Source organism: Emys orbicularis, chromosome 11 (assembly GCF_028017835.1).
Source record: "Emys orbicularis isolate rEmyOrb1 chromosome 11, rEmyOrb1.hap1, whole genome shotgun sequence".
NCBI classification, from domain to species: Eukaryota; Metazoa; Chordata; order Testudines; family Emydidae; genus Emys; species Emys orbicularis.
This window is the reverse complement of record NC_088693.1, coordinates 2,772,192-2,841,306: the sequence shown is the minus strand read 5'-3', so window position 1 is coordinate 2,841,306 and position 69,115 is coordinate 2,772,192. Positions and strand designations below refer to the sequence as shown.

General features: G+C 62.6%; 1 protein-coding gene across 1 annotated transcript; it reads left to right on the top strand.

Annotated features, from left to right (window-relative positions):
- Positions 1 to 37,288: 37,288 nt before the first annotated feature.
- Positions 37,289 to 68,230, top strand: RUFY4 (RUN and FYVE domain containing 4). The gene is made up of 12 exons (XM_065413661.1): positions 37,289 to 37,442; positions 38,824 to 38,874; positions 42,738 to 42,844; positions 43,617 to 43,742; positions 44,594 to 44,700; positions 45,825 to 45,968; positions 52,390 to 52,453; positions 53,282 to 55,351; positions 55,721 to 55,827; positions 57,205 to 57,351; positions 67,600 to 67,731; positions 68,128 to 68,230. The coding sequence occupies exons 1-12, from the start codon at positions 37,289 to 37,291 to the stop codon at positions 68,228 to 68,230; spliced, it is 3,312 nt and encodes a 1,103-aa protein (XP_065269733.1).
- The last annotated feature ends 885 nt before the right edge of the window (positions 68,231 to 69,115 follow it).

Here is a 69,115-nt window from a genome sequence, read left to right as displayed (position 1 = left end):
CTGGGTCAGAACCCCAAAGACCCAGCCCCCCGAATCACATGGCCTATGAATCCTCCGCGCAGAGCAAGCGGCTCAGAGCGTTCATACTCACCGGCTTCCTTCACCTGCCCACTTCCAAACCAGGCCGCTCCCTGGCTCCATTCCCCCAAGCTCCCCTAGCCACTGAGCCCTGCAAAGGGCTAGGACAGCCCAAGGGGCGGGGCCTTTATCCCCCCCAGCTGGGGTGGGAGGAGCTACATGCTGTTATTGGTGGGGGGAGGGGCATTGCTAGCAGCTGGCTCTGCAAAGCCACCCACCAGCAGGTATTAAAGAACAGGGCTCGAGGCAGGGTTTGCACCCCTAGAGCCTCAGCATAGAGCTGGAGGAGGAACTCCATTCGCTGACAGCAGCAGTAGGCTGTTATCTTCTAGGTGGGGCGGGATCCTTCCCAAGTGTGTCACCCTGAGTACCCGCAGCTCCGGCTGAAGCCAGTGGGAGTTGCCGGCCCTCAGCCCTGCTGAGGGATCAGATCCCAGGTTGGGGGCCCCATAAGTGAGGCATCTGAAATCAGCAGCCCCTCTGGGCTGTGTGTGCGGAGCAGCCCAGGAGCTCAGGTGAGCAGTGAAAGCAAAGCCAGTGGCTGCCCGCTTGGGCGCTTTTCCTCTGAGTCACATGATCTTGTTAAAGCCCCAGCTCCTGGAGTCAGGGGATACAGGAGAAGTGAAACCAGGAAGTTCCTAGACCCGCTGGCTGCAGAGAAATGCTGGAGACTGGGACCCTCAAGGGCTCCAGCCCCTGCTGGTGAAGTGGGGAGGGGAATATGGACAATGGGAGGCAAGCCCCTGACCCCCAGGTTTGACAGAGCTCAGAATAACTAGCCAGGCACTGAACGGTAACTGATTCATGCTCTGCAGACAACAGACCTCTCGGCCCTCCTGGGGCAGCCGGGCTACGCTCTGGGTCCTTCAGCTCTACCTGGCTGGTAACTGGAGTCATGCAGCAAATCAGAGAAACGTCAGGCTGGAAGGGGCCTCGAGAAGTCCTCTGGTCGAGCCCCCTGCGCTGAGGCAGAACCAAGTAACCCAGGCCTAGACCATCCCTGGCAGGTGTGTGTCCAACCTGGTCTTCAAAACCCCAGTGACGGGGTTCCCACAACCTCCCTGGGAAGCCTGGGCCGGAGCTGCATGACCCTGAGCATTAGAAAGTTTTTCCTAATATCCAACCTCAATCTCCCTTGCTGCAGATTAAGCCCATTACTTCCTGTCCTACCTTCATTGGACACAGAACAATCGATCGCTGTCCTGCCTATAACAGCCCTTCACGGATTAGAAGACTGTTATCAGATCCCCCTCAGTCTCCTTTTCGCAAGTCTAAACATGCCCAGGTTTTTTACCCTTTCCTCCTAGGGCAGGTTTTCTAAACCTTTGATGGTTTTTGTTGCTCTCCTCTGGACTCTCTCCAATTTGTCCATGTCTTTCCTCAGATTAGCCACTGGGACAACAGGGACCATGCACAGGGGCCCTGGCCAATTGGTGGGCCCTGGAAAAATGGGCGCCCTGCGCCCCAACCTGCTCCGCCCGCCCGGCACTCCTGACAAGGAGCGGGGTCGGGCACTGGGGCAAGGGAACGCAGGAGCGCCGGGTGGGCAGGTGGCGTGGGGCAAGTCCCCGCGCCCTGACCCCATTTCCCAGGCAGGAGCAGCGGGGAGGTGCGGGGGAGCTGCAGGCAGATGGGGTGGGGAGGGACCCCCACTTGCTCTGGCCCAGGGCCCCACAAAACCATAATCCACCTCTGTCTTTCCTAGAGTGCGGCACCCAGAACTGGACGCAATGCTCCAGCTGAGGCCTCCCCAGTGCTGAGCAGAGCAGGACAATGACCTCCTGTTAATACATCCAGAATGAGATTCGCCTTTTCCACACCAGCATCACGTTGCTGACTCATATTCAACTTGTGACCCACGAGAACCCCCAGGCCCTTTTCAGGAGTCCCGCCCGCCTCTCCGGTCGTTCCCCATTTTGTTGTTGTGCATTTGATTTTTTCCTTCCTAAGTGACACACTTTGCACTTGAATCTCACCCGCAGCCCATGGTATTTCTCTTTCCCTGCTGGGAACGGCAGAGAACACCCAGCCAGCTGCAGAGGGTCCCGCTTAGCCAGCCCTGGTGTGACAGGAGCAACAGGGGGCTGGGCTGGGGCGGAGGCGAGAAGGTGGGAGGTGAAGGATGCCAGCTGGGGTGTTGTCTTGGGGGCCTGAGAAGGGGGGGAAAGCCCCCCCCCCCAGCCAGGCCAGTCGCCCCCGGACAGTGAGAACACAAGAGCTGCCAGCACCTCCTGGGAGCGACAGGGTCACACATGGGAGGCCTCGTTCCTTTCGCTCTTGGACGAGCTCCGGCTGGGCCCGGCCCATCAAAGGGGCCGGGACAAAACACAGCAGAGCGGGGACCGCGCCCGGCCCAAGGGGACTCCAGAGGGAGAGGGCGCCCTGGAGGTCCCTTCCCCGAACCCTGTTCTGGGGGGGGCCATTGCTCGGCGCTCACAACCCCCCTCCCAGCGGAAGAGCTCACATGGGGCCAGGAGAGGCTGGGCCTAGCACAAGAGCTGATGGCACCGTCAGAGCAGCGAGAGGGGAGGGGAAGAAACATGGGGATGTGGGGAACAAACAGGCCTGCGGGGGTCCCCCTGGAGAGCCTCACGCTAAGCACTTGTCTCCCTTAGGTATGTCTGTGGTCCCGTCACCATCCCAGCACCCCACTCCTCACTGTACTTCTCCCCCCTGCACCATCCTGCTAGGAGCAGGCCCCTCCCCTCCGAGGAAGGAATGGGCGATGGAGCCCCCAGAGGGGTGAACCCCTGGGCTCACTCCCCCGCCGCACAATGCTCCCTCTCCCCCAGGTGACGTGCATCAGCGATAATGGGCAGGATCGCCCAGCGCCGGCGTCTGCCCAGGGAGCACACGGCACCGCTTCCCGGTTCCACGCCAGCTCGCACGAGGCTAAGCCCGGCAGATCCCTGCAGCCCTTGGTTCCTACCCCTGGCCACTGTGAGGCCCCTGTGCTAAGAGCTCCTGTCTCAATCGACAAGGGTGGGAAGGGAAAGAGAGTCACACAGAGAGGAGACCGGCCCCAAGCCCACACAGCAGAGCCAGGAACAGAGCCCGAAGCTGCCGGGACCCGGGCCGGAGCCGTGCCCGCTACACCACACAGCCAGCAGCTGGCGTGTCTGCTTGCCCAGCACTGGGGCCAAGCAGGGATAGCTCCATGCCAGGATAGGCCCTGGGCAAGTGGGTGCCAGGGGCCCAAGACAGCCAGAGATCGGGGTGCAGCGGAGAACACGACATGTCTCACACACTCACCCCGGGAAACTAACGCAGCCCCGTTTGCTGCCGGTCCGGCAGAGCAAGCAATGAACAGATTCCGGGAAGGTAACCTGAGAAACACCTGTGTCCAGCGAACACAAAGGGCTCCCAGAGCCCAGCCGGGGCGGGGCGGGAGAGGCAGGCGAAAGCGCCAGTCCCCACGGTAACCCAGCTCCTGGCAGGGCCAGAGTCGAGGAGAAGCTGCGGGGAGAGCCCCACTGGCAGGGTGGGGCTGCAGTGGGTGAATGGCCCCGGCTAACGATCTAATGGTTATGAAGAATAAATGACCCAGCGGCTGCAGCTCGTGTCTCTGGCCGGGAACCACTCCCCACGGGTGCAGGCAGGCATCGGGGGGTGGATTCTCTTCTCCCTCCTACCGGCGCCTGTCGCCTGCACCGGGGTGCTCCCAATGAGATCAGAACCAGGCCCCGGGGGTCAGTGAGTGCTAGCAGCCCCTCACGCTGCCCACATGTGATCAGCCACGTGCCTCGCTCTCTTCTGGGCATCTCCTGCTGCACGGCCCTGAGTGACGGCTCCAGCCATTGGTCTCCAGCAGCCCAGAGTAACCCCACCTGTGTGAACCAAATCCGGCCCTCTGAGACCAGCCCACTGGGCTGCCCCCTTCCTATGGCGCCGCCGAGCTCTGGCTGTTCTCCACTTCCCATAGCCCACCAGGGGGCATGGGCAGCAGCATGTAAATCAGAGCAGCCCTGAGGCTGCTCTACCATCCGCAGGGGGCTGGGCTCAGGACGGGCAGTGCCCCATGAGTCTCGATCTCGCTTGCCAGCCTGGCCATTCCTGTGCTGCCCTGATTATCTCGCTGCTCCATCCCCGTGTCCCAGCGTTAGCCTCCTGCCGGCCGCCCACTGCCCAGCGGTCCCCTCCCTGCCTGCGCAGCCTGCAAATCCAGCCCGGCCCCGTGCAAGCAGGATGGAGCCTCGCTGCCTGATGGAGAAATGGGACACTTCCCCTTTAAAGATGCGCTGGGATTCAATTCCAGCTGCCCCAGGAGAGGCCCCAGGGAATAAATTAGCCCCCCCCCTCCCCCAGTAGCAGAATGACTGGCTCAGGCTGTTTCCTCCCTCACATGCATGGGTGGGGCAGGGGGAAAGCAGGGGGCCTGGCTCTGCTACCCAGCCCCCCAGGACAGCACAGACGCCCAAAGGAAGGGGTGAGGCTGCATGCCTGGCAGTGCCAGCCCTGCTAGGATCAGGGGTCGAGAGAGTGAGAGGCACTTGCTTGAGGGGATTTGCTAAGGGGAGGGCACAGGGGCCCACCAGGGCTGCTTCCCCCTTGAGGCAATGGGAACTGGGAGACCCCCTCAGTTCTGCGCTTGGAGCCACGCCAAGGGGCGCCCACACTCAGCACAATGCGGCTTTGTAACCCAGGGCCCAGGTGCTCCAGGGCGGGCCCGTCTCCATCTGCGGCTTGCTATGCCGCGCAGAGTGATTTATAATCCCCAGCAGCCAATGGGGGCAGCGACGATGCCAGGGAGGGAGGGGACCTGGGGTCTGATCCCAGCTCTGCTGGGTGCCTTCCTGCCAATCACACCATGGCTCCGTGCCTCGGTTTCCCCTGTCTGTGGAAGAGGGACAACACCTTGCCTGCCTTTGGAGCAATGGCCAGTGCTAAGTAAATGCTTGGGAGTATTATGCACTGAAGAAAACAACCCACAGGCCATGGGGCGGCTTGTGCATGGGGTGAGGTGGGGGCGCAGTAGGGGTCACTCTCCCCACACAGCCAGGGCTGACCCCAATGCCCCAGCATGGCACTAGGGGGCGCTGTGCTGCAGGGGACAGGGTGGGGGCTCAGTAGGGGGCGCTCTCCCCTCACAGCCAGGGCTGGCCCCAGTGCCCCAGTCTGGTACCAGGGGGCGCTGTGCTGCAGGGGACAGGGTGGGGGCTCAGTAGGGGGCGCTCTCCCCTCACAGCCAGGGCTGGCCCCAGTGCCCCAGTCTGGTACCAGGGGGCGCTGTGCTGCAGGGAGTCGAGGGCTCAGTAGGGGGGCGCTCTCCCCTGACAGTCAGGGCGTACCCCAATGCCCCAGCATGGCACTAGGGGGCGCTGTGCTGCAGGGGACAGGGTGGGGGCTCAGTAGGGGGCGCTCTCCCCTCACAGTCAGGGCTGACCCCAGTGCACCAGCATGGCACTAGGGGGCGCTGTGCTGCAGGGGACAGGGTGGGGGCTCAGTAGGGGGCGCTCTCCCCTGACAGTCAGGGCGTACCCCAATGCCCCAGCATGGCACTAGGGGGCGCTGTGCTGCAGGGGACAGGGTGGGGGCTCAGTAGGGGGGCGCTCTCCCCTCACAGTCAGGGCTGACCCCAGTGCACCAGCATGGCACTAGGGGGCGCTGTGCTGCAGGGGACAGGGTGGGGGCTCAGCACCAGGTTGCCAGCAGTTGGCGTTCCCACCCTGCCCCACCCAAGGATACCCACCAAGTGGGCTGCTCCGCGCTCACCCCCTTTCTGGGTCTGTCTTTGATCAGAGAGCAAACAGACAGCTCCACAAGCAGCTTCTTCTGAGCTCGGCCAGCCCCAGGCCGTCCCCGCAGGGGCACTCCTGGCTCAGCAAGGCCCGCGGCCCCTTCCATGGCCTAGACCTAGACTGGAGCTAAGAGGCCCCCCCCACACCGGCACAGATCACTAGCCCCCAGCCTTAAGAGCCCCAAGAGCTTAAGACCTTTCCACGCTTTTCCAAGGGCTCTTGCTCAGTTCGGCCCCACTGCCCGGGTCTGAGCAAGGGCTGCCCGGGTTGAGTTTCAGTTCCCACTGTCTTAGTTTGCATCCCCACATTGCCCCTGCACAGTCTCAGCTACGTGCGGGATTCTACAGTGCACTGTTCCTCAGCCGCTGTGCTCCACTCCAGAGGTGGCTGCATTTCAGCAGCAGACAAAACCATTCTTGTCCGGGTAGCTGCTGATAGTGCTGGGGGGGAGGGGGCTTTGGGATGAAAGGGGCTAGAGAAACCTCAATGGCAAGGAGCATGCTTGAGACATTGGCCACATTCTCCACTCGTGTAAAGACGACGAGCCTCCGACGCTGACAGAGCGGTACAATCCGGTGAGCTGCGTCTGGCCCTCTGTGCAGGCAGGGCATCCCTCCAGCCGAGCTTCCCGTAGGCCAGGTCGGCTTCCCAGGTGACGCTTCCCGGCTTACGACTATGCGGTACCCAGGCAAATCTCGCATGGCGCGGCCAAGGCAAAGATCCAGCAATTGCCAGACGCTCCCCCGAGTGAATTGTTTTTCTTTGTCTCTTGCAGCCAGGCTCCCCGCTGGCATTTCTATGGGAAACCAACACGGTTAGGACCTGAGCCCGCCACCTGGGACAGCACACTTGTCACTGACGTGCAGTCTCAGCGCTTTGCTCAGTTTAAAAGTCGATTCTCCGCTGGTGCAAACTGGCGTCGCTCCGAGGGCCGTGCTCACTTCTGCCAGCTGCCAATGCGCCCCGGCATTGTCCAACAGCCAGCCCTGCAAACTGCCCCCGCGCCGGAATCAATCCTGGCACATCAGCACCAGCCACGGCGGTTCTGCCGCCGAGACACGACCCAGCGCTGCAGCTGCCCTGAAGACCAGAGACAGGCTATCGTGCATCTCTGCGGGGCGGAGATCGAAACAACACAAGAGAGGCTGGTCTGGTGTTTCCCTGCGTTGGCACGGCTCATGGGATCGACCCCCTCACTAGCCGTCGGAGGCCAAGCTTTTCAAACGTCCGACCGGAAACACCTTCGGGGTGATCTGCTCTCTGGTGCCCATGAGGTTGACCCTGGGCTGCTGCCGCCAGTTCTGGCGCCTGCGTGGTAAGAAGGACGTTGACAAACTGGAGAGGTGCAGGGCAGAGCCACCGAAGTGACCTGGGAGCTGGAGAAAATGCCCGGCAGCGAGAGGCTCAGTCTGTTTCGCGTCTCAAAAAGCCGACGGAGAGGGGACTTGCTCACAGGGCGCCAATAGCAGGTACTGCCTGGCCCTGTGACCCAGCGGGAAAGGTACAGCGAGAGCCAGCCCCATTCACATGAGAAATAAGGCACAAATATCTCACCAGCCCCTGGAACCGACTCCCCGGGGAAGTGGTGGATTCCCAAACGCTGCCTTTCGGGGAGATGCTTTAGCCAAGCGCACGTTCCTGGGCTCGACCCAGGGGAACGGGTGACATTATGGGATATAGGGGACGTCCAACAAGATGGTCTGATCGTCCCTTCTGGCCTTCGGCTCTAGGGAGCCAGGGAAAGGGGGCTGCCTTTCAAAGGGCAGGTGCTCAGCTCAGCACTCTCCGAAAATCAGGCCCCTGCAAGGGTCTCATGTCCTGGAGTCGCCAAGAAGCAAAGATTTATCTTTAATTAAAGATTATGTCATGGGATGAAATCTCCAGGAATACGTCCAAGCAAAATTGGCCACCCTGGAAAAGGGGAATGGGGAGAGGTGCTGCGGGGGCCTAGCCTTGAATCAGGATTATTACTGTGTTCCGGCCCCTGCTGAGATCAGGGCCTGTCACTGCTGGGTGCGGCGCATACACCCAGAGAATGGCTGTGCTCTAGTGTAGACACCAACTCCCCCCACCATCCACACACAGAGCCCTCTGCACATGCCTGTACCCCCTCACGACCCGGGGCAGAGCTACCCGCCCACGTTCTGGTGCAGCGCCTGGCACAGAGCGGCTGAAGAGGTCACGAGGCACAGAGCGCTGAAAGCCAGACGGGACCATTAGAGCATCCGGTCTAGCCCAGGCCAGAGGATTTCACACTGTTACGCCGGTGCTGAGCCCAGGGACGTCCATTTGGCTCAAGCATCTTGCAGAAAAACAGCCAGGACGGATCTGGAGGCGTCGAGGGCTGGAGAAGCCGCCACTTCCCTGGGCATTAGAAAGTACTGCGTCATTTCTAGTCTGGATTTGTCTGGCGTGGCCTTCCAGCTCTCGGGTCTGGTTCTACCTTCCTCCGCCTGTGTTTAGTCCCCGATATTTTCTCCCCGTGACGGTACTTAGACTCGACAATCAAGTCATCTCCTCCAATCTTACAATCCAAACCAACAGTGAATTATTGGCTCCATTTTACAGATAAACTGAGGCCCAGAGAAAGTGACTGGCCCATGGTCACACAGGGGGACACCGGCAAAGCAAGGACTTGATCCCAAATCTCCTGCGACCCAGCCCAGCACGCTAGTCCCAGGCCAGCCTTCCTCTCCCGTTAGTTATCCCTGCAACGGAGGGTGATTAAAGGTGAACCTGCCCCGTTTCATGTCATTTGCAGATTTATGGCTCCGGGCGCCACGCGGTGGCTGACGGGTTTTTGCATTTCATTTCCTTGGCTTGAAGAGATGAGCAAGGAACCGAAAGGGAAATCAGAACCTCGCTGCCTCCCGTCAGCGCTGCCCCGACACGCACTGAGCCAACGCTGGCCTGCGGTGCTAGACCATGGGACCGGCGTGGGCTGGGGTCCCTCATGCAACGTCACACTTGGTGAGACTGTTTCCCGGGTGTGCACACGGCTAATCCGAACTCACTCCTAAGGGGCAGGTTCAGAGGAGGGAATTCCAAATGCACGCTATGGAGCAGATCCTCGGCCGGAGAAGCATCTTGCAGGGAATGAATCGTGAAGGCAGGGAATCTTCTTTATTATCAAGGGCCCAGAACAATTCAGGGCACGATATGACTAAGAATAACAACTGAAGTCAACGGAGCGATGACGATTTATCAGCGCTCCAGATCTGCCCCTTTGACGCCACTCCCCTGAGAACTAGATCCAGGGGGCCACTGGTGGTTGAAAGGCCAGGCAGCCTTGAGTTAGCCAGGTGCCATAAAGTCTGCCCTCCCCCAACTTTAAGTCCAAGTGTGTTGGAGGGTGTCTCTCAAAATGGGGTGAGGAGGAAACTCACCTCTGAGCGGAGGCCAAGCCTAGAAAATTTCAGCTTGAAGGGGGAAAATATTTGCAAAGTTCTGTGCCAGTGGAAACGGTCCTGATAAACTCCCAGGCGTCAGAGAGGAGGGATCTGTGCCGGCTCATTCCTCCAGAGGCCCACGGCCCATCCTTTCCTGCTCAGGGTTGGTTGGGATTCTGGCTGTGTGACTTGAAAGGTCCTGAGTTCTGGGGCTTCCCTGCTAGCCCCCCGATCTCCCTATCGCAGAGCGTCTCCCCTTCCCTCTCGCTGCAGTGGAGAGTCCAACCTCCCTTTAAAAAGCAAACTGGGAAATGTCCCTGCGCTCCATAACGGAACCAGACCAGCTCCTGGCGGTCAGTGATAATAACGGGACGTTAGACCAGGCCTCTCCTCCCAAAGGATCCCAACAGGCTTAACTGCTTTGCCTGCCCCTGAGTTGCAGCCACCTCTGGGGCGAAGCACAGCCGTTGGTTAACAGCGCGCAGCCACCCGAGGCAGCAGCTCAGGATGGGAAGAACTCAAGCCGCAGAGCAGCTCAAGCAGGCAGAATGGGATTAGCTGCCTTGGAATCTGGCCAAGAAGCTGAGGTTAATGCCCTGCCCTTGAGAAAAGTGTCATGGGACCCGTCATGACCACAAGGGGTCAGGACCTTGGTTTTTATCAGAAAGACGCTCCCACCCCTCCCCTGCAGTGCAGCGTCCCCTAGAGCCATGCTGGGGAACTGGCTCCGAGCGGCCTGACTTCTCCCCCTTCCGGGCACACAAATTCCCAACAATTTCTATAGCAACCAACTGAGATGTCACAGACAACAGATCATCTTCAGGTAGGGAGCAGAACGAAGCAAAAGGATTGAATCTCCTAACGAGCCGCAGACGTCTGGGAGGCGTTTCATGGCAGGGCATGGATAAAAGGGGACTGGATAAATTCATGGTGGCTAAGTCCATAAATGGCTATTAGCCAGGATGGGTAAGAATGGTGTCCCTAGCCTCTGTTCGTCAGAGGATGGAGATGGATGGCAGGAGAGAGATCACTTGATCATTGCCTGTTAGGTTCACTCCCTCTGGGGCACCTGGCATTGGCCACTGTCGGTAGACAGATACTGGGCTAGATGGACCTTTGGTCTGACCCAGTACGGCCTTTCTTATGTTCTTATGTTCTTATGTTCTTAGGGCAGATTTGCTCTGCCTTGGACTTTCCCGTCCCTCGCTCTGTACGGCGGAGACTCCGGGGAGGGAAGGGGGATCTCAGCTGCCCCGGCCCCCCGAGTCTGGGGCATCGCAGGATTGCAAGGAGGGAGAATTACAGCTCCGACCTGCATGCAACTCACTGGCCTAGTAAATACCAAGGGGAGGGAGACAGGAGCAGGACAGATTTTAAGGGCGAAGGCGGCCAGCATTTGAGAACGGCCTGTGCAGGCCTCTGGCTCTGCGAAGCCCAGTGCTGGGGTCACCGCGCTAGAGGACTGCCGCAGTATGCGCCGCCAGACTCACGTATGTGCGACCGTCACCTAGTGGCTGCCAGCCTCCACCGACCACCACTGCAGCTGGCATGAAGCCATTCGCTCAGGAGCAGCCGATCCCTCGTGCCACCGTTGGCACCATCCCTTATAATGCAGAGGGGCTCCGCCCAAGCCCATCCTCGTTCGGCTCACGGCGTCGCCGGGCACGTCCGTGGCTATCACCGGCGCTGCCCATTGTGGTTGAAACTCAGGGTTCTCTTTAAATCCCATCTCCCCAAATGGCGACACAGCATCAGAGGGCTTGACCCCGGGCGTCTGCTCTGTTGACAGCTGTCGGCCTGCCTCCTGAAGCGGCACGCTGCACATCGGCCTCGCACGATCCGCTCCCAGCCCTGAGCGGTGGTGCTTTGCCTGCCGCGACAGGAGCAGCAGAATCGTACAACCAGGCATGATGCATCCAGGGTGGGGGCCCCAAGGCAGGACGGAGCCAAGGGCATGTCAGATAACAGCGGAGAAAGAGCTTCAAACCTCCTGTTCCCAAAGCACGGGCCCATAGCTCTTGATCTTAAAGGAGAATCTCCATTAGTGGGAGCAGTACTGAGTTCATGATGCACAGTTGAGCAGATCTGACTCCATGCACCAGAGGGCAGTGGTGATGCCTACACACTAGCATCCAGCCTCTAGGCGCAAAGTCTGATTCCATCCAGCAGAGGGCAGTAGCGTGTGTGCACACCCACACCCGGGGGCAGACCCTGCTGCTGGACTCAGACAGACCCTGGGGTTCTCTCTGGCTCTCCAGCTCTCCGCCTGCGCTGCCCAGTGTCCTGGAAGGGGGCCCTGCCGGCCTGGGGAGTGGGGCAATGCTGCTGCCAGGCGCCAGGCTGGCTTTGCAAGCCTTTCATGCCCAGCTGTGGTCGGGTTTATGCCCTCTACAAGCCCAGCCAGCAGCGCCGTGCTCCACCGGGCCTCCCATCTCTGTACCTCTCCCACTCAAAGGCAGGAGGGGCTCGAGCCGCCACGTCCCCCCTCGCCTCTCCCCACCGGCCGGCCCCTCTCTTCTCCGCCCTGGGGCTGCTGGTGAGGGCAGCCAGGGCCCAGCCCGGTGCCAAGATTCCTGCCGGTTCCCATGACTCCCCCCACCCTCGATTTCTCTCACTTCACTTGGGCCGGTTGATGAAGAGCTCGGCGGGCGCAGCCGCCGGAGTGCCAGGGGGAGTTAATTAGAGACTGGCCAGGCTGACGCAGGCCCCCGCCCTCTGCCAGCCCCATGAAGCACCCCCAGGACCAGCAGCCTGCAGAGAGCGACGGAATGGAGTGGAGGGAATTGGGGGGTGGGGGATTTCCAGGGACCAACAGAGAAGGAAAAGCGGGGCGGGGGGGGGGGGAATTTCAGCCCCTGGCAGACCAGGGAGCAGTGCGGGGGGGATTTCACTGCCCAATAGAGGGGCGGAGGAGAGGAGCATCGCATCTCCACGGGATTTGCAAAGATCTCCTCCCTCCTAGAGCCGAGGGTGGGACCCTCTCCCAGCCTTGGTGGTCCGAGCCCCCATTGGAGCCCCGGGCCTGGCTCCTTCCCAGCCGCCGGGGGAACCACTTAGCGCATTTCGATTAAGAGCCATTCCTCCGGCCCAGGAAATGTGCCAGGTCCCCGCAGAGCCTGGAGAAATGCCAAGCTGCCCCGGTTCAGCACTAGCCCCTCGGCGCTACAAGCTAGATACAGAGCAGGGGTGAAGGAGCATTGGGGGGTTCACTCACGTTTGTCCAAACTGCCTCTTCCCACCCCTCCGCTTTGCCATCCCGGCCCGGCCGCCCGGTTTTGTGAGGGGTTGGAAAACGAGGCAAATTGTCAGCGGTCCCCTCCCCCAGGGCTTGTCCCCTTGCAAATTCCAAGAATTTCCCATCTGATTTCACCCCTGGAGAAATTCCCCCGGTTCCCGTTTGCCGTCGGGTGGGTTTGCCTTTGCCCTGCTGGTTTTATAGGAGCAATTCAGGACTCATCAGCCCGGCTTTTCCTGAAAAACCTCACCAGTCACCAGCAGGTCTAAGAGATGTCAGCTCTCTCACTGACGCTGTATCTAGGCTGTTTGCCCACCCACGGGCACCCCAGTCCTGCGGGCCCCTGCCAGATTTACCTGGGCTCGCCCAGTGCCCTTTCTGCCCCCCACTGCTCCCTGCCCCCCCCTGCTGGGAAGATGCAAGGAAACACCCACGACAACCAACCAATGCCCCCAGCACAGCTCCCATTCTTCTGCAGAGGCGGCTTCTCCCCCATGGTGACCTTGCCAGTCCGACTCCGGATCAGGCTTGCTACTTGGATGCAGGCGGCCCCAGAGCGTCTGCCAGCTTCTCCTTGCTGATAAAATCCCCCCCTCCCCGAGGGCCACTTGGGAAGGGCCCACGCCTGGCTGCCCACCCGCAGGCACCGAAGAGGTGATGGCAAATCCGCTGCCTCCACCACGGTTCGGGACACGGAAGGTCCCAAAACGAGCCCTGGATAACAGCTCCGTGGGTGGGGCTTGAGATTGGCCATCGATCATCCCGCAGCCAGTCTCTTTCCTTGAGTCCTACAGGGGTTTGCAGGACACGGTCATAGGCTTCCTGTCCTGGTCCGCTCTGCCTCACCCCTCCCATCCATCCGGCTTTCAGCAAGAGATCACGGGTGACAGACCCGGGGTGGGGGGGAGCTCCCCATGCAGGCCAGGGCCTCCCCTGTGCCCACACTCCAGTGGAACAGAGCCAGCAGCGGGAACGGGGCTAGGAATGGCCCGTCTCCTCTGAGCCAGCCAGGATCCCCCCTTGCATCTCCCATCCCAGTCTGCTGAAAGAAGCAATTCAGGGCACTCTGGAAGCCCCTCGCCCAGGCCAGTCCCCACAGTGCCCCGCCAGGGAGATGCCGGGCATTTCTGCGCCCTCAGAAGTTCACGTCTGGCTGTTCTCTGCCAGATCTGGCTGGTTCGAGCCCAAACTTCTGCCCAGGCTGCTGCATCGGCCGCGTGGAGCCGGAACCGTTTGTGCTCAGACCCAGGCCATGCCAGCGCAGCCCGGTCGGGAAAGCAGCTGTGCCATGCTGGGGGGGGGGGCAGATCTGGGTGCCAAGGCTCTCCCCGGGATGGTTCACCCAACCCTACAGCACTTCCTGCCTTTCACCCCCGCGCCAGAGCCCCTGCCGGGGCACCGCTCGGCCCCAGCCAGCCACCCCCAGGCAAGCGTGCACTTGCAAGCCCGAGACGCTCCCCACAAGGAGCCGCTACTTGCGCTCTTGAGGGAGAGGGGGACGGCTGGCGCCAGTCAGGGTGGGAATTCCAGCCCTGCCTATGCAAACCCCAGCCTCTGAGAACAGCCAGGGCGGGGATCCCCCCAGGCATGCCGGAAGCACGGGCGCTTTCCGGGATGGCTCCCCAGTGAGTGGGCCGGGTCGCGCAGGCGTTAGGGGAAGGGGTATGGCCTTCACCATCTGAAGTGTGCCTGCTCCCCCGCTGACAGGGGAAGGCAGGATGTGGGGTGCCCTCAGGCAGGGAAGATGCAGAGAGCCCTGTGCTCCCCCCAGGGAGGGACACAAGAACCAGCAGGGGCCATTGCTAATGGGCTCTGGGGCTTTTCGCCTCTAGCCTGGAGCTGGCAGTTAGGGGAAAGTCCTGGAGGAAGCTGGTAGGGTTGGGACCCACCGGTGCCTAGAGCAATGCAAGGGGGTCTAGAGAAACTGCTCTCCAGCCTAGCGAACTCCACAGCGACCCATCACGTCCTCCAGGAGCAGCCCGCTCTCCTCAGTCCCACGGGAGGGCTCGTCCAAGCCAGCAAGGGGGCATTGTGCCCTCGGAGGGGGACGGGGTTGGCTGGCAAGGGTGTGCTAAGGGGTTTCAGTCCACGGCCGCCCACAACACATCGAGCCAACCTGGCCCTGAGCTGCCCCACGGAGGCTTGTCTGGTGTCTCCCCACAGAACCTCCCACCCAAAGCTGGATTGGGAGGCAGATCTGATGCCTGGGGAACCCGAACGGGGTCAGACAGTTCCAAAACCTCTGGTTGTGTCATCGACAAACTCAAACACCCAACGAACACTTGGGAGAAAAGCGCCTGGCGTTAAAGATCCAGCGAAGTGCAGAACGAGCTCCCCAGAGACCGACCCTGCTCTCCCACAGCCATCCGCACCCCTGCCCCAGGCAGTACTGAACTGGGTCCAGGAAGGCCAGCGCATCCAAGGGGCCAACGGGCTGAGCCGGGGGGCGGCTCTGAGCAGCTCGCGGAAGGGGCACAGGTCAGACAGAGGTCGGGTCAGTTCTTGTGTCAGGGCTTTGCCCACCTGCAGTCACCAGCCCCAGCGGTTTGGTGGCCCTGACGTGACATGAGTTTAAGTGCCCACCATGCCCGCCAACAACAAATCACAGCTGGGTGGAGCGGGGGGGACTTCCCCTCCACAGCCTGCAGGGGGTGCTGCGGGGTGAGGTGGCCCTCCTTCCTGCCAGGGGGATGTGGTTCTCCCCCAGGGACCCACAGCTGTGGGCTTCTCCCCACACAGCAACTGCCTGGGGCATCAGTCACTGGGGTCACCAGGGCCTGCATGCTGCAGCCCTGGGCAGGGACCATTAAGGCCCCTGCTGGCACATGGCTGGGGGGCAGAGACATCTGGCCCACCCTCTGCACTGCCCCAGCCCCCTCCTTGCCAGGAGAGGTGCCGAAAGCAGCCAGCGCCCCCGGGGGAAAGTCACTCTGGGCTGTCCCTGAAGCAAATCAGCTGCTTATGAGTCATCAGCAAGTGAGCGCACACGTCACTTATCCCCGCGCCAGAAACAGCCCCCCACCAGCCCCATCCGAACACAATCATTCGTACGCAGCCTGCCAGCCGCCGCAGCCCAGCCCCCGCCTGCCAGCTGCAGCTCCCGCCACGCCTACGGGCACCGCAGGGGCCGATGAAACCCACCGGGGCAGATCTCAGAGCCAGGGGATCAGGGCAGAACCTCCCTGATGTGAGCCTCTGACTTGCAGGCCCCTTCACCTGGCTGCAATGAACCATGCCACCTTGCAGAAAGATACCCTTGCCAAGGTGACCCCCCCCATCTTGCTGCCACCTTGCAGCTGCCCACAAAGCGTGTTGGTCTGCACTGAAACATCAGAACGGCCAGACCAAAGGTCCATCCAGCCCAGTGTCCTGTCTGCCAACAGTGGCCAATGGCAGGTGCCCCAGACGGAGTGAACAGAACAGGGAATCATCAAGTGATCCATCCCCTGTTGTCCATTCCCAGCTTCTGGCAAAGAGAGGCCAGGGACACCATCCCTGCCCGTCCTGAAACCCGCCCTTCACTCCGTGCCGGCTGCCCCCACCCCACCCCAGCGACGAGGAAAAGCATTTGATCGCTAAACCTGCCCGAAGCTAGCACCGACAGGAGACGCGGGGGATAGGCCTGCCCTGTGCGTGGGGAGGAGTTTAGGGCGGTTTGCCAAAGGAGCTTCAAGACGCAGATGGGTGCTCAGAAGCACCTAAAGGTCTAGATCCCGTTGAAGGCACATTTAATGACCCGCGTTAGGCGTCTATCTGCATCTTTAGGCACCTAAACACCTTTGAACCTCTAGCCCAGGTCAGTGTCGCCCAAAGGGCTGGAAATGGAAACGCACCGTGGGGGAGATGGAAACGCCTTTGGGAAGTCGGCCCCAGATGACCTGTTGCTGTACTGCAGTGTCCCCAGGCCAGGAACCCATCGCACTAGGCGCTGTACATTGCACACGACCCCTCCTGGCCTGGGGATCTTCAGGCACAGCCCCCGGGTGTTGCCACGAGGAGCGGACAGTCGACAGTCCCCTAGGATTCGCCGCAACACACTAGACACACACCATGACATCCATGATGCACCGACCAGGCTGGCAGAAGGAACCGGAACCCAGAGGAACAACCATCTCCTCTCCCCCAACCTCCCTGCTTTCTGCAGCCGCGAGATCTGCCATAACAGACTAGCGATGGAAGGGCCACCGGGGCGAGCGTCTTCCTTCCCGCGGGTCCAGGAGTTCCCCTCCTCCCCCAGTCCTGCGGCCTCCCCGCCTCACTGAGACACTGGCTGCAGGATCCAGCCCCAACAGGCTAAATCCCATCACGCTCCTGCTCCGGCTCCCATCCGCCAGGTCCAGTGGGGCAGGATCGGGCCCCACGCTCACCCAACCGGATTCATTCATTGCTTTGCCCTGTGCCGCCCCCCACCGGGACTAGGGCAGGGGCTGTACAGGGCCCTGAGGCTGAGCCGGGGGAGAGGGAATTACGCCCCCTTTCCCCGGATCTCCTGGGAAAGTTTGTTGCAAGACTCCTTCCCCGCCAGCCGAAGGGCAGCATCCCCAGCCCAGGGGTCAGGACCCAAGCCGGGCAATACCCGCTCTCCGGGCCCCTGCCGAGCACAGCTCTGCCCCTGTGCCGCCCCTAACAGCCTGCTCTCTCACCAGCCCCTTCCCTGTGCCGCTCTCCCTGCCCTGCCGCTCTGCGCCAATGCTGTGCCCCACCGCACTGCTCCTGCCCCCCGTCTCCCCACACCATCGCAAGGGGCTGCTCAGGAGACGCTCTGGGGGTAATAACAGCAACCGCGCCTGCCCCTGCCCAGTCCACTTTCCCCTGCCCCCGCCACTGGTGTGAGCAGCCCCCCCCCACTGCCCTCTCCCCTGGCACCACAGCCCCCTCCCCCGCACTGCCTCCTCCCCAGGGACCATAGCCCCCTCCCCCCACAGCCCCTCCCCTGGCACCGCAGCCCCCTCCCCCCACAACCCCCTCCCCAGGGACCACAGCCCCCTCCCCTGGCACTGCAGCCCCCTCCCTCCACAGCCCCTCACCTGGCTCCGCTGCCCCCAGCGCTGCTCTGGGCTTTTCTCTTCCCGGCTCCGCACCGAAGGGCCCCGCTCGCAGCACCCCGGGCTCCCGGCACATCCCATGGGGCAGCCCCACGCCGAGCCCTGCCTGGCCAGCCGGGCACCGGGCTGGCAGCGGCCAGACCTCCCCGCGGGAAGGTGCCGGGGCAGGGCTGGCGCTGGGCTGTGCTCCCGCGGCACTGGACTGGGGGCCCCAGACACCAGCCATCTCCCCTCCAGGGGCCAGCCCCAGGCAGCGCCTCCGGCTGGGGTGTGAGTCCGGGCAGCTCACACGGGGGTGCCTAGAACCTCCAAGCCCATGAATTCCCCCCCCCCCAGGCAAATCCAGCGGCACCTAGGGTCCTGCACCTCCAGCCATCCCCCCCACCCCAACACACACATACTGACCAGAGCAGGGTGTCACTTGCACCCATATCTCCGGGCACAGCCCCACGCCCGTCCTGCCCACCAGGGCCAGCGTGGCCAGCTCCACTTTCCTCTGACCACCTGGCAAAAAATAATTGACACCCCTGCCCCCAGACCAGTGGGTGAGGCGGAGGAGGATGGTTGTGGCTGGAGATGGAGGAGATCCTCCGGGGCATAGCTCTGCCAGTGCCCAATTATTCCCCGCCGGCGCCATCCGGTCTTAGTTTAGTTACCCAGCGCCTGGAGACAGGTAGCGAAGAATTGGAGGGGCACGAAACGTACCAGTGTTCAGAGCCTGGAACATTTCGCTGCTCCTGCATGTGGGACGTTCGTTATTATGCTAATTTCTTATGGAGTCCGAGCCAGGGCTTGATCCTGCAGACTGAGTGTGCAGTTGGTGGTTTAAATCTGCAGATCGGGGCCCCAAACCAAGCCGGATTGGGTGGCAGCAATTTCTTGCTGTCATGACCTCTCCCATCACCTCATTAAACCAGTAACACCCAGGGAAACTGAGTCCCACTCCCTCTGCATGCAAACCACTGGGGGGGAGGAGGGGGGGAACAAGGAAAAACCAAGACCCCCCCCCCCACTTCATCACACTTGCCAACGCCATTGAGCACAAAAATCGCTATAATATTATTGATTGGTATTGGTATCATGGCTGCTCATAGAGGCCCTGATTAGGGATTGGGCTGTCATGGCGCATGGCGCTGTACGCACATCTAACACAAAGATGGCCCTGGCCCCATGGGGTTTACAATCTCAGCTTTGTTATAGCAGGTGTCATCAGGGGGCGCTTGTTCCCCACGTTCATAGAGCCAGACGGGACCGTCTAGCCTGACCACTTGCCCTTCCTGGGCGAGCGAGTTTGGCCTGGTGGGAGGACATGCTACGTTACTGGTTTGGGGATGTGCAAGGTTTCGTGTCGAGGCGGCTGTGCGAATAGCTGCGGTTTGCTCTCGGCCTTGGGCTCTGCCTGGAGTCGGTGTTGGAGGCAAAGTTGCTGTGTCGGCGTGGGGCTGAGATCCTGGGAGAAGGGATTGCCCTCGGGCTGTTTCTCCAGCTCGTTCCAGGCCTGGCATGTGTGTGTCAACAAAGCAAACTAGGCAGAGAATAGACCCAGACTCGACAGCTCCTGCTGTAGGACTCATGAATGAAATTGTTTTTAATTGTTTACTTTATTAATGTAACTTCATAAGTAAAGTTTTATGAATGAAACAATATTCATTCATAAAACCGGTTACCCCAATAACTGGCTAATTAACAGTTAAGATGCTTGTTAAGAGCCATAGCTGTTCAGTCAGCTGCCTTTGTAAGTTTCACTATCAATCCAATTCCTGCTTAAATCACTGAGACTTGCTCTGTTTCAGTATTGTAATTTCTGTTCACCATTTATTACACTTGCCTACAGTGTAACTTCTGTTCACTGTTTGCCATCCATTATACTTGTCTATATTGTAACTTCTGTTCACTGTTTGCCATATTGTAATTCAAACCCCATTTTAAAACGCTTACTCCATTTTGTAAGGGCTTGCTGCAACCTTCATTTTTGCAAAGCCTGCTGTAATCTTATTAGTTTAGTTTAGATGTGTGAATGAGGTATGTATGGATGATGGAATCAACCTCCAGCCCCAGCCTGTCCTGATTAAATAGAGTTCAAACACCAACGGCTGAAGATGCAGACAAAGAGCCCTAACAAAGTAAGAAGAATCCACCCTAAAAAGAAAAGGTACAATAGAAGGAAGATCAAAGCCCGGTCCCAGGCTGAAAGTCATGTCTGCAATTGACGGGTGATCAATCACCAAACCCAGAGGCAGCGTGACACAGCAAGACCTATAGACTCTGGATTCAAACTAAAGCCTACAAAAAGGATGGGTGAGATGGAAAACTTTGGAGGAGGGTAACATTCTGCTGCCAACATGGAAGGGCATCGGTGCATTCCCAACAGAGACCCAGCTCGTCCTTGTGCCCGGCTTTCCTGGCCAGTTAGCCGCCACAAGCTACGAACCCAAGCTGCAAACTCAAGCAGGACTGGTAACTATGCAGCAGCTGCAGAACATATATATGTGTGTGTGTGTGTGTGTGTGAAGTATTAGGTATAATGTGTGTGTGAAGTATTAGGTATAATGTGTGTGTATAAGGATTAAGATATTAGTTATTGGTCATAAATCAAATTGTTATCATAATAAATGTGGCATCTTTATCTTGTCCCCTTTAATAAGATCCTGCTAGTTTTTATTGGTATAACACTGCCCTCTGCCGAGGGATGACACCGGCGGCCGAAGAAGGGGCAACAATCTTGCTCATGCCTCTGTCCCCCCCTTTCTGGATGTAAAACACTGCCATTGGGATTTGCTAGCATTTCCCACCCGCCGGGTACTGGCGTGAATGGCTGGTCATGCTGCAGGGCACCACCGAATCTGAACTTTCGAAGTCACCCGAGGGCTCTGACTCAGTTTCCCTCGAATCCTTCTGAAAGGCCCCCAATGAACTCTGCAAGGAGACACGGGACAGCAAGTGAAATCCGGGGCTTACAGGCCTTTTAGCTGCCAGGGCCTCAGGCTCCGGGCTGCTGCCTCCACCCCATTTCCCTGCAACCCACCCACCAGGCTGGCTCCTTGTGATGCTGATCATCTTGCTCAGCCTTATTGTCACCGGGAGATTACGTGGCACCAGCCAGGCCCATTTCAGTCCTGGGGGCAGCTCCAGCAGAACAGGGCCCAGAGCAAGAGTCAGCGGGCAGGCCAAGGGAGAACCCAGCCACCAATTCACGTCATTGCTCAAACAGCTTCCTGTGCCACCTTCTGGCTTCAATAGTGAGTCTGAGCCAATCCGGGAGGCCAGACAGCTCCTCCCCGTGTGAGCTAGGGGCCACCAGCCCAGGCCCATGGGGGGTACAGGGAGCTGCCCCAGGGGGGCTGTGGTTAGAGGTTGCTTGGAGAGCCACCAACCTGGGTCCAAGACCTGTCAGCCCTCCCAGCAAGGGATGTATGGGGGAGGGCAGCCCTCCCCTGTCTCTAGTGCGCTAGAACAGGGAGATCTCGTGCGGGAATTCACCCCTCCCCCTTGCAGCGTGGACATCCAGGGCCTCGCATAACAGGTCCCGTAGCCAGCGGGACACTGGCAGCGTGGCCCCACAAGCTGCTTTTTCTAAGCTATCTTTATTTCTGGTTTCCGAAAGCAGGGACCCAGCCCGATCCCCCGCAAAGCGGCACGAGTCAAACCGGTGTGTAAGTGGCCTGCAGCCTGCCCGAGCCGGTCCCCAGTGCCTGGAAGGAACGTTCCTTCCAAGTGACCTTCCCTGCGCTGCTTAAACTCCCAGAGGATTGAGCTATTGCAGGCGCCTGGCTGGACGTTTGCTCCAGACCTGCAGACGGTTTACACGGGGGCTTAGCCCTATGCCCGTGAGTAGCCGCCCTCAGAACAGGAGCAGCTGGAATCTGGCCACTTCCTGGAGCTGCCCGAGCGGGATTGGACTTATTTTGAAGACCTGCCCCCCAGCTGCGGGCAAAGCCAACACACGACAGAAAAAAAACGAGCCCCCTCCTCGCTATTCATCTTAGAGGGGACCTGGAACAACGGTAGCTACAAAGCTTTTCAAATGGGAATAACCGAGGGCACGTCCCTTTCACAAAAACCCATCGGTACTAACGCAGAATTAGAACCAGCCCCGGTCCTTACCTAGCAACCAGCGAGACTCGGACACCGGCACAAATTGCCTGCAAACTTCCCGAGGATCAGTTGCTGCAGAGATGTCAGGTCTTAGAGGGTCCAGGTCGCCTTTTCCCTCTACCAGGGAACCAAGCACCAGTTTACAGGGGAGAGGGGCTGAGAATTTGTTTTTTAGGGTTTTGTTTTAAGCCTGGAATCCTCCTCGTAAGGGTCCGAGACCTATAATCAACCCCCTGGTAAAGCAAGTCAGCATCATTAACCCAATTCTACAGATGGGGAAACGGAGGCCTGGAGCAAGGACGAGATACGCTCACAATGGGAGTCCCTGGCAGAGCAGAACTTTTAGAAAGCCGTTCAGTCTTGACTTAAAGCCACCGTGCCCCTCGCTGATTTCAGGGGCTGGCCTGTGCAGGAGGCCGCTTTCTCCGGGCCCCAGACAGCTTGCTCCCTCAGCATGGCCTGCGTTGTCAGGCAGATAGGAGCCCTCGGAAAAGAGATCTGTTCCCATGAGGTATTCTCCATCTCTCTCAGGTCACCTACGCCATCCTCCCTGAGATCGCTCTTCACCCAGGCACGTCCAGCCCATGACCTGCGTCCAGGCGCAGCTCCCCGCTGGCGCCGGCGCTCTTGCCCTTCGGCAGCACTGATCTGCCGTAATCTCACCTCCAAGGCAGCTCCCGCTCAGGTAGTTTGCAAGGAGCAAATAAATCCTTGGAGATCAAAGGGGTGGGGGGAGGAAGCGGAATCCCACCGCTGCCTTTGAATTCTTCTGTTTGGGGGGCAGGGTTGGGCTCCTCCTCCCCGATTTAGAGATCTGTGTGGATCAGTTCAAAGCCAGATCCACCCCCCCCCCTCACAGAGGCTCTGGGACACCCCCCTCCCCCCCACTACCTCTCTCTGGCTGCCTAGCTCGGCAGCCCGTTGCTGCCCCAGCACCTCTTCACAGCAGGGCGGCGGCCCAGCAGGAAAGTCGATATCCAGCCCCTGGCACCAATCCCGTGCTGCACCAGGGGGCTTTGGGGCCCAGAGATCAGGGGGGGTTAGGAGCCTAAATACATTTTTGGGTCTGGGCCTCTCTCAGCATCATCTCCTGGCCCCAATTTAAGGAGCATGCAATGGCTGCTTTGTCCCCTCCAGGCCCCCAGCCAGGGTCAAACATCTACAGCAGCAGCTTTCATGCACTCCCTGCCCCCCGTGATTGGTGTCACCTCTGCTGGTGATGGGGCAGGACCCAGAGAACCCCACCCTGGGGAGGGGACCCCGGCGCACATCAGGGGAGCTCATCGGGCAGCAGGGCCGGCTCCAGCATTTCTGCCCCCCCAAGCAAAAAAAAAAAAACCCTACACACCACGATCGCAATCGCGACTGGCGGCGGCAATTGGGAGAAGAAAAAAAAAAAAAAAAAAAGCCGCGATCGGCGGCGGCAGTTCGGCGGCAGGTCCTTCGCTCCTAGAGGGAGTGAGGGACCTGCCGCCCCCGAATTGCCGCAGGTGCCGCCCCTCTCCCTTGGCCGCCCCAACCACCTGCTTGTTAAGCTGGTGCCTGGAGCCGGCCCTGTCGGGCAGGGTGAGGGGTGTAGATCTCTTTCACTCTACCTGCCAGGAGACATGCACCTCTAGGTCGAACACCGGGCCGGGGAGCAAACCCCACCCACCCTTGTGCTCTGTCGAACACCCCCGCAGATCAGCCCCTGCCTGGCCCCATTCGAGCCCAGCACTCAATTGACCGGACCAGGGGTTCCTTTGTGCAGTTCCTCCCCTCTCCCAGATGCATGCTCCGGCCTCGCCCCCTGCGAGCGAGGCACGTGCATTCACATTGGTTTGCTTGTGAGCTGGCACGAGGCAAGCCAGGCCAACAAACTCCCACCCTCCAGCCAGCGGGGACTGTTTGCAAGGGGAGTTTACGCTGGTGCCAAACGGCCAGCCTGGGAGAAGAGAACAGCACTTAGAACAGGGCAGCTACCTGACAAGCCACCCTGTCCCCACAAGGGCCTGTCTCTGGGCACAAGGAAGGGGATCCTCGCTGATCAGTGCCGTCCTTAGCCTCTCTGCTAACGCTGCCCATGCCGGGGCTCAAGTAGTGCCAGTGAGTAATTAAAATAACCCGGCCCTGGCTCTCTTTGCCCCTGGCTCTCACAAAGCAGGGCAGTGTCATCATCCCCATTTTATAGATGGGGAAACTGAGGCACAGGGATGCACCTAACATCACCCAGCAGCCTAGCTGGGAATAGAAGCCAGCTCCCCTGAGGGCCAGGCTACTGCTCTGACCACTAGGCTCTATGCCCAGCTCAGTAAGAGCATTGAGTGTTTGTATTTCTGGATTAGGATCCCTGCGTGCGAGGCGCTGTACAGCCCTGAAACAAAAACCCACTCCCTGCTCCCGGGAGCTCACACAACCCTCCCAGCTCGGTTGAGTAGCTAGCGATTGCTCTGAACAGATGAGGGCCTCAGCTCCACCACCTGGGTGGCAAGGGGCATCTAGCACTGTAGGGACAAGACCCCCCTCTCCGCCCCCCACCGTGCGGTCAGCGGGTTCGGGTGCTCTGCCGAGCGGCATGGGCTGGACTCAGATCTCAGCCAAGGCCAGCTCGGCCTGAATCAAAGCGAGGAGTGGTTCTGCGTGTATCTACGTCTAGCGTCTTTATCTGGATCGTTAAAAGTCTGTACGGGGAGACTCAAGCCCCAGCCACAGAGAGTTTGCAGCCCCCCCCACTCCCCAGGTTGATTTCAATTGCACTCAGGTGCGTAAAGTTAAACACATCCATTGGCGTCTGCAGGGTTGTGGCCTGCGTGAATGGGGTGGGGCAGGGAAGGAGGACAGGCCAGGCCGTTGGCTAGCCCAATCCAGCGGACAAACCGTGCGGAGGGGACCTTGGGCAAGTTACTTACCCGGTGTCCTCCAGGCAGGGGGGGGATGGAGATCAGCGTGGAGGGGGGAATCCCTTGCAGGTCTGCTTCGCTGTGTGCATCACCACCCCCGACACCTCTCCACCTAGAGCGACTCACCAGCACCTGCTATTGGACGGAAAGAGAGCGCCCCCCAGAGAGCAGGGATATTACTGCGACGTCTGGCGTTATGAGGCTCCGAGGTCCTCGAGGTGGGAAAGCTGGAAGCTGGTTGCCCCCGAACCGATGCTGGAAGGAGGATGGGGGCGGGGATCGGCTGCAGGTCGAGTTGCTCGCCCTGCTTAGCGAGTCCTGATGGAAGTTATCTGCAAAGAACAATTAATGAAGCCTCTGTCCACACCCGAGTGAGGGGAGTATCTCCACCTCCGTTTTACAGACGGGGAAACGGAGGCAGAGCAGGCACGTGTGTTGGCCCAGGTCACACACTGGCAAAGGTGGGACTTGAACCCAGGCATCCTGGCCTGTGCAACTTGGCGTTGCTCCTTCCCAGACCTGGAAAAAAAGACCCCAGATTCCCCATCCCGGCTCCTCGCTACACCTGGGAAGAGAACTCTGGCGACGTGATTCCCAACCCAGCCGCTTTAGCCACTCGACAACACGCCCCTGCCCCACCCGAGCGGGGACTAGAACGCAGGAGTCCTGGCTTCCAAGGCCTCCCTGTATCCATTGGCCGCCCTGGGGGGGTGGGGATTGCTTTGCATGGAGACTGTTGCACACAGTTGTCAGGCCAACGCCAATGCAACCGCTGCAGGATCAGCTGGGAGTCAGGCAGGTGGCTGTAGCCTGGGATGTGGGGGTGGGAATGAGTCTCCACTGCTCACCTCCCCCAGGCCAGAGGCTGCAGGGCGGCCGGAGCGGAGCTGGGCACGTCCGTTGGCAGGAGGGACAGTCCAAGTCTTGGATTCTCCTCCGGGTGTTGTTGCGGATGGACAAAGCTGAGCCCGGGAGCGGAGAGTCTGTGCCCAGGCAGCGCAGGGCTCATGGAAAGGCTCCGGCCAAGGAAAAGAAGAGACACATGAGCCGGGCTCTCCTGGTCCCTGGGCCAGCAGCTGCAGAACCGTGTTCCCTCCACAGTCACTCACCGGCACGGCCGCCTCACGGCCCTTGGGAGAGCCCCAAAGATCTCGCAGGAGTTTTCCAGGCTCCCGAGAACCCCCGGCCAGCCAGCAGGACACGCCCATCGGAGCAGGGTTGGCTCCAGACCAAGCAGGGGCATAAACGTCAAAGACTGAAAAGAAAATATGGATTTTTTTTTATTTAAATTAAATCCAGGTTTCTCTTAAAAACCTAAATCTATTTAACAGTAAATTTGAAATTGACAATTTACGTTAAGGCCTGTGGCGGGGCGACGACTCACCGGCGCGGCGCCTCCTGCTGGCTGTCCAGGGAATTGGCTCTTTTCCAGCTCTGGAGTGCCCTCTGCTGGCTGATGTATCGCCTGCGGCTGGCCCCCGTGTCCCTCCCAGACCCCGGTGCCCTTTTATGTCCAGGTTCTGCCCCCTGCAGTAACACACAATCTGGGTCTCCCAACCCAGGGGAACCCCCAACCCTCTACCCCCACCTTGCCTCAGTGGCTACTGCCAGTCGTCATCTAGCCCCCGCTCCCTGGGGCAGACGGCAGTCTGTAAACCACTCATCATCGGCAAAGGGGGGGTTGGACCAGCGGCCTCTGCCTATATCTGGGCTGCCCCTCGGCAGCCCCAGTACCCCTTTGTGGGCCCTTAACTCGGCCTGCGGCCTGGGGCTTTGCTAGGCTGGAGCTCCCCAGCTCCCTCTGCCCTTCCCCAGCACAGCTCCACCTCAGGTACCCTGCTCAGCTCCCAGGCAGCCAAGTCCTTCCCTCTCACAAAGCTAGAGAGAGAGTATCTCTAGCTCCTAGCCCACTGCCCTCTTATAAGGGCCAGCTGGGCCCTGATTGAGCTGGCCACAGCTGCGGCTGCTTTCCAAATCAGCCTAGCTTTTTCAGTTGCAGACCTGGCCAAGGCTGCTTCTAACCCCTGTTTACTAGGGTGGGGCAGCTGCCCCACCACAAGGCCTCAGTTTCTTATAATCTATTAAAACCAGTTATGTTAAATACAAACAACGTTACACAGTGCATGTTTGCTGCCACGCTGTAAAGGAAGTCACACCACTGAGCTGGTGGAAGTCGCTGGCTCAGCACTCCGAACCAGTTTATTGAAGGGCTAAACCAGCTTTTGACAGCAGTAGCCTCTTCTGTAGGTGCCGAGAGATTAATTTTTTTCACTTCAGTTTATTCAACTAGTTCAGTTCAGTGACTAGTTCATTCAAAGTTAGGAAACCAGTTGGGGGTTGAAAAAGCAGGACAGCTTGTTTTCCTCTTCCAATCTATGAATTAAAACCAGGTGTGAGAAGACGAGATCTACTAGTTCTAAATCCTGAAGGACACTGTGACCACAGTTCAATTCACTAACTACAGGTAATGCTGCCTTTGTTTAATAAATCTGTTAGCCCCAAATGCCAAACACGTTTTGATAAACTTTCGGATACACTTTTTTTCTTATGTATCCAGCACATTTAAGGTTGTTTCATATATATTTTTAAAAGTATTAAAATGCTTGTTTTGTGCATTTTTAATTGAATTCACATTTCTATCCAAATAGAGCTTGATACGAATCACAAGTAAAAAAAGAATGTAGTAACTAAGAAACGCATCATTCACGCCAAGGCCAGGAGGGACCAGTGTGATCATCCAGTCTGACCTCCTGTGTAACACAGGCTGGAAAACTGCCCCAAAATAATCCCTAGAGCAGATCTAGAAAAACATCCATTGATTGAAAAATTGTCAGGGATGGACAATCCACCTCGACCCTTGGTAAATTGTTCTGATGGTCAGTTACCCTCACTGTTAAAGATTTACACCTTATTTCAGTCTGAATTTGTCTAGCTTCAACTTCCAGCCATTGGATCATGTTAGACCTTCCTTTGCTAGATTGAAGCACCAAAGTTAGTGTAAAGGCTCCTGTCCCGTTGCAAATCAATATGGTTTAATGGTTTTACCCACCAATGAGAATCAACCTTTCTCTAGAAAATTGCTAAAAACTCCAAATGCACAAACAACTAAAGCCAGTGATTTAAATCAAGGGCTCCTGTGAGCTGATTTAAATCCTGATTAAAATGGGGGATTTCAATCCATCCCCCCTGCTCCTGAGGACCGTCCTGGTACTCTGCAGCCAACAGGCTCATGGCAGAGAAACGGCACAGCACCTGCCACCCCCTGGAAGGGTCAGAGCCAGCGTTAGTGAGCTGCTCTCCTTCCAGAAGGCTCCAGCAGTGGTTAGTGGGATTCACTGCAGGGTGCATCTGATGACTAATAGCAACGTGGTCAGGAGTCTGTTGCCATTTGGGCCAGACGTACAGCTCCCAGTGCATGAGCGCCGACTTTGGAGGCTGAAGGAGAAGCTCCATCCGGACAGGCCAAAGTTAAGTCTGGCAGCGCCTTTCCTCCCAAGCAATTCACAAGCTACGTCAACCCAGCACCAGCAAAATGCAGCCACCTCTGGGGTGTGACAGGTGCGGCGTTCAGTGATCACTCGGTGTTTAAGGTATTTAGAAGAGCTCTGCTTTATTCAGCGAGTGGACGGTTCCAACCGGCTGTGCATGATAACAGCACCCTGTCCGCTCTCTGGCTGGGAAGCTCAGCCTTTAAAGGTACAGCCCCTAACACCACAGAGTATGGTGAGAGCCAACCAGCACATAGCACAAGAAGGAGGGTGACCCAAGCACACCCCTGCCCTGGTGAAAATGTCTCCAATGTCCCTTAATACAGACCCTTGGGTTAAAGGTGTCATGTTTACAGCCTACACACAGAGACGTGATATAAAAACATAAATCCTTTTGCTGGAAACGTGCAGAGCAACCTGACTTGATTTCTTAGACTCCAGAACCTCAACGCACCAGAACCAAAAACAGAGTGAGAAAAAGCAGGCTGCTCCCTCAGACAGAGGCACAACTCCACCGACCTTACTCTAGGCTGGCTCTCTGCAGCCTGACTCTCAGCTCATGCTTCCATACAGAGAGCCCCTTGCCTGCAAGCAGGACCAGGAAAACCCCATAGCATTTAAAGTGATTGATCTCAATTTTCACCCGGTTTTCAGTGCCCGCTGCGCACCGGGCATGTGGCCCTTAATCTAGCCATGGCGGCAGATAACGGTCTCAGCTGACTCCACTAGGCTTTGAGCCTGTGGTTCAAGGGCTCCCAGGTATTTCCGGGCCGCGCTCGCCCTGCAGCAAGACCAGAGCTGTGGCCCTGGGTCTGTAACTTCACTCCGCACATCCCAATATCCTCTCTCCCCAACCCAGTAATTCTGCCCTATCCAGTTCCTATGGGGCCCGAAGGCCCTGCAGCGGGAGCTGCTGGAGGCCAGGAGATTGGAGCATCTCCCGGGAGCCTCTCAGCAGCTTGCAGGATCAGGCCTCTAGACACCAGCCGCCTTCCACACCCCAGAGGTGGCTGCATTTTAGTGGCGGGCAAGTGTTCCATTTATTATCCAGTCTGTGTGAAGGGCCTGGGGGTACTTCGGGGCTAGAGGTGGGGCTGGGCACGGCTGGCTTATCTTCTGCCCAGGAACCCTATTGACTCCGCAGGCCAGACCCTCAGTTGGTGTAGGTGAGCAGGGCTCTGCTGATCTCCCCACAGCTGGCCTTGGTCACACCCCAGAGGTGGCTTCTCAGATATGCCTGTCGAGGGAAGACGGGTCAGAACCAAGCACCTGGGTCCAGACACTCCCAGCCTTTGGGGATGGTGCAAAACCTACCTCCAGAGGTGAGCTCTGCCACCCAGACGTGGCCCCGTTCTTGGGTTTTCTAAACGGGCTCAGGGAACCACCCAGGGGACCAGCCCCCCTGAGATCTGCTCTCCTCATTGCCCGGGTAGTGGGCATGCCGCGAGACAGCCACAGACTCCAAACCTGGCCGCCTCGGTCCCCGAAGACAAGGCTGGGGCAAGACGCCATGCGACGCTGGTTTACACGAGCCCCAGAGGCCGATCAGGCGTCCCGGGTCTGTTCTTCTGCATCCAGAGCTACCCGCCCCCTCTGCCAGGAGCCCGAGGCCCTCGCTGCGAAGGAGGGTCTGGCTGTGCCGGGCTCCCGCTTCACTGGCCTGATATTCCCTAATGGCACCAATCCGGGGACACGGGACGTGTGATCATTCACAGGAGGCGGGGGCTGGAGGGGGGAACTGAGTCGAGTCCAGCCCCGTGTTCAAATGGAAAAACCTACCCCCGCCAGGCCCGACTGGCAGCACCAGCTGGCTTTGCAGAGACCCAGACGCGCACGGAGACAGGGAATGGGTTTTCCCCAGAGGCAGGGAGCAAGGTCCGACCCCTCTCTGAATGGGGACGTGGCCTTTCACTCTGTACAGGGTGTTGCCTGTCTCTCTCACCTGGGAGATCCTGGGCCCCGGCGACTCCAGTCCCAGCCTCTCCCAGCAGGGGGCGCTGTGGGGAGCGGGGGGGCAGGAGCTGGCTGTGGGGTGAGCCCCCGGCGACTCCAGTCCCAGCCTCTCCCAGCAGGGGGCGCTGTGGGGAGTGGGGGCAGGGCGCTGCGCCGTGGGGTGAGCCCCCGGCGACTCCAGCAGTACTCAGTAGAGCTGCCCCCCCCCCCGGTTTTCCCAGGCTTGTTCCCTGGTTGAGGGCGTCTGTGCGGGTGCCAGGACACACGGCCAGCTGGCCAGTTGGATGGGCTCAGGCTCCTCCCGCATGTCCCGGGTGTTTGTCCCTCCTGGAAGGAGGCCGGACAGGCTGGAGCAGGGGAGCCGGTTAATTCTCCTGCCCCGACGTTCAGCAGAACGAAGCAGGGAAGCTGTTTTACAGCCGGGCTACCCCGGCAGGGGCTGAAACCCCCCTGATTCATCCCCCTGCTCGGGCAGCCTGGCTCCTCTGCGCCCCCAGCGGGACCCCCCAGCTCTCTGGTGTCCTGGGCACCCAGAGGTTTTTCTCCAGCCCTCTGGGGTCATTGTTTGTATGGTGACCTGGCCAGTCCACTCTCTGGCACCCCCGGCACCTCAGCTCTCCACAGCGGGCAGAGCCTGAACCGGAGCTGGCCAAAGCTTGTCGCCCGAGAGCCACACAGGCCCCGGCCTGGCTCCGGAGCCAATGGGCGCCAGGTCCCGCTGGAGAACACGCAGGCCCCGGCCTGGCTCCGGAGCCAATGGGCGCCAGGTCCCGCTGGAGGACACGCAGGCCCCGGCCTGGCTCCGGAGCCAATGGGCGCCAGGTCCCGCTGGAGGACACGCAGGCCCCGGCCTGGCTCCGGAGCCAATGGGCGCCAGGTCCCGCTGGAGGACACGCAGGCCCCGGCCTGGCTCCGGAGCCAATGGGCGCCAGGTCCCGCTGGAGGACACGCAGGCCCCGGCCTGGCTCCGGAGCCAATGGGCGCCAGGTCCCGCTGGAGAACACGCAGGCCCCGGCCTGGCTCCGGAGCCAATGGGCGCCAGGTCCCGCTGGAGGACACGCAGGCCCCGGCCTGGCTCCGGAGCCAATGGGCGCCAGGTCCCGCTGGAGGACACGCAGGCCCCGGCCTGGCTCCGGAGCCAATGGGCGCCAGGTCCCGCTGGAGGACACGCAGGCCCCGGCCTGGCTCCGGAGCCAATGGGCGCCAGGTCCCGCTGGAGGACACGCAGGCCCCGGCCTGGCTCCGGAGCCAATGGGCGCCAGGTCCCGCTGGAGGACACGCAGGCCCCGGCCTGGCTCCGGAGCCAATGGGCGCCAGGTCCCGCTGGAGGACACGCAGGCCCCGGCCTGGCTCCGGAGCCAATGGGCGCCAGGTCCCGCTGGAGGACACGCAGGCCCCGGCCTGGCTCCGGAGCCAATGGGCGCCAGGTCCCGCTGGAGGACACGCAGGCCCCGGCCTGGCTCCGGAGCCAATGGGCGCCAGGTCCCGCTGGAGGACACGCAGGCCCCGGCCTGGCTCCGGAGCCAATGGGCGCCAGGTCCCGCTGGAGGACACGCAGGCCCCGGCCTGGCTCCGGAGCCAATGGGCGCCAGGTCCCGCTGGAGGACACGCAGGCCCCGGCCTGGCTCCGGAGCCAATGGGCGCCAGGTCCCGCTGGAGAACACGCAGGCCCCGGCCTGGCTCCGGAGCCAATGGGCGCCAGGTCCCGTTGGAGGACACGCAGGCCCCGGCCTGGCTCCGGAGCCAATGGGCGCCAGGTCCCGCTGGAGAACACGCAGGCCCCGGCCTGGCTCCGGAGCCAATGGGCGCCAGGTCCCGCTGGAGAACACGCAGGCCCCGGCCTGGCTCCGGAGCCAATGGGCGCCAGGTCCCGCTGGAGGATACGCAGGCCCCGGCCTGGCTCCGGAGCCAATGGGCGCCAGGTCCCGCTGGAGGACACGCAGGCCCCGGCCTGGCTCCGGAGCCAATGGGCGCCAGGTCCCGCTGGAGAACACGCAGGCCCCGGCCTGGCTCCGGAGCCAATGGGCGCCAGGTCCCGCTGGAGAACACGCGGGCCCCGGCCTGGCTCCGGAGCCAATGGGCGCCAGGTCCCGCTGGAGAACAGGCAGGGCCCAGGGCCGGCTGAGGAAAGGCTGGCAGCCAAACCGGATGGCTGGCGGCAGAGCCAGGAGAATGACGAAGGCTGACTGCATCCAGTGTGGCCCAGCTGGGTGTGCCAGCCAGCGGCCTCGCCAAGCCCTGGGCATCTGCTGGATTTCAGCCCACAGCCAGCAGCTACCACCTGGTTTGCCAGGTGCTGGGAATGGGTGACAGAGGATGGATCACTTGGTGATTCCCTGTTCTGTTCACTCCCTCTGGGGCACCTGGCATTGGACACTGTCGGCAGACAGGATACTGGGCTAGATGGACCTTTGGTCTGACCCGGTCTGGCCGTTCTCATGTTCTTAGCTACGCCAGCCAGGACAGAGAGAGATGGGGGTACATGGGGAGAGGCAAGAGATAGCTAGAGGGGGTGCATGGGGAGAGAGGGGGGTGTTTGAGGATGGATAAATAGATATTGATCTTCCATCCAAGGCCTTGGCAGCACTTTATAGGCATTCTGAGCCCCAGCCCCGCGGTGCCAGTACTAGCCCCCATTTTACAGATGGGGAAACTGAGGCACAGACGGCTAGCTGCAGACATGAGCTGAGTCTAGCCGCATGGAAATCCCAGCGCGGATGGAGGAAGACTGGCCTTGCGGCTAGTGCACTGACCCCGGGGCTCAGGAGATTGGGGTCTGGCCCCATTGCTCTCCCCGGCCCCCAGCCGATGCTGCTCGCCCTCAGCAGGCTCCGGCCACGTTCCCATGCCCTCCAGGAGCACAGAGGTGAACCCTCCGCCCCAGCCCTGACTTTAATTAGCTGAGCTATGGCAGGAATGCATCTGGCAGGGCTCACCTGGCCCCTGGCCCTCTGCAGCTCTGGGGTGGGGGGAGTTTATGGCCTCCGGACAGTGATGGGAAGGGGCCCTGTGCGCAGGGTCCGAGCCCTGGCTGCGGGACGGAGCTTCCCCCGGGGGACCTGCCGGAAACAGCTGGGAGCCTCCCACGTCAGGGCCCCTGGGTGCCCTGCGACGCCGTGCAGGACTGGAGCGGCGCTTCCCCCAAAGCTCTGGGGGGTGTCGATCCAGGGCGCTGTCCCCTGGAGCGGGGCTGGGGGCCCAGCCGGAAGGGGCAGACGTTTGAATGGCATCAGAGGCTGCCAGAGACTCACGCGGCCAATGCCAGAGTCAGCCCAGGGTGGGGGCTCTCCCCCCAGTACCCCTCAGTGCTCCCACAGTTCTGCTGGTGCCCCCACAGGTCTGTGATGCCAACCCTGGGCTCCCCCCAATAGCTCTGCCGGTGCCCTTCCACCCCGACCCACAGCCCCTGCTAGCCCAGCCCTGGGGTCCCCCAGCTCTGCCGGTGCCCCTCACTCCCGACCCACAGCCCCTGCTAGCCCAGCCCTGGGGTCCCCCAGCTCTGCCGGTGCCCCTCACTCCCGACCCACAGCCCCCTGCTGGCCCAGCCCTGGAGTCCCCCCAATAGCTCTGCCGGTGCCCCTCACTCCCGACCCGCAGCCCCCTGCTGGCCCAGCCCTGGGGTCCCCCAGCTCTGCCGGTGCCCCTCACTCCCGACCCGCAGCCCCTGCTAGCCCAGCCCTGCCCCCCCAGCTCTGCCAGGGCCCCTCACTCCCGACCCACAGCCCCCTGCTGGCCCAGCCCTGGGGTCCCCCCCCAGCTCTGCCGGTGCCCCTCACTCCCGACCTGCAGCCCCTGCTAGCCCAGCCCTGGGGTCCCCCCAATAGCTCTGCCGGTGCCCCTCACTCCCGACCCACAGCCCCCTGCTGGCCCAGCCCTGGGGTCCCCCAGCTCTGCCGGTGCCCTTCCACCCCGACCCACAGCCCCTGCTAGCCCAGCCCTGGGGTCCCCCAGCTCTGCCGGTGCCCCTCACTCCCAACCCGCAGCCCCCTGCTGGCCCAGCCCTGGAGTCCCCCCCAGCTCTGCCGGTGCCCCTCACTCCCGACCCGCAGCCCCTGCTAGCCCAGCCCTGGGCTCCCCCCCCAGCTCTGCCGGTGCCCCTCACTCCCGACCCGCAGCCCCTGCTAGCCCCCAGCTCTGCCTCTCAGTGCCCTGTTTGCAGCTCACTCAGATGCTCCTTGGATCAGGTCCCGGAGAGCGGCCCCTACCCCGTTCCCATCCCGCCCTGGAGACGTGGGATCCCCGCCCCAGGTCCTGCCGCTGCCCCGGGCCCGGCGCTGCAGCCCCTGCCTCCCCCACAGCCTGGGGCGGGGGGGCCGGACCCAGGGCGCCTGGGATCTCAGCGCCACCTGGTGGCTGCATGAGTGAGCAGCCGCGCCGTAGGGACCCTTGCAAGGGACGGACCCTGGGCAGGGAGAGGGGACCCTGGGGAACCCCCATCCGGGCCCTGGGATCCCTGCCTGGCACCCGCTCCAGAGTGGGACAGATATGTGCAAATGTCACATGCCCAGCTCTGCCGGTGCCCCTCACTCCCGACCCGCAGCCCCTGCCCCCCCAGCTCTGCCGGTGCCCCTCACTCCCGACCCACAGCCCCTGCCCCCCCAGCTCTGCCGGTGCCCCTCACTCCCGACCCACAGCCCCTGCCCCCCCAGCTCTGCCGGTGCCCCTCACTCCCGACCCGCAGCCCCTGCCCCCGCAGCTCTGCCGGTGCCCCTCACTCCCGACCCGCAGCCCCTGCCCCCGCAGCTCTGCCGGTGCCCCTCACTCCCGACCCGCAGCCCCTGCTAGCCCGGCCCCGGGCTCTTCCCCCTGCGCAGATGGTGCCCCCTGCTCCTCCCCGGAGCTCACACGCCAGCCGCTGCCCTATCTCCTCTCGCTCTGACTCGCCGGGGAGGGAGCCAGAGCCGGGTCCCACCAGCGCCACTTCCTGCTTTCACTTTGCAGGTGGCGAGTGGCTGCCTGGGCAGGCGGCCCGGGTAGCCCTCCCGCCCCACACCTCTCCCCTCCCCCCCCCCGGGCAGGGTCCCCCCAGAGGCTGGCACAGGTAGGAGGCATTTGGCTGCCCCAGGGCCGGGTGGGGCAGAGACAGGCTGGTGGGCTCCTGCTGCAGTCGCTCGGCTGGTGGCTGGCACCGGGCACAGGGCACGGTGCCCAGGCAGCAGCTGGGGGTGGGAGAGGCCCCCGCCCCCATGTCTCCAAACCGGAGGAAGCCGGATCCCACCGGCACCTGGGGGAGCCCGTCTGGGAACATGGCTCAGGCTGGGCCGGCACCTGCAGCCGGCACCGTCCCTCCCAGGGGCTTGGGGAGCCTCCCCCCCCCCCCCAGCACCCCACGCCCCGGGGCTGGAACAGGACGCGAGCACTCACCCAGGCAAGGAGATCAGCTTTCAGGAGATCCCAAAGCCCAGGGGCAGCGTGCGGCAGGGGCTGAAGGTAGGGTGACCAGGTGTCTGGTTTTCGACCAGAACATGCGGTGGAAAAGGGATCCCGGCGGCTCCGGTCAGCGCCGCTGACTGTCCGGTTGGCGGCACCATGCAGCAGGGCTGGCAGGCTCCCGAGAAGCAGCCGGCATGTCCCCACTCCGGCTCCTAAGCATAGGGGCAGCCAGGGGGCTCTGCACGCTGCCCCCGCAGCTCCCATTGGCCGGGAACTGCGGCCAATTGGAGCTGTGGGGGCGGCGCCTGCGGACGGGGCAGTGCACGGAGCTGACTGGCTGTGCCTCCACATAGGAGCTGGAGGGGGGACATGCCAGAGGGTGGGGAGAGGAAGGGGAGATGGAGTGAGCGGGGGACAGGGCCTCGGAGAAGGGGCAAGGAGAAGATGCCAGCGCTGTAGCTGCTGCAGGCAGCTTGGGGTCTTTACCCCCGAGCCTGGAGCAGGGCTGGGCTGGGCTCTGCGGGTGCAGCGCACCCACGTCTGCCTTGCTGGGAGGATTAGGCTGGTAGCTGGCCATAGCCCCAGCGGTGACACCACTAGGGTCCAGGGAGAAGGACCATCCACCCACAGGCTTCAGGGCTGGGGCTGAGCACCAGCTGGGGTCAGGAAGGACTCGACCCCAGGTCGTAGGGCTGCCTGGCCTTGTTGAAGTGTCCAGCATTGGCCTCCCTTGGTGATGGGACACCGGAGCAGACAGGCGTTTGGGTCCTGGATCACGGAGCTTCTCGGGGCTCTCGCTGGCCGGCCCCTGCCGCTGCAGCCCGGGGGGCGGTGGAGCAAAGAGGGTTCTCTGAGAGCTCCCCTGGGCGAGGCCTCGCATCCCGCGGTGCCATCTGGCCCGAGCTGGGCACAGGCCATGGCTGAGAGGGGCCCATACGGACGTACCCGGCTCCCCCCCCAGATCCGGTGCCCCCGGACATCGGTCAAGCTGGGCTCGGGCCCTGCAGTGTCCTTGTGATCCAGAATCAATGAGCCCCCCCATCCCCACTAGCCCCCCTTTCTCCAGCCCCCTGCCCAGGAGCTCCCGCAGAGCCAGCTCTCTCTCGCCTCCCCCCAGCTCCTGCTTCGCGTCTGTTTCGTTTCCCCCAGGGCAGTTATTTCGGGCCCAGCCGCTCGACGCAGCACTCGGCTCCTCCTGGAATGGGGGCGCTGGGGTTCCTGTTTGCCGCACACAGCTCACGCCCTGCACTTCCTCCTTGGGAAGCAGTGACTCCCACGTGAAAGGAGAAGCAGCCTGCGAGCGGCAGGGAGAAGCGAGCCGGGCCCTGCTGCCAGGAGAGGGGCGCTAGCAGACTGCTCAGCCTCCAGCCCCCCGGCCTCCCCCCAGAGATCCCCACCCAGGTGAGCCTCACCCCCGGTTTGACAGAGCCGGAGACGCAGATGGGACTGGCCCAGGGTCACCCAGCAGTAGAACCGGGAGTGAAACCCAGGAGTCCTGCATCCCCGTCCCCTGCTTTAACCACTAGCCATGCTGCCCTCCCCAGAGAAACCCTCTGAGCCTGGCGGGCAGCCCTCCGTGGGGCTGCTTTGGAAGCAGAAACTGACCCGACGTTCCTCCCCCGTGGGAAAGGGCTGAGCTCAGAGTGGGATTCTTGGCAGGGCTGGTGGGGGGGAGGTCCCATTTGGATGATTATTAAGATTCTCCTTGTGGGACAGCCTGGAAGCCCCCCCCCCCCCGCCCTGGGTACAGAGAACTGCCCCCCGAGGGGGCGTTGCCAGCTCCAGCGAGCGGTGGGGGGGGGGGACGCTGACGGAGCAGGTTGTATCACTAGCTCAGGGGCGTATCAGCCTGCCGCCCCCCCCCCCGGGTCACCAGGGGACCACCATGGACTGCTCCGTTTGCGGGTGAGAAATAACGGAGGACGAACATTTCTACCCGCCCGGGGGACGTGCCCCTCTCCAGAAAGACCCCGCTGGCCTTTGTCCCACTCTCCTGCGCTCTCCCAGTCGTGCCCATGGCGCTCAATGCCCGCTTTGTTCTGGGCTTCGTCCGCCCGCCACACGTCCTGCCGTTCCTCCCGGCAATACGGGGACATCCGGACAAGCTGCTGGGGCGGGCCCCGGCCTGGCAACACATGGGGGCTGCGGCCGCGTTCACTGACACCCCTGGCCTCCGGCGATTGCTGGCTCCAGCCGGGAGGGTGCAGCGTGGCCCAGGGCTTGGGACGCTTTGCCCAACCCGTGTGCTGGACACACAGCTCTGGCCGGAGTGGCGGGAGCTTTCTCTGTGGGCCTGGTCCGGACGTCGGTGGGTTCGGGCAGGGTGCCAGCAGGACGCCAGGAGTTGCGCCAGGTTTCCCGAGAGCAGAACCTGCCCCTGGGCCGGTTCAAAGCCCCACGGGGCCTTGCAGCCCTTCACCCCCCCGGGCTGACTGAGCTCCCAGCACTTCCCTGCGTGCGGGTCACTATTAGTCACCTTTGCTCCGTGCGTGCGGCACTGGGGAACTGGGGCTTTCCAGGCAGGTGGGAGGCAGGGAGAGGAGCCGGATGGGGCCGGCAGCATCGCGGTGACTTGGGGTGCAGCCTGCTCTGTTGGGGGAGTCGGGGGGGTCCCAGGCCTCTCTGGGGTGCAGGGTCTGCTGGAGGGAGGGAGGGAGCTCAGGGATGGGCTGGTGGCCACAGCATTCGGCCTGGGCTTCTGTAACCCCCCCCCCCCCCGAACAGTGTGACAACCCCCAACCAGTGGCTGGGTCAGGATAAGGACCTACTACTGCTCCCAGCTAGGGGAGCTGCTCTCTCAGCTCTGTCCCTTGGCCCGGCCCAGCTGCTGAGCTATAGGGCGGGGTTATGATGCTGGTTGGTGCTCTTTGCATGGCACGGCCTGCTGAGGTGCTGGTCGGGGGGGTTGGGGGTCACGCCAGCTCCTGGGGCCCCTGTCAGTCCACAGCTTGGCTGGGAGACGCCACATTCTTGGTGCCCTCTGGGTCAGGCGTGGGAGGGACTCTCCCACGCCCAGGTGCATCGTGGGCATTGGCCGTGGCTGGGCGGCGTGGGCCGGGGGCCAATGGGGTGATCACGTCTCACCCCCAGGGAGTGCAGCGTGGGGCCAGTCTGTGCCCGGGACCTCAGAGGGCTGGACGGTCACTCAGAGCCTGCCTGGCTGGAGCAAAAGGTGGGCAGAGGGGGAGTCCCGGGGGGGAGAGAGGCAAGGAGGGGACGGGGGGGGGGCTCCTGCCCCTTTTCCTGCAGCCCAGACCACCCGTGGGCTGGAGGCAGGACCCAGCCCAGCCACGTGACACCGTCGGGCCCTGCAGCGTGGCATGATGGCGGGACATCACCGCACTGTGCTGTTACGCTGGCACCACCCCATGCCACACCACTCCGGCCCCCCGGCCCCCCAGAGCCACGACATGGCCGCTCCCGGGCGATAGTCACATTCCACAGAGGTGTCAGCTGCCAGGGTGGCATCTCCCCCTCCCTGCCCCCGGGCAGAGACAGACCCACAGTGCCGCCTCGCCCCCCGCCCTAACCCCACCCTGTCCCGTTGCAGGTGCCATGGCCGGAGCCGGAGAACTCCTCCGCATGATCCAGGACTTAAGGGGTAAGTGTGACAGCGACCCCCTCCCTACCTGGGGGGGAGACACCCTGCCGGGCGCTGCGCTGGCATCAGTGCCAGGACAGCTGGCAGCTGCCGGCTCCCCGTGTCAGGGGCACAGGCTGGCCCAGCCCGGAGAGCTGCCCTGCAGTGCAGAATCGCTGGGGTGTGGGAACGCCAGGCCCCAGAGCGCCCCCCGCCGGGGGGGGGAGCTAGGAAGGGGCCTCTGGGAACTTGCAACTGGCAGGTGAGTCAGGCCAGCATGCAGGGGGGGGGGGGGAAGGGGAGGTGGGTCAGGCCAGCGTGTGAGAGCGGGGAAGGGGAGGTGGGTCAGGCCAGTGTGCGGGGGGGGGGGGAAGGGGAGGTGGGTCAGGCCAGCGTGCGAGGGGGGTGGAAGGGGAGATGGGTCAGGCCAGCGTGCGGGGGGGGGGAAGGGGAGGTGAGTCAGGCCAGCATGTGAGGGGGGTGGAAGGGGAGATGGGTCAGGCCAGCGTGGGAGAGAGGGGAGGGGAAATGGGTCAGGCCAGCATGCGGGGGGGGGGGGGGGGGAAGAAGGGGAGATGGGTCAGGCAAGCGTGCGAGGAGGGGGAAGAAGGGGAGGTGGATCAGGCCAGCGTGCGAGGGAGGTGGAAGGGGAGATGGGTCAGGCCACTGTGTGAGGGGGAGAAGAAGGGGAGGTGGGTCAGGCCAGTGTGTGAGGGGGGGAAGAAGGGGAGGTGGGTCAGGCCAGCGTGGGGGGGGGGGGAAGGGGAGGTGGGTCAGGGCATCATGTGGGGGGGGAAGTACAGATTGGAACTGGCAGGGGTTGGGGTGCCCGGGCAGGGTCACTGGACAGGTAGGGAGCTGTGTTTGTGGGGGGGGGCTGGGTCGGTTGCAAGAGGGGTGCCTGGCAGAGAGACAATCAGTGTAGCCTCATACCGGCCATGGCTTAAAGGGCTAACACCCACGGTGGGGGGGTTTCCTACGGAGGAGTGACTCGCACAGGAAAGGAGTCACTCAGCGGTGGCCGGGCCAAGGGGATCCCCCAGGCTGGCCCTGTAGAGCACAGCCCGGAGCCGGTCCCGGAGCTCGTCCCCGTCACACAGCCAGGCCTGAGTTCAGAATTTCCACTGCCGGAGAGTCCAGCCCCACCCTGGGCAAATTGTTCCACCGGCTAATGACTCTCCCGTAACAGCCTCGCCCTGTTTCCACTCGAGGGGGCCCTGCTCCGGCTTCCAGCCACTGGGCTGGGCGAGGCCTTTCTCTGCTGGCTGGAGGAGACCGTTCTCCTAGTGGTTCCCCACGTCGGCACGTCCAGCCTGGGATCTAGACGCCCCTTAGCCTGCTCTTCCTTAAGGCAGATCGACGGAGCTCCGTGACTCTCTCTAACCTTCCCTCCTTCTCCTGCTCTTCTCTGACCCCTCTCCAGTTCTCCCCACCCTTCCTGAACTGGGGACGCGGGATTGCATGAGCCGTTCTTATGGGCTTAACTCCACTTGCCCTCGCGCAGGGGCTCTAACCTTTCCAGACCGCTGGCCCCCTTTCAGGAGGCCGATTGGTCTTGCGTACCCCAAGCTTGACCTCACTTCAAACCAATTTGCTGACAAAATCTGACATAAAAAGACAAACGCGTCACCGCACACTAGTACTGACAAATGGCTGACTTGCTCATTTTACCAGATCACAGAATCATAGACTATCAGGGTTGGAAGCTGTGAGGAAGTGGGACTGTTCTTAATGTTTCCTCTGAATACTGTGTGGGTGCCTCAGTTTCTGACCGACCCTCTGTCGCTGAGCAACTAATGGCCAGGCCCTTCTCCCCTGCAAGGGATGCTAAAGGTGTGGGAGAACAAAGAGATCAGGTGACCTCCTGACCCGGGGAAAGGAACAAAGCCCAGAGAAGGAGGGGCTGGAGAGTTTCAGTTTGGAGCTGGCTGGGGACGGGGAGTGAGGGCAGACGGGGGTGTCTGGCTCGCGGGACCCCAGAATGGACCTGGCGGAGGGGTCCCGTTCGCCGCTGTACCTACAAGCTCTGTTTTAGACCGTGTTCTTGTCATCTAATAAACCTCTGTTTTACTGGCTGGCTGAGAGTCACGTCTGATTGCAAAGTGGGGGTGCAGGACCCTCTGGCTTCCCCAGGACCCCGCCTGGGCGGACTCGCTGTGGGAAGCGCACGGAGGGGCATATGCTGAATGCTCCCAGGAGAGACCCAGGAGGTGAAGCCATGTGAGCTTCTTGCCCTGAAGACAGTCTGCTCCGAGGGAGAGGAGGCTCCCCAAAGTCCTGACTGGCTTTGTGGGGAGCAGTTCCAAAGCATCGCCCGGGGACTCCGTGACAAAGGGACCTCAGGAGGTCACCTAGTCCAACCCCCTGCTCAAAGCAGGACCAACCCCAACTAAATCATCCCAGCCAGGGCTTTGTCAAGCCAGGCCTTAAAAACCTCTAAGGAAGGAGATTCCACCACCTCCCTAGGTAACTGTCACAGAGTGTGGGGGAGACCAGGCCCTGCACCCCCGGCTTCCTGCGATTCACCAGGACTCTCAGCCAAATAGAAGGTTTATTTCGATGACAGGAACTCAGTCCACAACAGGTCTTGCCGATACAGACAACAGGACCCCCTTTAGTTAGGTCCATCTGGGGGCCCCAGGGAAGCCACAGTCCTGTTGGTCGGGGCACCCCTCTTTATTTCCCAGCCAGCTCCAAAAACTGAAACTGCCTTTCCGCCCTTTCTCCGCTTTCCCCGGCTCCTCCTCCAGCCTTTGTGTCCTTTGTTCAGTTTCCCGGGCAGAGGTGTCACCTGGCCTCCAACCCCTCCTGGGTTCTCATGTTACATGCTCAGGTCTGCTCCCTTCCCCAATGCAGGCAGTCCCAGCAAAACTCCCCTGCAACCTTCCCAGGTTAATACTCCCCACTCAGCATTCAAACAACACATCAAGAACATTCCCACTTCGGCACAGTAACCCATTCCAGTGCTTCACCACCCTCCTAGTGAAAAAGTTTTTCCTAATATCCAACCTAGACCTCCCCCACTGCAACTTGAGACCATTACTCCCTGTTCTGTCATCAGGTATCACTGAGAACAGTCTAGATCCATCCTCTTTGGAACCCCCTTTCAGGTAATTGAAAGCAGCTATTAAATCCCCCCTCACTCTTCTCTTCTGCAGACTAAACAATCCCAGTTCCCTCAGCCTCTCCTCATAAGTCATGTGCTCCAGACCCCTAATCATTTTTGTTGCCCTCCGCTGGACTCTTTCCAATTTTTCCACATCCTTCTTGTAGTGTGGGGCCCAAAACTGGACACAGTACTCCAGATGAGGCCTCACCAATGTTGAATAGAGGGGAATGATCACGTCCCTAGATCTGCTGGCAATGCCCCTACTTATACAGCCCCAAATGCCATTAGCCTTCTTGGCAACAAGGGCACACTGCTGACTTATATCCAGCTTCTCGTCCTCTGTAACCCCTAGGTCCTTTTCTGCAGAACTGCTGCCTAGCCACTCGATTCCTAGTCTGTAGCAGTGCATGAGATTCTTCCGTCCTAACTCCAGCGTATCTACCACTCCTCCCAGTTTAGTGTCATCTCCAGCTTCTAATTTACTTTCATTGCTATCAACTTTCCCTTCCTCTCCCTTGTTTATACGGCTGCTTTCACTTTCTCTCCAAGCCAGGCTGCTGGGTTTGTACCTTTCTCTTTTCACCTGGGCTTTTGGGGCCCAGTAAAATCTTCTTCCGCGGCATCTGGCCCCAGGGGGTCTCGGCGGCTGGGGGGTGCTCCCGCAGAGCAGAAAGTCCTGGGTTCAGTCCCCGCAGCCTCCGTGGTGTCTATGTGCGTGTAGCCCGGGTGGGTGGGCTGGGAATCGCCTGCTCACGGCTCCCCGGTTCCCTTCCAGACACCATCGGGGAGCTCAAGCAGAACTACAAGGAGCGGAGGTTGCCGGTCACTGACGGCAGCCGGGAGCTTCACGGGCTCTGTGCCCAGCTGGAATTCCTGCTCCAGGTAGGGAGTCCGGGAACCAGCTGCTCCTGCTGTCCCAGTCAGGCAAACTGCCCCCCCCCCCTCGTCTGCTCGTGGGCCCAGCCCCTCCCCACCCTGCATGGCCTCGGCTCGCCCATGAGCAGGCCCTTTGTGAATCTCTTTGCAGAGGCTCCCAGAGGGTCCCGGCAAGTGAGGTCCGTGGCTACTGACGCTGGAGTGGCCGAGAACTGGTTGAATGCAGCCCCCCCACGCACCCCCTCCCCCACTAGGGCAGCGCTATGGCTGGAGGCTACCGGCTGTACTTCAGAGCTGGCCCCCATGACACACGGCACTTGGCTTTGATCGCCAGATAGAGGCAGGCCAGTTTCATGAGCCCCATGACACAGGGAAACTGAGGCACAGAGCAGGCAAGGGCTCACTCAATAACTGCCCTGTTCTGTTCACTCCCTCTGGGGCACTTGGCATTGGCCACTGTCGGAAGACAAGATCCTGGGCTAGATGGACCATTGGTCTGAGCCAGTCTGGCCGCTCTTATGTTCCCACGATGACCTCCGTGGGGGGTAGGAGCACAGCCAGCCAGGGGCATGGGCAGTGGTGGCCCTGTACTGGTAGGGGGAGCCCTGGGTGGACCCCAATTCCCCCCCCCCGTCCCAGCAGCCAGGAACCACAGGCCTAAGCAACAGCCCCCTTCCCGCTACTGACCCCTCCTGGCGGCGGGCAGCCGCTGCAGCGGGCAGGCTGGGGATCCCGCGCTCTCCTGGGCTCACGGCTGCCGTCTCTTTGCCCGGCTCAGTTTGACCTGAAGGAGAAGAGGAGTTTCTTCGGGCAGCGGCGGGATTACTGGGACTTCCTGTGCCATGGGCTCGCGAGCCGGCGCCAGGGGCACGAGGGCGTGCGATTTGTCAGCTCCCTGGAGAAGGTGCGTGGGGGGCGGGGAGTCTCCACGGGCTGCTGGTGGGGAGGTCGCTGGCGCCCTTCCCGGGGCTCTGCTTTGCTTTGTAGGACGTTTTCTTGCTGCCAACAGGCCCAGACCTTCTGCCGCCCCGACCACGGGTGCAGCCGGTGCCCTCGAACCATTTTGTAGGGCATTTTCCCCATCCCACTTACAGTTTTCTGCTGGGGCCCCTCACTACCAACCCTCAGTCCCCTGCTATCCCAGCCCTGGGCTCCCCCCGCAGCTCTGCCGGTGCCCCTCACTCCCGACCCGCAGCCCCTGCTAGCCCAGCCCTGGGCTCCCCCCTAGCTCTGCCGGTGCCCCTCACTCCCGACCCGCAGCCCCTGCTAGCCCAGCCCTGGCTCCCCGCCCAGCTCTGCCGGTGCCCCTCACTCCCGACCCACAGCCCCTGCTAGCCCAGCCCTGGGTTCCCCCCTAGCTCTGCCGGTGCCCCTCACTCCCGACCCGCAGCCTCTGCTAGCCCAGCCCTGGGCTCCCCCAAGCCAACAGCTCTGCTGACGCCCCTCACTCCCAACCCTGGGCTTTCCCCGCCGCCGCACCCCCAGCTCCATCGGGGCCCCCTGCAAGGCGGCCCTAGGAGAACATTGGATGTGGCTGGTCTGGATCTGCGCAGCCCTGTCTCGGTGCAGGAAGCCGGGCTACACCTTCGAGGAACCTTCTCGCCCCGTTTCCGGGAGCAGGAGCCGTCGCCGCCCGGGCTGGGGAAAGCAGGTGGCTCCAGTCGCTGAGGACTGGACTGGACAGACAGGCGGGAGGCGGGCAGCAGAGCAGGGGGCCGGCAGGATCCTCCTCTAACGCCTCCCGTGTGCCCACAGCTCAGGACCCCTGTGGGGAAGGGACGAGCTTTCATTCGCTACTGCCTGGTGCACCGGCAGCTGGCGGAGTCGCTGCAGCTCTGCGTCCTGGACCCCCAGATGACCAGGTGAGGAGCCCGGCGGTGGGATCTGTCTGAAATAGACAACCCCTGAGACGCCGCAGGGGGAGCCCCAGGCTCCGGAGCAAGAGGGGCATCAAATGAAAGGGGAGAAGGGAGCTGAGGGAGGGGGGCAGATGACCCCGGGCAGCGAGAGACGCTGTAGCAGGGACAGGCCCCAGGGACAAACGCTGCAGGAGGCAAATCCAAACAGGCTAAGTCCTGGGACCTCCTTCCACTCCGAGGCGCCTTGGAGCGAAGCTCCCAGCCCGGCCCAGGCTGCGGGGTCAGGGCTGGCGGGAGCGCGCTGAACATCCCTGGGTAGACGGCGCGGCTCAGGCTGCAGCTCTGAAGCCGGGGCGGGGAGGAGCTGGAAAGCCAGAGCGGCGACATCTACCCAGCTCGTGTGGGTGCGCTGGCACGGGCCCGGCTCCCGCAGCTCACCCTGGACGGAGGTGGCGTATTCGGGGCTCGGCCTGCGAGCGAGGAGCACTTTTCCTAGGAGGGCGAAACGCAAGCCCTGGGGTGGCAGGAGCTAGGTGGGTAAACGTGCGAGCACACAAGCGCACGGCTCCTGTGGACACCACGTGCGCTCAGGCGCTTTGCTGGAGATCGCTGCCCTCCCCCCGCACACACGCCCCCTTTGCGGATTTGACCTTGGTCTCACGGATGGGTCTGTTGTTAAAACTCAGGCCAAGGGGAGTCAGGACTCGTGGCTCTGCTACTCACTGACACCCTGTGTGAACGGTTGCCCCACTCTGTGCCTCGGTTTCCCCATAGGAAGTGATCTGGGAGGGAGTAACAGGAAGAGAAGGGGACCGCGGGGGGAGAGTCAGAGGCAGCATGTAAAGGGTGGCGGGGTTTTCAGGAGACCAGATCTAACCACCCCCCCCGTGCATTTCCTGTAAGACGGCAGATTCTGAGCCCCCTGCCTCCTGGAACAGGGGGTGCCATGAAGCGCACAGGGCGCCACCCTCTCTCTCCGTCCAGGCGTCACCGCCTCCCAGCAGCTGGCTCGTGAGCTTGGAGCCCAGGGCAGCCCCGGCCGGCCTGCCCGAGCTCCATGTGCCCGGAGCCGGCTGGGGCAGGGGCTGGCTGGGATCTCAGGGGCCCCTCTGGCTTGTTGGCTGCAGGGAATGGTACTACGCCCGGAGCCCCTTCCTGCACCCGCAGCTGCGAGCCGACATCCTGGCCTGCCTCTACGACCTGGACGGCGTCACCTTCCACCTGGCCCTCAAGAGAGCTGACCTGGACGCGGCCTGGCCCATGTTCTCCGAGTGAGTGTCAGAGCGTCGGGGGGCAGAGATACCAACAAACGCAGGTGGATGCAGCAGGGACGGGTGCTGGAGAAACTTCCCACACGCAGCTGTACTCACGCCCCTCACTCCCGACCCACAGCCCCTGCTAGCCCAGCCCTGGGCTCCCCCCAGCTCTGCCAGTGCCCCTCACTCCCACCCCGCAGCCCCCTGCTAGCCCAGCCCTGGGCTCCCCCCAGCTCTGCCGGTGCCCCTCACTCCCGACCCGCAGCCCCTGCTAGCCCAGCCCTGGGCTCCCCCCAGCTCTGCCGGTGCCCCTCACTCCCGACCCGCAGCCCCTGCTAGCCCAGCCCTGGGCTCCCCCCAGCTCTGCCGGTGCCCCTCACTCCCGACCCGCAGCCCCTGCTAGCCCAGCCCTGGGCTCCCCCAGCTCTGCTGGTGCCCCTCACTCCCGACCCGCAGCCCCTGCTAGCCCAGCCCTGGGCTCCCCCCAGCTCTGCCGGTGCCCCTCACTACCAACCCGCAGCCCCCTGCTAGCCCAGCCCTGGGCTCCCTACAGCTCTGCCAGTGCCCCTCACTCCCACCCCGCAGCCCCCTGCTAGCCCAGCCCTGCCCCCCCCAGCTCTGCTGGTGCCCCTCACTCCCGACCCGCAGCCCCTGCTAGCCCAGCCCTGGGCTCCCCCCCCCAGCTCTGCCGGTGCCCCTCACTCCCAACCCGCAGCCCCTGCTAGCCCAGCCCTGGGCTCCCTACAGCTCTGCCAGTGCCCCTCACTCCCACCCCACAGCCCCCTGCTAGCCCAGCCCTGCCCCCCCCAGCTCTGCCGGTGCCCCTCACTCCCGACCCGCAGCCCCTGCTAGCCCAGCCCTGGGCTCTCTACAGTTCTGCCAGTGCCCCTCACTCCCACCCCACAGCCCCCTGCTAGCCCAGCCCTGCCCCCCCCAGCTCTGCCGGTGCCCCTCACTCCCGACCCGCAGCCCTCTGCTAGCCCAGCCCTGCCCCCCCCCAGCTCTGCCGGTGTCCCTCACTCCCGACCCGCAGCCCCCTGCTAGCCCAGCCCTGGGCTCCCCCCAGCTCTGCCGGTGCCCCTCACTCCCGACCCGCAGCCCCCTGCTAGCCCAGCCCTGCCCCCCCCCCAGCTCTGCCGGTGCCCCTCACTCCCACCCCGCAGCCCCTGCTAACCCAGCCCTGGGCTCCCCCCAGCTCTGCCGGTGCCCCTCACTCCCACCCCGCAGCCCCCTGCTAGCCCAGCTCTGGGCTCCCCCCAGCTCTGCCGGTGCCCCTCACTCCTGACCCGCAGCCCCTGCTAGCCCAGCCCTGCTGCAGTCCCCCAAGTCTCTCCTGAGCGGTCATGGCCTGCGGGTTGGGAGCGAAGGACGTGGCACGTGCAGCCTTCAGGCCTCGTGCATCAGGTTCGGCTCATATTGTAACTCCCGGCCCCCCGCTGCACAGCACCCAGTGATCAGCACACGCCAGCCCCCGAGCACGTCCCTCCCCGCTTAGCTGCATTTCCAAGAGGTCTGGCCACCAGCTCCTGGCACCGCTCGCTGGCACCCAGCGGGCACGGCTGAGGCTCAGGGCAACGGCCCATCTCAACTAGAGCCCACGGGCCCATACGGCTCTGAGCCTAGCCAAGCAAGTAGGTCAGCTGCTCACGGGCCCTGCCCAGTCCCTGCTTCCCCAGCTCAGCATCAAACCCATCCACGGACGTCAGCCCCCCAGCGCAGGAGCCTGCATTGTAAAGGCCACGGACCCGCCCTTTGCCAAGAGGGGAGGGGCAGTCAGGATCCCCCTTTCCCCAGGCCGTTAGCAGCCTCACCCCTCTCTGGGTCTGGGCCAGCCTGCTCTGGCCCCCCTCCTCTCTGAGCGCCAGCCGGGGCCTCCCAGACACAGACGGGGGAACACGCCCAGCTGGGTGTTAAGCATTGGCCTCCCAGATGTTAAGGTCAGAAGGGACCAGCGTGAGCATCCACTCTGACCTCCAGCACCCTGCAGGCTCCAGAACCCCACCCACCCGCTCCTGTAACGGGCCCCTGGGCTCTGGCTGAGTTACTGACGTCCCCAGATCCTGGTCTAAAAAGACTACAGAGGATCCACCACTTAAACCTGCAAATGGCCCGCGCCCCAGGCTGCAGAGGAATGTGGAAAAAAACAAACAAACCAGGGTCTCTGCCAATCTGACCCAGGGGGAAATTCCTTCCCAGCCCCAAATCTGATGATCGGTTAGACCCTGAGGATGCCGGCCGGGCAAGACCCACCAGCCGGACAATTCTCTGTAGTCACTCAGTGTCCCATCCCTGGCTGTTGGAGATATTTGTTGCTAGGGGGCAGGATGGAACCTGGCGCCTCTAGAGCTTAGTGCATGAGTCTCTACAGCATGAGCTAAAAGCCAGCTGGCCCCCGACTAGATGGGACAGACCACCACACCCAGGAGGCGTGTGGGTTACGCTAGCAGTCGCAGATGGGCGACATGCCATTGTAGGACACGGTCGGCAGACAGGACACTGGGCTAGACGGGCCTTTGGTCTGACCCCCTCCATAAACGGATCCCGCTCAGTCTTGAAGCCACTTCGGTTTTTGCCCGCTCTTCCCTGAGGCTGTCTCCCTCCCTCCCCGGGGTTTGCCGCTTCCCACCAGATTTACTACACCGCATTGAAAAAGACGAAGGGAAAGAAAGGGTTAATCCCTGACAGCATAGGCACCCCTTGCTTCCAGCCCCCAAGGGGGGGTCACACCGTGCCTCTGGGAGCTCGCCACAGCCTCCGAGCTCCTGCCAAACCGAGCGGGAGAGTCTCTCCGTGGCCAAGCGCTAGGGCCAAGCTGGACACGCCCGTACACCAGGCCGTGGGGCAGCGGCTCAAAGCCCCCATTTACATCCAGCCTCTGATCAGCTGATCGCTGGGGAGCAAGCCCAGAGCAACGCCAAGCGGCAGCTCCTCCTCCTCCTTGACTTCGCCCGGCCCTCTGAGGGATGCAGGCCTCAGGAATTATAACAGTTGCATCACACAGACAGCCGCCCCCACAGACAAACCCGTCCCCTCCACATACACCCCCCTCCGGCAGCCCCCTCCACTGGGAGGTCAGGAATTGCTGGTAGCTGCATTTTGCAGATGGACGTGTTGACCACAGCCAGGCTGAGCAAACTGCAGCAGGCCGGGGGAGCTGGGCCCAGAGCCCGGATCGCTCGCTTCCTACGCCAGACTGTCCTTCCTCCTTCCAGGAGATACTGGCACAAAGCGTCCTCCTGCCAGCCTCCCCGGCTAATATCCATGAACCCCCCTCCCCGCCCGCGGGGCCAGCCGACCTGCGACAAGCACCCGGGATAACTCGTCCCCACATTCGTACCAGCCGGGCGCTAATTGTTCTATTTGAAAAATCCAGTCAAGGAGCAAAAGCAGGGCCCTGCGACTCGGACGACCAACCGCCTGGCCCGAGAAACGACTGGCAAATAGCCGAAGCGAACAGGCTGGGAACGCCTTGGCCCAGTGGGTAGGGACAGTGTCACAGGGTCCACTCACTGCAGGTGGCACCTGCTCCTGGCCACTCTGGGGAATCAGCTCCTTCCACGGCGGAGGTCCCCTGCTGCTGTTCGCTGCCCGCCCTGCTGCTGCGCTCTCTCTCTGCAGCCCTGCGGCCTCCTCTCCAGCCTCTGTCGCCCCAAACACAGCTCCCATCTCCAGGGAGCAACTGCAGACGGCTCCCCCGCGCCCCATTCTGCTCTCAGCCCCTTTATACAGCCCCAGCTGTTCCTGCCCAGCTGAGCACCCCCTATGCAGGGCTTTCCTCTCAGCCTAATAGGTTAACCCCTTGTGGGCCAGTGTGGGGAGGACACCCTGGCCCGACTCACAGGCCCTGGGCTCTCTCAGCTCCAGTCTCTGGGAGGAACCCCCTTCAGTGTGACAGCCCTTCTCAGGGGTCCACTCTCTCTCCGGGGGTCAACCCCCTCCACCTCCTGGAGCCGCCCCTCTCTGAGCCTCAGCACACCTGTCTCTGCCACTCGCTCTGGACCCCTGGGGCCTCCACGCCCAGAGGGGGCAATGCACCCTTCCTCCCCCCTTCCTCCTCCCCCCTTCCCCTCTGACTCTCCGCCAATGTAACACAGGAGGTTTATTGAGCGTCTGAACCCAGCCCAGGCACTTCTCAGGGCCCCGGGGCCTAGCAACCCTCAGCACAGAACATCTCTCCCCAGTCCAGCCGCCCCCTCGTTAGCACTGATATCATCTTGTTGCCTGCCCAAAACTGGGCCCCGAGATATGGCAAACAGGGGTCCGTGGCCCGGTGTGCTTGGCACCAATAAAGACACCGAGGGGAGAAAGCAAGCCAAGTTTATTTCAGAGCTCTGAAATGGCACTAGGAGACCAGCATGTCTCAAATCCAGTGCAACAAATACAAACAACTTTTATCTTTTATACCCCAAACTGTTTGCATACATCTCTTTGTCTGGCTGTTCCCCCTCACCCCTCCCTCCCAGACAACTGTTACAATAAGCTCTACATAAGCTTGTGAGAAAACTTTCCCAGTCTTTGCGACCTTGGGTTAGACGCCTGTAAACTAACTACCCCTCCTTTCCCTCACTCCTTATCTCTATTATTTCTGCTAGTGTGAGTGAAACTGCAGCCATCTGCTAGAAACGCTGACCAATACATTTCTGCTTCAGCCTACTTCAGAGCATGTAAGCAGTGAGCACAGAAGTAGGTGAGAGTTCAGAAGATGGGGTTTGGGGGTTCAGATAGGCCCAGAGCAAAAGAGTTTCATCGACACTTTTGGCCTTCCGCTCTCCCGAGTTACCTGGTAGCTATGCCTAGTGGACCCCAACAATCTCCTCCCCTGGCCTTTGTCCTCCGTCCCAGGTAAACACGTCCTTTGTTCCCCCACTTGCTGGTCAGGTCATGGGACTCTCTCCTCGGCCCATTCAAAGATTCATAGAAGATTAGGGTTTGAGGGGACCGCAGGAGGTCATCTAGTCCCCACCCCCTGCTCAAAGCAGGACCAATCCCCAACTAAATCATCCCAGCCAGGGCTTTGTCAAGCCTGACCTTAAACACCTCTAAGGATGGAGATTCCACCACCTCCCTAGGGAACCCATTCCAGTGCTTCACCACCCTCCTAGTGAAATAGTGTTTCCTAATATCCAACCTAGACCTCCCCCACTGCAACTTGAGACCATTACTCCTTGTTCTGTCATCTGCCACCACTGAGAACAGCCGAGCTCCATCCTCTTTGGAACCCCCCTTCAGGTAGTTGAAAGCAGCTATCAAATCCCCCCTCATTCTTCTCTTCTGCAGACTAAACAAGCCCCGTTTAACGGGCTGCCTCCCAAGCTGCTCTGGGCCTCCCAGTCACCAGTCGCTGGGTCCCCAATCTCCGGGCCAGTGTCCGGGGTCCCGACTGCTAGGCAAGGTCACACCTGGTCCTCTGCAACAACAAACTGTCTCCCACCCCCTCATTACACACACACACACACGCAGCACACAGGGAAACTGAGGCATGCAAAGTGTTCATGCAAAACACTAAGAAAATTCCCTGCTTTGTCACATACCCCATCACAGATGACAAGGAAGTTGGGAGAAGGATGAGGTTTAGGTCACGCACGAGGGGCTAACCACGATGGGGCCAGACCCCCAACAGCTAGGAGTTGAAGCCAACTGCTGGGCCACCTGCCACAGCCCCGTAGCAATAGGGTAGCCTTGATCAGCGCCCGTCACTTAGCCAATCTTCAGTGTTGCAGCCAGGGAAGGCTGGACAGGGCCCAAATTCAGCAGAAACGCACAATCAAGTCCCTAAATGCAAGATCCCAGCCTGGTGCCCCCTGCCCCCAGCTTCTGGTTTAGCTGGACGCGAGACGGGGAGAGCTCTGAGTTACTGCCAAGAATTTGTTCCCGGGTGTCGGGCTGCTGGGTCTCGCCCCCATGCTCAGGGTCTGGGGTCAAGAAGGATTTTTCCCCTAGATAAGATTGGGAGAGACCCTGGTGTGGGGGTGGGGGGGATTGCCTTCCTCTGCAGCGTCTCCTCTGGCCTTCAAGCGGATTTGCTGGTTCAGGAGAAACTTATCCAAGAACAGGGGCTTTGGTCCAGGCTCAGCTCTGATCACACCCTACCAGGGCGGTTTCTGAGAGCAGTGTCATGGACACAACTCGGCCCAGCCCATCCATCACCCAGGGGAGAGGGGGGACTGGGCAGCTTTATCTGTGGGGCTGAGAAAATGTTTCCAGCTGGAGGGTTACTTTCCCAGGGGGTCTCTCCATGTAAATGTTACTGTGCGGGGCAGTGGGGCCAGACCACCCTCGGATGGGCGTCTGCAGCTCCCTTTGGCAGGATTCAGTCTTTGGGCACTGAAGGCTGATAGGTCAGGGGAGGGAGAAACGGCTGGAACAGCCGAGGTGGGTCCAGGCAGCTGGGAGGAGACTGCCAGGCCGTTACCCTGAGTGTGTTTGTTTCCTTTAGGACTCTGTCCAGATCCTCCAGCCAAAGCCCCGTGACCAGCCAGAAGGAGGGGCCGGCCTGGCCAGTAGGTGATCCCGCCCCAGGGTGGGGCGCTGGGACTGTATCGTTCGCTGTTGGCACTTCCAAAGCGCACGTTCCCCGTGATGGTTGGGAGGGAATCCGCTCAGAGCGTGGGGAGAGGCGCTGCCGATGCAGACCGTGCCATGGCTGTCATGGCAGGCACTCTGGCCTCGAAGCCGCATCGGTAACGGGGCTGTCTCTAAAGTGGCTTTATAGCCACCCGCTATGTTTCACCCATGCCAAGAGCCCAGGCTGCTACTTGCCTGTCTGCCCGTTATGTGGCTACACAGACCAGATCCGCCCCTCTCTACTGGCTGACCCCCCCCATCCTCCCAGCTCTCTGTGCATCCCAGCATGCATTGCTGGCGGGTGCCACTCTGGGGGTGTGTGGAGCGCTAGCCAGCCAGCTTTCCCAGCATGCGTCGGAGGCGGGCATGCAGCCCTGGCGGTGCTGTGGACAGAGCCGCAGTTTGGGCAAGTCAGTTGTAACCAGCTCGGAGCACGGCACCACCACCTGGTTAGAAGAGCTCAGGTGTCCTTGCAGCAGAGACGGGGCTGCAGCCAGCGGCGACTGAATCTCACGCGGGTCTGATGCGGCTGATCAGCCAAGAGCTCCTGGGCTGGGCTGAGCTACTGGGGGATTGAACCCAGGGCTTCCAGCTCCAAAGCCCAGGTCTCTACCACCTGAGCTAAGAGCCCCAGCCCGTTAGCTGGGCATAGGAGCAGGTGGTTATCCTCCTAGCCACAAACAGGGGCACAGACCCACTTGTCCCCAGGTATCTCCGAAGAAGCCATCCCTCGTTCTGTCTCTGCTCTTATTCACCCGCTGTAGGTTGGGAACCCAGCTGGAGACAGCGAGAAACACCATGGAGCCAGGAGAGGACCCCAGGAGGAGCCCCAGCTCCCGGGACAGGTCAGCCGATCCCCGGGGCTTAGCACTGATGACCCGTTCCAGCCCGGACTGGAAGAGTCCAGGGAACATACGGCAACGGCGGCCTCTTTGGCGAGGAGCCCGGACAACGGGCGACAGGCGGGTTCCCAGCAGCGGGGCTCGGAGGCGGCTGGAGACGGAAAGCCAGAGGCTGAGCTCCAGAGGGTTAACGCCCAGCTGCAGCTGCAGGTCGAGGCGCTGGGCAGGGAGCTGGAGTCCTTGTTGGTTCAGCAAGCGCAACGCCACCGCCAGGAGCAAGACAGGCTGCAGCAGGAGGCAGCCCAGCGCTGCAGCGGCCAGGCGGAGGAGCAGGCCAGGCAGATCCGGGAGCTCCAGGACTCCAAGGCCTTCCTGAGCGACACGCTGGAGGAGATGGACGTGCTGGTGAGCGCCCTGAGGCGGCAGCTGTCCCAGAGGGAGGAGGAGACGGCGTCCCTGCGGGCAGCCCAGGCGCAGGAGCTGGCGGAGCTGCAGGCGCGGCACGGAGCCAGGCTGGCAGCGGGGGAGAAGCGTCAGCAGGAGCTCGCCGAGCGGCTTTCCCAGGCGACGCGCGACGCCGAGCAAGAGGCGGCCGCGGCGGCCGCCCAGCGCCAGGAGGCTCGGGCCACTGCCGAGGCCCTGGAGGAGGCCGAGCGGCGGCTGAGAGCGCAGGAGGCCGAGAGGAGGGAGTACCTGGCGGGAGCAGAAGCCCAGGAGCTGAGGCACCGGCAGCTGCTGTCGCGGTGCCAGAGACTGCAGGAGAAGCTGAGTGCGAGCGAGGGGAGGCTGGAGGAGACGGAGGCCCAGGTGGCGGCTCTGCAGCGCCAGCTCAGCCCGGGGCAGCGGGAAGGGCCCAGCGGCAGCCCCCCGCTCGGCCCGGAGGAGGAGACGGCCCAGAGGGCCGCGCTGGAAGGCAGGCTCCGGCAGGCCGAGCTGCAGGCCGAGGGGCTGAGAGAGAAGCTGGAGCGGGGCCTGGCGGAGGGAAGGGAGCTGGAGAGGGAGCGAGAGGCCCTGCTGGAGTCAGCGGTGTCTCAGGGGCAGAGCCTGGCGGCCGCCCGGCTGGAGGCTCAGGATCTCCAGAAAGAGCTGGCTGCACGGCGGGAGCGAAACGCCTCCCTCCAAGCGGCTTTGGAGCACGCGGAGCGGGCCCTGACGGACAAGGAGGAAGGGGCGCGGGGCCTGCAGGAGGAGCTGGAGGGGCAGTCGGCCAAGCTGCGGGATGCCCTGGCCGAAAACGCCGCTGTGGCCTCCCGGCTGGCGGAAGCCGCCGCGGGCTTCGCGCGCGAGAAGGCCCAGCTGGAGGCGCGAGGGAGCGAGGAGCGAGCCGGGCACGAGAGGGCTGTGGCCGAGCTGAAGAGGCGGCTGGCGGAGTGCAAGGAGCAAAGGCGGGCGGAGGGAGAGGAGAAACAGCAGCTCCAGGCCGTGCTGCAGGGAGCCTCCGAAGAGAGAGACGTCCTGGCCAAGCAAGTGCAAACCACAGCGGCCGCCCTGGAGAGCCGTGCCCGGGAGGCAGGCAAGCTCCGAGACGAGCTGGAGGAATTGAGGGCCCGCAGCCAGCTGGAGGACACCCGGCTGCAGGAAGCGCTGGCCCGGCAGAAGGAGGAGAGCGACGGGCAGATGGTGGCGCTCCGGCTCCAGGTGCAGACGTTGGAGCTGGAGAAGCAGAGAGCCGCCGACTCGCTGGAGCAGGCCAGGGGGCAGCTCGCCGCCGTGCTGGAGGAGAAGGACGCCTTGGAGGAGACACTGGCCCGAGCTGCCGCGGAACTGGAGCAGGCGGGGGGAGGCGACTGGCCGGAAGCTGGGGATGAGGGACCCCTGGGGCTGGCCAGTGGACGGGGCGCAGCGGAGGAGAAAGCGGCTGGAGGGGGTGGGCCGCAGACGGGCAAGCAGGTGCTGGCAGGGGAGCCGCCGGAGGACCTGGGGACAGCGGCCATGCTGGAGAAGGCCAGTCCAGAGCAGAAACCAAGGAAGAGTGTCGAAGAGATGGTGAAGGTAGGAACTGGCCATTTGAAGGGAGGGAATGGCACTGGAGTGAAATGCGGGAGGGAAATGGGGGTGAGGGGTTCTCCATGGCACATTTTGAGTTTTCAGAAAAAAAAAAACAAAAAAAAACAAAAAAAACCCTGCAAAATATTTCGATTCAGACAAGCTGCTGCAGTGCATCATGGGCGTTGTAGTTCAGGTGCCTCATTCACCTGTTCACCTCTATGGCCTAGGCTCCCTGGTCAGACTACATCTCCCATGATGCACCAGGGTCTCCCCTCTTGGGGAGGGCTGTCACATGGCTGGGATGCATCATGGGAAATGTAGTCCAGCTGGGGAGCCCAGGCCTGGCCTCACGTTAGTGCTTTACCCTGCTAGCACCTGACCACCCACCTGGAGAAGGCGATGGGGGAGGCCCAGCAGAAAGGGCAGCTGCTAACGGCCAAGGAGGAGGAAGCAAAGCAGCTGGCGGAGCAGCTGGGCAGGTAGGAGACTCAGTGAGCCCGGCCGATGCCCTGCGTACACTGCGCTGCATGGGGTGGAAGCGCCCGGGCCCTCGGGATCCTTTGCAACACGCCGCTGCTGCCCGAGCCAGCGGGCCTGATTCTGACCTCGCTCACCCAGCAGGGAAAGTCGGGCAAGATGCCACTAAGGCCAGCAGCACTGGGGGGGAAGTGATCAGAATCGGGTCTAATGAGAGGCTCACAAAGAGCGAGGACAGTAAACCCTGGGCTCCGGGCAGCCCAGATACTGTGGTGATGGGCACCTTAGAAATGCTGACAGCCAGAGTCAAATGTACCCCTTGCTGCAAGCTCACAGACACGTCAGCCAATCGGACGAGAGCCCAATAGCTGACTAACTGACACACCAGCCAATCGGATGATGCACAGCCGCCAACGGGCCAAGCTACATAGGGTGCATCAGCCAATAGGACTGTACGCGGTGCTTAGAGGAGAAGTGCAGAGAGGGAAGGAGGTGCCTTGTGCCCTGGGGGTCTGTACAAATTGGGGTCCTTGGGGGATCTGGTTGTTCTTCCATAGGAGCATATGCCTGGGCGAGTTTTCTCCTCCCCTTTTTAGACGCTGGACTTCTAGGAAGACCCAGAGAGGCTGGTCAGCTCCTCAGCTGATGGCAATCAACCGAGCGCCCTTGGGTTTCCACCAGCTGCGAATCTGGCCCGCAGATCTGGGGCTTTTGTGGAAGGCATGGCCAGGCTGAGTCCGTAGCACTGAGAGCTTCCCCCCAACCGAAATCCAGAGAGCTCCAAATGCTCCCAATAAACGTCCGGCCCCTCTACTGCTCAGGCCTCACAGGCCCGGCCGCTCTTGCTAGATCCACAGCTGGCCAGAGAGTCTCCTGAGTTGGAGATGACCCAGTGTTAAAAACCCCAACGCTCAGGCCCCAAGGAGCGATAAAGGGCATAACCCCCGTGTCTTTCCCCCATGGTTCCACCCCTGGTCTCCATGCAGGGGAAATGACCCTTCCCCAGCCAGCCTCAAATACAGACGGCTGCAAACCTGCCCCCCGGCAGGATCGTCTCTGGGTTTCCTGCCCGCCCTGGCGAGACGCTGGCCCTGCTTTGCGGCGTTCATTTGGCCCCAGAAATATCGGTGGCGTTTTCTACAGGGGAGCTTCAGCGGGCCGCCTGGCTCTGGCTGGGGTGGCTCAGGCCTGTCCGCATGCAGCGTGGGGCTGACCCCCTTCGGGGCATCACTGCCGGAGCGGGGTGCTCTTGCAGTCCAGAGTGGTGCCCTGTCCGGCCTTTCCCTGCCCTAGCGACAGACCCCAGCGGTGGATCTCCGGCACCCTGCAGCTATCGCTTGCCAGGGCTCCGCCATCTCAGGGCTTATCCTTCTGTCCAGGGCCCGGCAGGACGGGGAGCAGTTGAGGCTGGCGCTGGACAGAGCACAGAGAGAAGCCAAAGAGCGAGAGGAGAAACACCTAGGGCAGCTGACTGAGCAGCAGGAGCTGGTCCGGGAGGTGAAGGGTCGGCTGCTGGAACTGCTCCGGTGAGCGGGCTGGGAGGCGAGGAACCAGGGGGGATTCCTGGGGGACGTAGGCGTAGTTTGGCCTCTATATTTGGGAGGGCAGCTCCAGTCAGGCCAATGGGGCCACATGTCATGTGGGTGGCAAACTCCATGCCTGCCAGAGGCTTGTAGATTGGGGGGGCAATGCCCCCCCTTGCCCTCCTAAACTATGCCCATGCTGTGGGGGGAGGAGATGCAGCCTCTATGCTCCATCACTTGGAAACTTGAGTCTGCAGCCCCCAGCGATCCCAGCCCTGAGCCTCCCAAACACACAGCTCTGCTGGTGCCCCTCACTCCCGACCCACAGCCCCCAGCGATCCCAGCCCTGAGCCCCCCAAACACACAGCTCTGCTGGTGCCCCTCACTCCCGACCCACAGCCCCCAGCGATCCCAGCCCTGAGCCCCCCAAACACACAGCTCTGCCGGTGCCCCTCAGTCCCGACCCGCAGCCCCCTGTGATCCCAGCCCTGAGCCCCCCAAACACACAGCTCTGCTGGTGCCCCTCACTCCCGACCCACAGCCCCCAGCGATCCCAGCCCTGAGCCCCCCAAACACACAGCTCTGCTGGTGCCCCTCACTCCCGACCCACAGCCCCCAGCGATCCCAGCCCTGAGCCCCCCAAACACACAGCTCTGCCGGTGCCCCTCAGTCCCGACCCGCAGCCCCCTGTGATCCCAGCCCTGAGCCCCCCAAACACACAGCTCTGCTGGTGCCCCTCACTCCCGACCCACAGCCCCCAGCGATCCCAGCCCTGAGCCCCCCAAACACACAGCTCTGCTGGTGCCCCTCACTCCCGACCCACAGCCCCCTGCGATCCCAGCCCTGAGCCCCCCAAACACACAGCTCTGCCGGTGCCCCTCAGTCCCGACCCGCAGCCCCCTGCGATCCCAGCTCTGAGCCCCCCAAACACACAGCTCTGCTGGTGCCCCTCACTCCTGACCCACAGCCCCCAGCGATCCCAGCCCTGAGCCCCCCAAACACACAGCTCTGCCAGTGCCCCTCACTCCCGACCCGCAGCCCCCTGTGATCCCAGCCCTGAGCCCCCCAAACACACAGCTCTGCTGGTGCCCCTCAATCCCGACCCCCAGCCCCCTGTGATCCCAGCCCTGAGCCCCCCAAACACACAGCTCTGCTGGTGCCCCTCAATCCCGACCCGCAGCCCCCTGTGATCCCAGCCCTGAGCCCCCCAAACACACAGCTCTGCTGATGCCCCTCACTCCCGACCCGCAGCCCCCTGCGATCCCAGCCCTGAGCCCCCCAAACACACAGCTCTGCTGGTGCCCCTCACTCCCGACCCACAGCCCCCTGCAATCCCAGCCCTGAGCCCCCCAAACACACAGCTCTGCTGGTGCCCCTCAATCCCGACCCACAGCCCCCTGCGATCCCAGCCCTGAGCCCCCCAAACACACAGCTCTGCTGGTGCCCCTCAATCCCGACCCGCAGCCCCCTGCGATCCCAGCCCTGAGCCCCCCAAACACACAGCTCTGCTGGTGCCCCTCACTCCCGACCCGCAGCCCCCTGCGATCCCAGCCCTGAGCCCCCCAAACACACAGCTCTGCTGGTGCCCCTCACTCCCGACCCACAGCCCCCTGTGATCCCAGCCCTGAGCCCCCCAAACACACAGCTCTGCTGGTGCCCCTCAATCCCGACCCACAGCCCCCTGCGATCCCAGCCCTGAGCCCCCCAAACACACAGCTCTGCTGGTGCCCCTCAATCCCGACCCCCAGCCCCCTGTGATCCCAGCCCTGAGCCCCCCAAACACACAGCTCTGCTGGTGCCCCTCAATCCCGACCCGCAGCCCCCTGTGATCCCAGCCCTGAGCCCCCCAAACACACAGCTCTGCTGATGCCCCTCACTCCCGACCCGCAGCCCCCTGCGATCCCAGCCCTGAGCCCCCCAAACACACAGCTCTGCTGGTGCCCCTCACTCCCGACCCACAGCCCCCTGCGATCCCAGCCCTGAGCCCCCCAAACACACAGCTCTGCTGGTGCCCCTCAATCCCGACCCACAGCTCCCTGCGATCCCAGCCCTGAGCCCCCCAAACACACAGCTCTGCTGGTGCCCCTCAATCCCGACCCGCAGCCCCCTGCGATCCCAGCCCTGAGCCCCCCAAACACACAGCTCTGCTGGTGCCCCTCACTCCCGACCCGCAGCCCCCTGCGATCCCAGCCCTGAGCCCCCCAAACACACAGCTCTGCTGGTGCCCCTCACTCCCGACCCACAGCCCCCTGTGATCCCAGCCCTGAGCCCCCCAAACACACAGCTCTGCTGGTGCCCCTCAATCCCGACCCACAGCCCCCTGCGATCCCAGCCCTGAGCCCCCCAAACACACAGCTCTGCTGGTGCCCCTCAATCCCGACCCCCAGCCCCCTGCGATCCCAGCCCTGAGCCCCCCAAATACACAGCTCTGCTGGTACCCCTCAATCCCGACCCGCAGCCCCCTGCGATCCCAGCCCTGAGCCCCCCCAAACACACAGCTCTGCTGGTGCCCCTCACTCCCGACCCCCAGCCTCCTGCGATCCCAGCCCTGAGCCCCCCAAACACACAGCTCTGCTGGTACCCCTCAATCCCGACCCCCAGCCCCCTGCGATCCCAGCCCTGAGCCCCCCAAATACACAGCTCTGCTGGTACCCCTCAATCCCGACCCGCAGCCCCCTGTGATCCCAGCCCTGACCCCCCCAAACACACAGCTCTGCTGGTGCCCCTCACTCCCGACCCGCAGCCCCCTGCGATCCCAGCCCTGACCCCCCAAACACACAGCTCTGCTGGTGCCCCTCACTCCCGACCCGCAGCCCCCTGCGATCCCAGCCCTGACCCCCCAAACACACAGCTCTGCTGGTGCCCCTCACTCCCGACCCACAGCCCCCAGCGATCCCAGCCCTGAGCCCCCCAAACACACAGCTCTGCTGGTGCCCCTCACTCCCGACCCACAGCCCCCAGCGATCCCAGCCCTGAGCCCCCCAAACACACAGCTCTGCCGGTGCCCCTCACTCCCGACCCACAGCCCCCAGCGATCCCAGCCCTGAGCCCCCCAAACACACAGCTCTGCCGGTGCCCCTCAGTCCCGACCCGCAGCCCCCTGTGATCCCAGCCCTGAGCCCCCCAAACACACAGCTCTGCTGGTGCCCCTCAATCCCGACCCACAGCCCCCTGCGATCCCAGCCCTGAGCCCCCCAAACACACAGCTCTGCTGGTGCCCCTCATTCCCGACCCACAGCCCCCAGCGATCCCAGCCCTGAGCCCCCCAAACACACAGCTCTGCTGGTGCCCCTCACTCCCGACCCACAGCCCCCTGCGATCCCAGCCCTGAGCCCCCCAAACACACAGCTCTGCCGGTGCCCCTCAGTCCCGACCCGCAGCCCCCTGCGATCCCAGCTCTGAGCCCCCCAAACACACAGCTCTGCTGGTGCCCCTCACTCCCGACCCACAGCCCCCAGCGATCCCAGCCCTGAGCCCCCCAAACACACAGCTCTGCCGGTGCCCCTCAGTCCCGACCCGCAGCCCCCTGTGATCCCAGCCCTGAGCCCCCAAAACACACAGCTCTGCTGGTGCCCCTCAATCCCGACCCCCAGCCCCCTGTGATCCCAGCCCTGAGCCCCCCAAACACACAGCTCTGCTGGTGCCCCTCAATCCCGACCCGCAGCCCCCTGTGATCCCAGCCCTGAGCCCCCCAAACACACAGCTCTGCTGGTGCCCCTCACTCCCGACCCACAGCCCCCTGCGATCCCAGCCCTGAGCCCCCCAAACACACAGCTCTGCTGGTGCCCCTCAATCCCGACCCACAGCCCCCTGCGATCCCAGCCCTGAGCCCCCCAAACACACAGCTCTGCTGGTGCCCCTCAATCCCGACCCCCAGCCCCCTGCGATCCCAGCCCTGACCCCCCAAACACACAGCTCTGCTGGTGCCCCTCACTCCCGACCCGCAGCCCCCTGCGATCCCAGCCCTGAGCCCCCCAAACACACAGCTCTGCTGGTGCCCCTCACTCCCGACCCGCAGCCCCCTGCGATCCCAGCCCTGAGCCCCCCAAACACACAGCTCTGCTGGTGCCCCTCACTCCCGACCCACAGCCCCCTGTGATCCCAGCCCTGAGCCCCCCAAACACACAGCTCTGCTGGTGCCCCTCAATCCCGACCCACAGCCCCCTGCGATCCCAGCCCTGAGCCCCCCAAACACACAGCTCTGCTGGTGCCCCTCAATCCTGACCCCCAGCCCCCTGCGATCCCAGCCCTGAGCCCCCCAAATACACAGCTCTGCTGGTACCCCTCAATCCCGACCCGCAGCCCCCTGCGATCCCAGCCCTGAGCCCCCCCAAACACACAGCTCTGCTGGTGCCCCTCACTCCCGACCCCCAGCCTCCTGCGATCCCAGCCCTGAGCCCCCCAAACACACAGCTCTGCTGGTACCCCTCAATCCCGACCCCCAGCCCCCTGCGATCCCAGCCCTGAGCCCCCCAAATACACAGCTCTGCTGGTACCCCTCAATCCCGACCCGCAGCCCCCTGTGATCCCAGCCCTGACCCCCCCAAACACACAGCTCTGCTGGTGCCCCTCACTCCCGACCCGCAGCCCCCTGCGATCCCAGCCCTGAGCCCCCCAAACACACAGCTCTGCTGGTACCCCTCAATCCCGACCCCCAGCCCCCTGCGATCCCAGCCCTGAGCCCCCCAAACACACAGCTCTGCTGGTGCCCCTCACTCCCGACCCACAGCCCCCTGCGATCCAAGCCCTGAGCCCCCCAAACACACAGCTCTGCTGGTACCCCTCAATCCCGACCCACAGCCCCCTGCGATCCCAGCCCTGAGCCCCCCAAACACACAGCTCTGCTGGTGCCCCTCACTCCCGACCCGCAGCCCCCTGTGATCCCAGCCCTGAGCCCCCCAAATACACAGCTCTGCTGGTACCCCTCAATCCCGACCCGCAGCCCCCTGTGATCCCAGCCCTGACCCCCCCAAACACACAGCTCTGCTGGTGCCCCTCACTCCCACCCGCAGCCCCCTGCGATCCCAGCCCTGACCCCCCAAACACACAGCTCTGCTGGTGCCCCTCACTCCCGACCCGCAGCCCCCTGCGATCCCAGCCCTGACCCCCCAAACACACAGCTCTGCTGGTGCCCCTCACTCCCGACCCGCAGCCCCCAGCGATCCCAGCCCTGAGCCCCCCAAACACACAGCTCTGCTGGTGCCCCTCACTCCCGACCCACAGCCCCCAGCGATCCCAGCCCTGAGCCCCCCAAACACACAGCTCTGCTGGTGCCCCTCACTCCCGACCCACAGCCCCCAGCGATCCCAGCCCTGAGCCCCCCAAACACACAGCTCTGCCGGTGCCCCTCAGTCCCGACCCGCAGCCCCCTGCGATCCCAGCCCTGAGCCCCCCAAACACACAGCTCTGCTGGTGCCCCTCAATCCCGACCCACAGCCCCCTGCGATCCCAGCCCTGAGCCCCCCAAACACACAGCTCTGCTGGTGCCCCTCACTCCCGACCCACAGCCCCCAGCGATCCCAGCCCTGAGCCCCCCAAACACACAGCTCTGCTGGTGCCCCTCACTCCCGACCCACAGCCCCCTGCGATCCCAGCCCTGAGCCCCCCAAACACACAGCTCTGCCGGTGCCCCTCAGTCCCGACCCGCAGCCCCCTGCGATCCCAGCTCTGAGCCCCCCAAACACACAGCTCTGCTGGTGCCCCTCACTCCCGACCCACAGCCCCCAGCGATCCCAGCCCTGAGCCCCCCAAACACACAGCTCTGCCGGTGCCCCTCACTCCCGACCCGCAGCCCCCTGTGATCCCAGCCCTGAGCCCCCAAAACACACAGCTCTGCTGGTGCCCCTCAATCCCGACCCCCAGCCCCCTGTGATCCCAGCCCTGAGCCCCCCAAACACACAGCTCTGCTGGTGCCCCTCAATCCCGACCCGCAGCCCCCTGTGATCCCAGCCCTGAGCCCCCCAAACACACAGCTCTGCTGATGCCCCTCACTCCCGACCCGCAGCCCCCTGCGATCCCAGCCCTGAGCCCCCCAAACACACAGCTCTGCTGGTGCCCCTCACTCCCGACCCACAGCCCCCTGCGATCCCAGCCCTGAGCCCCCCAAACACACAGCTCTGCTGGTGCCCCTCAATCCCGACCCACAGCCCCCTGCGATCCCAGCCCTGAGCCCCCCAAACACACAGCTCTGCTGGTGCCCCTCAATCCCGACCCCCAGCCCCCTGCGATCCCAGCCCTGACCCCCCAAACACACAGCTCTGCTGGTGCCCCTCACTCCCGACCCGCAGCCCCCTGCGATCCCAGCCCTGAGCCCCCCAAACACACAGCTCTGCTGGTGCCCCTCACTCCCGACCCGCAGCCCCCTGCGATCCCAGCCCTGAGCCCCCCAAACACACAGCTCTGCTGGTGCCCCTCACTCCCGACCCACAGCCCCCTGTGATCCCAGCCCTGAGCCCCCCAAACACACAGCTCTGCTGGTGCCCCTCAATCCCGACCCACAGCCCCCTGCGATCCCAGCCCTGAGCCCCCCAAACACACAGCTCTGCTGGTGCCCCTCAATCCCGACCCCCAGCCCCCTGCGATCCCAGCCCTGAGCCCCCCAAATACACAGCTCTGCTGGTACCCCTCAATCCCGACCCGCAGCCCCCTGCGATCCCAGCCCTGAGCCCCCCCAAACACACAGCTCTGCTGGTGCCCCTCACTCCCGACCCCCAGCCTCCTGCGATCCCAGCCCTGAGCCCCCCAAACACACAGCTCTGCTGGTACCCCTCAATCCCGACCCCCAGCCCCCTGCGATCCCAGCCCTGAGCCCCCCAAATACACAGCTCTGCTGGTACCCCTCAATCCCGACCCGCAGCCCCCTGTGATCCCAGTCCTGACCCCCCCAAACACACAGCTCTGCTGGTGCCCCTCACTCCCGACCCGCAGCCCCGCGATCCCAGCCCTGACCCCCCAAACACACAGCTCTGCTGGTGCCCCTCACTCCCGACCCGCAGCCCCCTGCGATCCCAGCCCTGAGCCCCCCAAACACACAGCTCTGCTGGTACCCCTCAATCCCGACCCCCAGCCTCCTGCGATCCCAGCCCTGAGCCCCCCAAACACACAGCTCTGCTGGTGCCCCTCACTCCCGACCCACAGCCCCCTGCGATCCAAGCCCTGAGCCCCCCAAACACACAGCTCTGCTGGTACCCCTCAATCCCGACCCACAGCCCCCTGCGATCCCAGCCCTGAGCCCCCCAAACACACAGCTCTGCTGGTGCCCCTCACTCCCGACCCGCAGCCCCCTGCGATCCCAGCCCTGAGCCCCCCAAACACACAGCTCTGCTGGTGCCCCTCACTCCCGACCCGCAGCCCCCTGTGATCCCAGCCCTGAGCCCCACAAACACACAGCTCTGCTGGTGCCCCTCACTCCCGACCCACAGCCCTCTGCGATCCCAGCCCTGAGCCCCCCAAACACACAGCTCTGCTGGTGCCCCTCACTCCCGACCCGCAGCCCCCTGCGATCCCAGCCCTGAGCCCCCCAAACACACAGCTCTGCTGGTGCCCCTCAATCCCGACCCCCAGCCCCCCAGCGATCCCAGCCCTGACCCCCCCCAAACACACAGCTCTGCTGGTGCCCCTCACTCCCGACCCACAGCCCCCTGTGATCCCAGCCCTGAGCCCCCCAAACACACAGCTCTGCTGGTACCCCTCACTCCCGACCCACAGCCCCCTGCGATCCCAGCCCTGACCCCCCAAACACACAGCTCTGCTGGTGCCCCTCACTCCCGACCCGCAGCCCCCTGCGATCCCAGCCCTGAGCCCCCCAAACACACAGCTCTGCTGGTGCCCCTCACTCCCGACCCGCAGCCCCCTGCGATCCCAGCCCTGAGCCCCCCAAACACACAGCTCTGCTGGTGCCCCTCACTCCCGACCCGCAGCCCCCTGCGATCCCAGCCCTGAGCCCCCCAAACACACAGCTCTGCTGGTGCCCCTCACTCCCGACCCACAGCCTCCTGCGATCCCAGCCCTGAGCCCCCCAAACACACAGCTCTGCTGGTGCCCCTCAATCCCGACCCGCAACCCCCTGCGATCCCAGCCCTGAGCCCCCCAAACACACAGCTCTGCTGGTGCCCCTCACTCCCGACCCACAGCCCCCAGCGATCCCAGCCCTGAGCCCCCCAAACACACAGCTCTGCTGGTGCCCCTCAATCCCGACCCCCAGCCCCCTGCGATCCCAGCCCTGAGCCCCCCAAACACACAGCTCTGCTGGTGCCCCTCAATCCCGACCCCCAGCCCCCTGCGATCCCAGCCCTGAGCCCCCCAAACACACAGCTCTGCTGGTGCCCCTCAATCCCGACCCCCAGCCCCCTGCGATCCCAGCCCTGAGCCCCCCAAACACACAGCTCTGCTGGTGCCCCTCACTTCCGACCCACAGCCCCCAGCGATCCCAGCCCCTGGGTTTCTCTTGAGCAGCAGCTGCAAACTGTGCCGACGCTTTTGGAGATTCTGTAACGTGCACAAATGGGGAGCTAGGCTAACCCCGAGCTCATTCTCGCTGGGCAGCAGATGGCGCTAGCCCCCAGCAGGGCCACACCTCGGCCCCAGTCCCGTCCTGGCTCGTCTTCCAGCCCAGGCTTCGGAGCTGCCTTTTCAAACAGCTTCGACCCTCCGTCTGCAGTTAACGGTGCTGAGCCCGGGGGCTAAGCCCAACCCAGAGCTCTGCCAATGTGCAGCCCATCGGCTCAGCAACTTGGCTCTCCGGTGAGGTTTGTGCAACCCTAGAGGCACTAAGGATGGTTGCTAGTGTACACAAGAATGGCCACAGTGGGTCAGACCAGAGGTTCGTCTAGCCCAGTGTCCTGTCTCTGACGGTGGCCAGTGCCAGGGAATGAACAGAACAGGGAATCATCGAGTGATCCATCCCCTGTCGTCCATTCCCAGCTTCTGGCAAACAGAGGCTAGGGACACCATCCCTGCCCAGCCAGGCTAGTAGCCATTGATGGACCTGCCCTCCAGGAAGTTATCTCATACTTTTTTGAACCCAGGTATACTTTTGGCCTTCACAACATCCCCTGGCAGGGAGTTCCACAGGTTGGCTGTGCGTTGTGTGAAGAAATACTTCCTTTTGTTTGTTTTCAACCTGCTGCCTGTTAATTTCATCAGCTGACCCCTGATTCAGGTGTTATGTGAAGGGGTAAATAACACTTCCCTACTCACTTTCTCCACACCAGTCATGATTTTATAGACCTCAAGCATATCCCCCCTGAGTCGTCGCTTTTCTAAGATGAACAGTCCCAGAGTTTTTAATCTCTCCTCCATCCCCCTAATCATTTTTGTTGTCCTTCTCTGCACCTTTTCAAATTCCAGTATATCTTTTTGGAGATAAGGTGACCAGAACTGCACACAGTATTCAAGGTGTGGACGTACAGGGATTTATATAGAGGCACTGTGATAGTTTCTGTCTTATTATCTGTCCCTTTCCTAGTGGTTCCCAACATGGTTCGCTTTTTTGACTGCACTGCACATTGAGTGGATGTTGTCAGAGAACTATTCACACTGACTCCCAGATCTCTTTCTTGAGCGGTAACAGCTCATTTAGACCCCAGCATTTGGTATGGATAGCTGGGATTATTTTTGCCAACGTGCACAACTTTGTCGTGTTGTCAGGTAGCAAAGTGTAGCCCTGATTGCCAGACCGGACGGGCGAGAAGTGCATATGAGACAGTGCATGGGGTCATTGCACTCACAAACCAGCCGCTGGCCACCGAATCGGCCGTTTGTGTGCGGTCGCTGTGACTCTGCGTGCAGCTGTGGCCATTGTGTAACACACCTCCAAAGTGTGTGTGTGTAACGGCCGCCCCATGGAGAGGGTAACAGCCTGCCACAGCGGCCACCCAATGCCTGGATTCCTGTAGCTCAAGCGGTGGAGGTTTGGTGGGGAGGGAGGCAGAGGGCAGTCTGCTGCTGAGGGGGGAGATCACCGAGGGAGCTGGCTCTGGCAGGGGATGGGCAGGTCACACACACACTCCTGTGATGGGGAGGGAGCTGCAAAGGCTGCCCCCCTCACACCCGGCAGCTGGGGGGCGACGGTCACCGTGAGGCCTCTGGGGGTGGCCCTGGGGCTCGGCTTTAGTAAGGATGGTTTGGGGGCTGGCAGGGGAAGCCCGTCCCCTGGGATGGGACCGGGGGGGATAGCAGCGAGGGCTGGGCTGGAGTCGAATGGTAGCGTCACAGGAAGGGAATGATGGGCCCTCTCCCCTCACCCCCCAGGGAGAAGGACGCCTTGTGGCAGAAGACAGAGGGCATCAACTCCCGGGCCCCCAGCGTGGTGCCCCAGGACCTCAGCCTGTGCGCCCGCTGCAGCCAGGACTTTGGGTTTCTCTCCCGCAGGTACCAGTGCAGGTAAGGGGCCGTGGCCACAAGAAGTGGGGGGCAGCGGGGCCGGGGGAGAGGCCAATGGGAACGGAGAGCGTGCCAAGTCACCTGGCCATGGGAGCGTGTTGGTATTACCCTTCTCCCCTGCCCAGCCCTGCCCCATGGCATTATGGGGCTCCCCTGCTCAGCCCTGCCCAGCACCTTTTGGGGGGTTCCCTGCTCCCCCTGCCCAGGCCAGCTCTCCCCTGCCCTGCAGCATGATGGGGGTCCCCCTGCTCCCCCCTCCCGGGCTCAGGAAATTGGTGAAAGCGACCGAGTGGGATCCGTTCTGTGGGTGTGGGGAGGGTCTCCCAGGGGCGAGGGTGGGCGCAGCGGGTGCCTGTGGTGACGTGGGCCGCGTCACCTGCCTGGCTCTCTCCGCAGGCTGTGCCAGGGCACTGTCTGCCAGGCCTGCTCGGTGGAGAGCGGCAGAAGGGAGCGCTGCTGTCTGCCCTGCTGGCAGAAGAGGAATTTCAAGGGCACCTGACCAGGGCCCGCGTCCCGTGCGCCCTGCCTCCAGCTGGGGAGACGGTGTGGGACCGGGGCGTCTGTAACCCTTCCCGTGCCCCCGCGCTGGCGACGGGGCAGCGGCTAGAACCTCTTGGGCTGGGCCCGCACTCGGCCCTGCAGACGTTTCCCCGCGTCCTGTCCCGGGGAGACCATTCCGGTGCAGAGACCCGGCCAGGTCCAGGCCCTTCAGCCCTGGGGGCGCCTTAAAATGAATGGCAGCCGTGTGTATTTGAGCCCCCTCTAGTGGCTGGCCCACATAGAGGATAACAGCCTACTACTGCTAACGGAGTTGTTCAGGCGGCACGAGGCTGGGCTGTGGTGCTGAAGGTCCCGGGTTCAGAGCCTGCTGACGGCCCACGAAGCGGGTCAGTCCATAAACTCATGGCTTGAGCAGGGCTGCTAGCGAAGGTCTCTGATCTGTGACAAAAGGAGACCAGGCCCCACAGGGGCTTTGATGTGCAATTACACTCAGCAAAGCTGGCCTCTGTGTGTTGTCTCGCGGCGCTTCCAGTCCAGGTTCTCTCCATTTCCCAGGAAAGCTGCCACTCCTGGAACCCCAGGCCGGCTGCGCGCGTTAGGTCTGCCCCAGGCCCTGTGCCCTGACGGGAAGGCTCCTCTGGCTCCCCCAGTGCCAGGGATGCTGCGGCTGGAACTGTGGGGGGCGGCTCCCTCCCGCAGAGCGGGGCTGACGGGCGCGGGCCAGAGATGCTTGGTTCTGCCAGAGGAGGTGGCAGGGCTGGCTCTGATGCGCCGGGAGGGGGGCGGTTCAGCACCAAGGCGCCGTTTCGACCTAGTCATGGCTGCCCACGTCTAGCACTGAAGCCCATGGAGTGCAGGGGCCTGCCTCCCCTCGACATCCCGG

Excerpts from the sequence above, each read along its gene's own strand:
- RUFY4 (XM_065413661.1), top strand. The coding sequence starts at position 37,289 with ATGGCGCTCAATGCCCGCTTTGTTCTGGGCTTCGTCCGCCCGCCACAC. Across the intron at positions 44,701-45,824 it reads CTGGACCCCCAGATGACCAG|GGAATGGTACTACGCCCGGA; the intron begins GTGAGGAGCCCG and ends TGTTGGCTGCAG. Across the intron at positions 52,454-53,281 it reads AGGAGGGGCCGGCCTGGCCA|GTTGGGAACCCAGCTGGAGA; the intron begins GTAGGTGATCCC and ends CACCCGCTGTAG.